Source organism: Phyllostomus hastatus, unplaced genomic scaffold, assembly GCF_019186645.2.
Source record: "Phyllostomus hastatus isolate PE091 unplaced genomic scaffold, TTU_PhHast_1.1 phas_scaffold_93, whole genome shotgun sequence".
Lineage (NCBI taxonomy): Eukaryota > Metazoa > Chordata > Mammalia > Chiroptera > Phyllostomidae > Phyllostomus > Phyllostomus hastatus.
Window position 1 is genome coordinate 14,324,651 of NW_025334042.1, and position 72,089 is coordinate 14,396,739.

General features: G+C 41.1%; 1 protein-coding gene across 1 annotated transcript; it reads left to right on the forward strand.

Moving 5' to 3' along the window:
- The first annotated feature begins 11,196 nt into the window (after window positions 1-11,196).
- On the forward strand, window positions 11,197-57,632 carry LRIG3 (leucine rich repeats and immunoglobulin like domains 3). The gene is made up of 19 exons (XM_045829759.1): window positions 11,197-11,681; window positions 17,455-17,526; window positions 17,737-17,811; window positions 36,546-36,677; window positions 37,260-37,403; window positions 38,421-38,564; window positions 38,867-39,010; window positions 39,427-39,570; window positions 40,472-40,552; window positions 41,454-41,525; window positions 43,720-43,791; window positions 44,285-44,448; window positions 46,660-46,980; window positions 48,076-48,357; window positions 49,510-49,962; window positions 50,770-50,928; window positions 53,049-53,192; window positions 53,283-53,555; window positions 54,792-57,632. The coding sequence occupies exons 1-19, from the start codon at window positions 11,464-11,466 to the stop codon at window positions 55,034-55,036; spliced, it is 3,339 nt and encodes a 1,112-aa protein (XP_045685715.1). The 5' UTR covers window positions 11,197-11,463; the 3' UTR covers window positions 55,037-57,632.
- The last annotated feature ends 14,457 nt before the right edge of the window (window positions 57,633-72,089 follow it).

Consider the following 72,089-nt stretch of genomic DNA (forward strand, 5'->3'; position numbering starts at 1 on the left):
GGACTAGAGGCTTCACAATTGAATTTTACCAAACATTCAAAAAAAAAATGAATGCCTATCCTTCTCAAACTATTTCAACAAATTCAAGAAGAGGGACAATTCCCAACCTCAATTTATGAGGCCAAAATCATCCTAATTCTAAAACTAGTTAAGGACACTACAAGTGTTTCCTTTAAGATCAAGAACAAGACAGGGATGTCTGCTTTCACCTCTTTTATTCAACATAGTACTGGAAATCCTAGCCACAGCAATCAGACAAGGAAAAGAAATAAAAGCCATCCAAACTAGGAAGGAAGAAGTAAAACTGTCATTATTTGCATATGACATGATACTGCAGATACAGAACCCTAAAGATCCCACCAGAAAACCACTAGAACTAATAAATGAATTCAGTATAAAGTAGCAAGTTGCAAATAAATATCCAGAAACCAGTTGCATATTTATACACCAATAACGAACTAGCAGAAAGTGAAATAAGGAAACAATCCTAGTTACAATTGCAACAACAATAAAAAAAAAACCTCGAAATAAATTTAGCAAGGATGTAAAAGAACTGTACTTGGAAAATCATAAGACACTGAAGAAAGAAATTGAAAAAGTTACAAATAAGTGGGAGCATAAACCATGTTCATAGATTGGAAAAATTAACATCATTAAAATGTCCATACTACCTGAAGAAATCTATAGATTCAACAAAATTCCTATCAAGATACCAATGGCATATTTCACAGAACTAGGAGAAATATTCCAAAAATTTATATGGAACCACAAAAGACCCAAAATAGCCACAGCAATCTTGAGAAAGAAGAACAAAGCTGTAGGAATCACACTACCTGATATTAAGCCATACTACAAAGTAATAGTAATCAAAATAGCATGGTACTCGCATGAAAACAGATATATAGATCAATGCAATAGAATAAAGTGCCTAGAAATAAAGCCACGCCACTATGGTCAATTAATATTTAATGAAGGAGGCAAGAACATACAATGGGATAAAAATACTCTACTTAATATATGGTGTTGGGCCCTGGCTGATGTGGCTCAGAGGATTGACTGCCATACTGCAAACAAAAGGGTCACTGGTTTGATTCCCAGTCAGGGGACATGCGTGGGTTACAGGTCATGTTCCCAGTAGAGGGCATACAGGAGGCAACCACACATTGATGTGTCTCTCCCTTTCTTTCTCCCTCCTTTACCCTCCATCTAAAAATACACACACACACACACACACACATATATATACAAACATACATAATAAATGGTGTTGGGAAAATCGGACAGATATGTGCATAAAAATGAAATTAGACACCCTTCTTACATATACAAGAATAAATTCAAAATGGATGAAAGACTCAAATGTAATACTTGATACCATAAAATTCCTAGAAGAAAACATAGGCAGTAAAATTTCAGACATTTCTCATAGCAATATTTTTGCTGACATATTTCTTTGAGCAAGGGAAACAAAACAAAATATAAATAAACTGGACTACATCAAACTAAAGTGTTTTTGCACAACAAAGGAAACCAACAACAAAATGAAAAGACACTTATTTGGCAGAACATATTCACTAATGACACATCTGATAAGGGGTTAATATCTAACATTTATAATAAACCAACACCAAATAAACAAACAATCCAATTAAAAAATGAGAAAGCACCTGAAAAGACACTTCTCCAAAGAGGACATACAGATGCCCAATAGACATATGGAAAGATGCTGAACATCACCAATCATCAGAGAAGTGCAAATTAAAACCACAGTGAGGTATCACCTCACACCTATCATAATGGCTGTCATCGATAAATCAACAAACTAGTGTTGGTGTGAATGGAGAGAAAAGGAGCCACATTGCACTGTTTTTCAGACTGCAGATTGGTGTAGCCGCTGTAGAAAACAATATGGAGTTTCCTTTAAAAACTAAAATGGAACTGCCTTATCACCCAGTAGTTCCACTTCTGAGGAAATATCTGAAGAAACCCAAAACACTGATTTGAAAGAATACATGCACCCCTATATTCATTGCAACATTATTTAAATAGCCAAGATTTAAAAGCAGCCCAAGAGCCCATCAGTAGATGAGTGCATAAAAAAACTATGATACGTTTACACTATGGAAAACTACTGGGACGTAAAACAGAAGGAAATCTTACCTTTTGCAACAGTATGAGTGGACCTGGACAATATTGTGCTAAGTGAAATAAGCCAGTCAGAGAAAGACAAGGACCATATGATTTCAGTTATATTATATTTATATATGTATATATATATATATATATAATAAATATATGCATATAATGAATATAATATATGTATTATATATATGGGTATATAGTAAAACATATAATAAACAAAACAAATAAACACATGAAATGGAAACAGACTTGTAGATACCAAAGAAAGACTGACAGCTGTTGGAGGGAAGGGGTTTTAGCGAGCTGGGTAAAAAAGGTGAAGGGATTAAGCACAAAAATAAAACCTCGTAGATACAGACTAAAGTACTGTAATTGCCACAGGTAACGGGAGCATGACAGGAAGTAAAAGAGGGCAAATGGGGAATAAATGGTGATGGGAGGAGATGACTTTGGGTAGTGAACACACAATATAATATATAGGTACCATATTATAGAATTGTACACCTGAAACATATACAGTTTTACTAACCATTGTCACCCCAATAAACTCCATACAATTTTTCAAATAAACAAAATAAAACAATTTTTTTTAAAAATCAGTGTTTTTAGAAGCAGATTGCTCTTAACTCCAGATCTAGTCACATATAAAACACATCTTAAAGTAACTATAGTTACCAAATATGGATTGCTTCAGGATATTTTAGTTATTTTTAATGGTGGGAAGCATGCTACATTTGAGTGATTTCATAAAACCTGATTTAAATTTTTAGTTTTATTTTCGCCCCAGGCAAAATTTTTAGAAAGAGCTTTTGTGACTGCAATCAGTATTTGCAAATTATGCATAATTCTGTTTCTAACATTCTCATCTTGTCTCAAAAATTCTACCCTCACCTTGAGACATTTAGCAGGTACTCTCATTAACACTATAACAAAAGATCCAAAGTTTAAAAGGGAAAAAATAGTACATTTTATTTTTCCCTTCACAAGCATGTCAATTTCAATGAAAAATCACAAAGTTCAGGAAAATGCTCATCATCTTCTAATGTTATAGAATCCTTTTGAGAAAGAACAATCAACATTTAATATATTAATTATTCATGTTTTCATTAACTTCCTATATTATTGTTTCATTAGGTAAAATAAAGATTGTCCAAATTCTTATTTTTAAGATATGTCTTGGCTTTAAAAGTTTCTACCACTGCATTAACTAATTTAATGTTCTAGGACAAGCTGATTAAATAAGCTCTATTTCAATAACATATTTAAGAAATATATGAAAAAGTCAGTATTTTATATGAATTACTTTGTATATAGACTCAAAATCACAAATGAGAGTTCAATATTAGGTGATAAAAATTCAAAAACAAATTCACAACTTTTAACACAGGGGATCTTGTGTCTTTAGTACTTTCTCTTATAATATTAGAAAGTATGGATTTTTATCAAAATCCCAGGAAGTTCATTTTCATGATGTCTATTATATTCTTCATAACAGAAATTATTTGTCATGACAAGGAATGGCTTAATAAGTATAAATGAAGATAATGGAAATTGCCGTTTTGTTTTGTAACCTGAGTTGGGTCTTTGAGTGAGAAAGGCACAACTTTTTGTAGCTGAGGAGACTTGGGCAGAGTCCCCACCTCAGGGTAGACCCTGAGATGTTCCTGGAGCAATGGACATGAAGGGTAGCCTTTTAAAAAAGCTAACTGAGAAACTAGAATTAAAAACTAGATTATTTAGGACACACAAAAAAAACTCTGCTTCACAGGTACAGGAGTTAGAAAAACATAAAAATTAGCATTAGCAAATAAACCAAAAGTTAAAAGAAAAGTCTGCCATCACATATAAAGTATCTCAGTGTCTGAAATATAATCCCTGGTATTAATATTTCATTTCTCTGGGCTTCTTGAATCATACATATCCTATCACTGCCCTCCTAATCAGGTACAGTCCTAGACAAAATTGTAAAAAATGCAAAGCTCAGTTCTCTTTCTGCATTTTTTAAATCTTCTGATTACCAGTCCCCTGGGTTCTGCAAGCCATGTGGAGTTTTATGGGACACTGACCCTCATGTGCCAGTGACACCTCACACAGCACTCCTAGAGTGGGCGTGCACTGACATTGCAGGACTTAGGGACACAGTAATGCCTGAATACACACTGCTATTCTCAGTAGTTAGATTTCAAGCACCAGTCTCATACCTAGGCATGGATGCCTGCCTTTACAAATCAGAACCTAAAGTGACTGATTCATACATCTACATGAGACTTTTTTTCCCTCAAACTTGGATAAATGAACAGAGGAGGGAAGAAAGAGGGAAGGAAAGGAGAAGGAGTAACTAAACTATAGTCAACCAGCAACAAAATTACCGGGCAAGTTCCATGCTTTCCTATTGATGGACTTTGGAACCCCGGCTTCTTCTGACTAGGGAAAAGCAGTGTAGCGTAGTGGTTGAAAGGGTACACCTTGAAGTCTGATTAACTGGGTTTGAATCTCAATTCCAACATAGGCAAATGCCTTAGCATCTCCCTACGTCAGTGACCTCATCTGACACATGGGGCTGATACTTTACAGTGTGGTTGTTAAAAACAGGTTAATACATATGACACACTTAGAGAATAGTAACAGCTTAATAGTAAAACCTGAATGTCATCGTTTGTGGAGTTCTAGGAGTCTCTTACTTTACTTTGCCATATCGTCTACACAAGCCAAGTAAACAGAAAAGAGTAATTCCTGAGCCTCATGAGGGTGTTAGAGGAAGTGGAGTGCTTGGGAGAAAGTGTTAACAAGAGTTGCAGTTATTTAATTTTCAAAGAGGAAAGCTAAGGAATGTTTCCGGTAATAGCTTCTACTTTGTCCTGGAAAAAAAAAAAAAAGCAGAAAAGCTCAGATGGCTGCAAGAGAGCCAGAGGAACTTATTTCTCTGGGCTGTGAAGACGAGCACTCTGACTGACCAAGTTGTTCAAGCTTGAAAGCACCGCTGTGGGAGCGGAGGAGGCTGCCTGCTGCAGACACAGTTGCGCCGAGGGTCAGCAGTGAGCAAGGCGCCCTTGAAACCTCTTCACACTCTACGTCAGTGTTTCCACGGAAAACTTTGTGTATGGATGTATAAACAGTATAGACACGTGTAAAGCTTTGGGCTAAAAACTGAACATTTTAGCAGGAAAATGTTTGTACTGTCTTTGCTATGACAGAAACATGATGTTGCGTTGAACTGATTCCACAGAACCAAAATTCTTCATTCTCAATTCAAAACACTTATGCAGAAGAATATGTAAGCACTGTAGCTTGATAGTGATACTTACATTTAGGAGCAGAAGCAGAGCTTTTAATGCAGGGAACTTGATTTTGAGACTATTCGTGACAAAGTCATTTTAAATAATTTGATAGGCCTGGGTAAATATCAAATAGAGGATAAATCTATAAATAAAAGCAGTACACTCAGTTATGAGCCCTTTCATGGTTTGGAAATGCAAATTAATTCTTAGAATAGTATATAGGCCAGCTGTTCACCCAAATAGTGGGAGAAATATATTCTGCAGAAAAGTTCCCAGGAGGGACATTTGAGTCTTTTTAGTAAATATGCCTAATGATTTTTTTTTACCTCATAGCATAAACCATAATGAATTGAGGTATGCAGTAACTTTTGGAGATGACATAATACAATTCATATTAAAAATCTCAGGATGTGTATAGTAAAAATATCAGTATGCTGTTATAACATAAATTAAGGATTCTATATTAAAGTTATAAAGCTTTTTTTCATTTAAAATTAATTATGTTCTTCACTTTACTCAGGACTAGCGGTTGAGGGTTCACTTATTTCCGATATTCTACTGGTCAATGATCCCAGCAGCAGAACGTGTCTACAGTTAACACATTTCAATTCCTTGATCAATAAAAAGAGAACAGCATTTTGAGAGTTAAGTCATGAGAACTAGAATCTCTGTGGGACTTTATACTTATACAATACTATAGTTATACAATACTATCTATATTGCAGCAATGTATCACTCTTCACCCCATTTTACAGATAAGAAACAGGAAGTATAGCGATGTTCAGTGAACCAAAGTTACCGTGCTTACGACTTCACTGTCAGACTTCTGACCACCTTGCCTCCTCTATTACAAAGTCTCAAACATTTGAATTTCTGCATTTCTGACAGGATGGAGCCTATTTTCATGTGTTGAAGATTCCCTGTGGTGTCTTAATATTGCTACTGGCTGGAGGTGGCGGAGGAAGGAGCAGGGATTGGCAGAAGAAAAGAAACTGTCCCAAGGTCCTTAAAGGAGTTAGGAAACTGGAGACCACGAAAAGCAGCTGTTGCTGGGGAAGGACACTCACCAGGAAGGAGAATCTGGCGGAAATCCCAGACCCTCACCCTGAGCCTTCAGCCTCCCCCACCCCACCTCAGGCCTCCTAGCTCCCAGGAGCCCCAGGCCACACCAAGTTTTACCCAGTTTTATCCACAATAGGAGTTTTCCTCAGCACACACATAATTCCTAAGGGTAACTTGAGAAATGAGTAAAATAAAAGATAGCATATGTTTAATTTGTAATTAAGTGAACGTTCAGACAACATTGTTTTCAATTCAAGTAATATCGTACAGTTGGCCAACTTGAGAAAAACAGATGGGTGGCTATCTTCATCTTTCTAAATATTTTCTAAAGAGTTAAGACATGTTCCTAGCGGGAGGTTTATAAAGTAAGATTCTATTTTCCTGCTCTTTGAGTGAAGCATTGCATTTTTTGTGTGTGAGAAAAGGGGGTTATCTATTTCTTCTAAAATGCCTTAATGAATGGAGAAAGATATGGTTAGGTTACAGAGTACAGCAACATTTGCTTTTGGCATCATTATCTGGGGAGTTTTGTGCTTTTCTTCCTGCTTTGCCTTATCTCTTTCCCTTTTCACAGTTCACACTTACACAAACTGTGTCATTCATTGTAATGATAAAGCAAGTACTGAGTGTTTAGCTTTCATTCTTGTCCTTGGATGTTAGAACTGACAGCTTAGCACCTCTATTACTTTTTATCGGTGAGTCATTGCCCTTGCCAGCACTCAAGATAAGAAAGTCTCACACTTGCCAGAGGGGGAGGAGGGAACAGGAAAACTAAAAAGAGCTCCTAGGCTGGGTTATACCAACCGTAATGGACGGATGGTAGGAGGCTCCTTTGAAAATGGATGGGACTTGCCATTCACCAGGACAAAATTATAAATGAGAAGCTGTCTAGGGCTGATTTAGGTGATTACCAATGGAGAGTGAATTTTCAACCACGTGGTTAACCAGTGTAAACCTCTGAAGGAATAGATTAATCCAAAACTCTCTCTCATTTTAATTCAAATATTAAAAGACCCCCAGTCAAAATGAATTTGACTATCTCACACTAAATCCTTGTTTACGAGACTAGCCACAAGAACTGAGAATCAACATTTGCTGCTCCTTATTGTGTGTGTATGCCCAGAAAGACTACATCAGGAAAGGGTCACAGGTCAGGGTGTTTGAGGGTCATTGTTATTAATGGATTGATTTTGGGATATGAAATAGAATTTCATGGTTTTTTCCCCTTCAACTACAGACCATCTTTCCTGGGACTCTGCCTTCACTCCTACTGTCGAGGCTGTATAGAAGCAGCTGCACAGGGCTGCGAAGGATCTCAAGGATGTTCAGTACTCACCTGCTCAGGTAAGTGAGCAGTGAGACATCTGTCCTGTGTTTCTTAAAGAGTTTGAGAAGTCCGTGACAGTGTTACACTGATTTAAAGTTCCCATGTGAAACTGGTTTCCATCTCTAATGACTGCACGGCTGAGGATGTACTGAGGCAGAGAGGAGCCGTTTGTAACATGTGCTACATCTTTTCTATGTCTAGCTTGCTCTCTCACCAACCACGTGAGGTTTTCAGTAAGTGTGAGCCACACCCATCAAAATCCTCAGCTGATTGATTCCCAGTTATGATTACTTTAAAGTGGAACAAGCATTTAAAGATGCCCACAAACCAATCTGTGCCAAGAAACATCCTAGATTTATAATTTCTCCCCAGTTTTTACAATTGTTTGCCCATGTCTAATTTCACAGCCTCACATTGAAGTGATTTCCTTTAAAGAATCTTTCCTTACCTTCAAATTCATTACTATAGACATGATGTTACTTTCAGATTGCACTTGTACTTATTTGGTTTACACAATAATTTAATTGTGTAATACTACATGTAAACAAGTCTGCAGCTACTATGGATCAACATCCGACCGGAGGAGCAAACATGCAGAGTGTAGCAGGGAGGGGCTGGTCGCCTCCAGACTTCAGGTGGTCCTAGGCATTAGTCAGCAGATCTTACAGAGAGAACAGACAGTGACTGCTAAGTCAGCAAACTGAGGAACCGAAATCAGATACAGTTTTTTTTGCACTCCCAACTTACAGAAGGAGAAACTGAGATATTGAAAGTTTAAATAATTTAATCAGCATCACACATCTGGTGAAACCCTTAAAGGATAGAGAGGCCACATGGTGATATGGAAATTCTAAGCATTATCTAGGAAGTAGTAGAGTAAAAATGGCCAGTTCATTCCAGTGAATACTGCGTGTGGTGGGTGGGAGTGCACTGGAGGAATAGCTAAAGCAGGGCTCAGGGAAGCTTCCTTCCTAAGAGGGATGCTCAATAGAAATGCAAGTGAACCAGGCAAAAGAAGGGCAGAAGAGTGCCCTGGGCAGAGAGACCAGCATGTGAAGGAAGGCCTAAGGCAAAAGTGCGTCATGGGAAGAGAATTGCAAGTAGTTCCTAGAGTAAAAGGGAGATGATTAAATAAAACGAGTTCAAGAGATAAGCACAGGCCAAACATGCACATAAAAAGGCTGCACATGTCACTCGTAAAAAAGTAAGCTTCATTCTGCAGACAATGGGAGCCTGTGAAAGGAATTAGGCAGTTGAGTCACAGGATCAGATTTGAGCTTTTGGGATATTATTTGACTGCACTGTGGAGAAAGGACTGGAATGCCAGCTAGGAACGAGGCTATGGCAGTATTCCAAGTGAGAGCTGATGGTGGCCTGAGTTTACATAATGTCTATGGAGATAGAGAAGAGATATATTCAGTTGCTAGCTTCATTGGGACTTGCTAACTAATTGCATGTACAGGTGGTGGTGAAAATGAGGAAATGGTAAGTGTGAATTAGGCACCTGGGCCAGTAGTCATCTGGACAGAGGGAGGTATCCTTTGAGATAGTACAGTCATGAGGAAAAGCAGTAGGTTCAGGGCTGGTGGTGAAATTTAATTCCAGCCATGTTACATTCAAACATCAATCTGAGATGACCTGCGGATGTTTGAACATATGGCTCTAAAGTTTAGGAGAAACATCTGGGCTAGAAATATGTAAGTATCATATATCAGTAAATATCAGTATGTGGATATAAATGGAACTCACAAAAGATGAAATAATATAAAATAGTGTAGAATGGGAAAAGAAAATGAGAAAAATCCACCTCCAAAGTTATAACCTATCTATTTCTGACTATCTCTGTCATGTGGGTGACGTGTCAATCAGCAAGCCACTGTATTCCTGCCACCATTCTTACGCATAATGACATGTATAATGGCATATTTCTTCTTAAAAACTCCAATTCGCTAAGCCAGATTTTCTTTATTTGAAACAAATGGGGAAGACTGAGCTGGGAAATCCATAGCATGACTGTGGTGTGTCTTGATCACTCCCAAGTAGGCAAACTGATCATTTGAAAACCAAGGTGTCATCATTATAAATATTTTCTAAATGTATGTCATCAAAAACAGTGGTGGAGTCAATGCTATGGTGACTGGAAAGAAGAGGATGGGATATCCTATGTGAAGTAGTACACTTCCATTCAACTTCAAAGTGAGTCTTTTCTCTCCATGAATGGAGGTGTTTATATAGGTGATATGCTACAGTGGAAATCAATGGTCATTGGAGTTAAAGTCTCAATTCCACAAGCTATCCCCATTTCTCAATAATGAAAAGTTTATGTGGCTCAAAAGAATGCTTTGGTAAAGAACATGCAAGAAACACTGAATGCAAAAGTAGAAGTTTAAAATGAGCTTCCAGCTTTTACCACAAACAGGTTCGCTACCTTCCTTGGGTCTACCCACCCCTCTTTGTGTGGGAGGGCCTCCCCAGATGTTCCCTGAGGTGGCCCTCTGCCCTGCAATCACCTGGAAGAGTAAGTCAAGACACAGATTTCATGAGAAAGTCCAGTGTGCTGAATCCACCCCAGGATGAGGAGGCAAGAAAGTACTTCCAGCCTGGTAGCATTCTCAACCAGGGCTAGTCATCACTCAAAGCTCAGGTGGACCACACATGGTACATATATTAATTTTTCCTCCTAGGTTTTATTTTGCTCTAAAATGTAACTGTGTATACCTTTATTATTTCTAGCTATTACATGCAACTTATGATTGCCATCGCAGTTTATTAGAAGGTCATTTCTCATCATTTCCTCCAGCTCTGTCCAGCTGGCTATTTGTAACTCAATATACTATTTCCAATACCATGGCTTTTACGTTATTGTTTTTATTTTTGGAGCCAATATTTAGAAAAACCCAATCAGTGTTAATGTTAAAGAAAACACTTTCTTTACTTTCTTACTTTCTTTTCTTTCACTGAAACCATTGTTCATCTGTGACTAGTAGGACAATTGAAACATTTTTTAAATTTGGAATTGAAAGTTTTTCTGGTAACAGCTAACTTAAGGTTACTCCCCGGTGTTCCATAAAAAACTTCCAACTCCGCGAGCTGCCCTAATATTTGTGCACTTGCTTTCTCACTCCCTCTTTCTCTTCAACTCCATTTGATATGTTTCCCAGGATGTAGTGAAGACTTCTGGACCAAGAGGCTGGAAAATGTAACCCTCAATTTCCTACAATCTCAGCTCCACTTTCTCGTGTGCTCCGCCCTGGGCTTGGAGCCCTGTTATTGTCACGTGGTCACGGACGCCTGGGGCCTGGCTGGCCAATGGAGGCGCGCGGGTCACTAAAGACCCCGCCCCCCGACTTCTCCGAGCAGGACTTGGCGCTCCACTGCAGCGGGGCGGTGAAAAAGTTTCTTTTGCGGGCAAAAGGGCCTTTGGCGCTCCGAGGGTTCTCCTACTGCAACTCTGCCGCAGTCAGCCTTTCTTTTTGGTTTCCCTCACACTGCTCCGGGGCATGAAAAGGCTTCGTCGTTGAGAGTAAAAGAAAGGAATTTACCTGGGAGTACGAGAAGAGGGTGCGCACCCACTGTCCCCTGGAAGTTTGCCCCGGGTTCCAAGTGCGTGCGGGCTGCAGAGCGCAGGGCCGCCCTAGAGGCCGCAGGACCGTGATGGGTGCCCCGAGACTCCGCGCGCCAGCTGCCGCAGCTCTGGGCTTGCTGCTGTGCGAGGTGCTGGGATGTGCGGGTCCGGCCGAGGGCAGCGGCCGCGGGGTCCCCCAGGACCGCCTGTGCCCGGTTCCCTGTCGCTGCCTTGGGGATCTGCTGGACTGCAGTCGCCAGCGGCTGGCGCGCCTTCCCGAGCCTCTCCCGCCCTGGGTCGCTCGGCTGTAAGTATTCTTCCTGAGGGCGAAGGGGGAGACAGCCAGGGGCCTGGGCACTTGGCGCGCAGCAGGATTTTCCCGGGCAGCTCATCTTGGCCCAGGCCTCCGGTGGTGCTTGGTGGGGTTGGAAAAGGAGCCATCGGGGCCTCAGTCTCCCTTCCCCAGTGCCTTGCGGGTCGCGCTGTGGGCCCTGGCACAGCCCACCAAGCCTCAGATCGGCGAAGGGAGGGAGCGAATGACAGCTCTGGGGGTACAGTCAACATCCCGTGAGTGGAGCTTTCCTAGGGGGTTCAAATACGCGCCCCTGCCTAGCTGGAAGAGGTGGCAACCTGCGAACTACCGGAGTTCTCTGTTCTCTCTCTGAGTGTATAGGGTCTGTCACTCAACTAGTTTCTAACCACTTCAGGCCCGTTTTCCTGTACCTGTCTAGTCATTGAACGTGCCACTGTCCAAGCTGTGGTAGACATCCTTTTCTTATTCTTTTCTCCTGTGCTCCGTAAATCCCCCCTCCTCGACCAAATTGTAACATCTTTTTTCTGGTAAGAAGTTGTCAAGACTGATCAGTGGACAAGGAAAGGAAGGTGCGAGAGTTTTCAGAACCAAGGGCTTGATTTCTGAGCTTCGTAGCACGCCCAGACAGTTTAGGAGAGAGTGCTGGGTGCTGTTATGCAAGTTTTTGGATGCTAGCTGTGAAGTCTGAAAACCTGAAATCACTGCCAACTGCCTGCAAGAACAAGGAAAAAAAATGTATTTTAGTTGGAAAGGCTGATTCTTTCCAAATGTCATCTCTTTATTTTCTCTCAGCCTTAGTTTTGTTAAAATTGGATAACTGTAAAATGTAAACAATCAAAACTCGTGCTTTAAAAAAAAGTTATCTGTTTAAAAGAAATAAAAGTAGTGTATCCTTAATCCTTAAATTTGGATCTAGCAGAATAGCAATGAAACTTGTAAATTCTTAAGCAATTCTAGTAGATTATCCTAATGTCCTAGTGATAGTGGTAGGAAGAAATTGCATTTTTATAGCAGTGTGCAAATCAAAATTTTTGTGAATTGTAGAGTTGTTGACCATCAAAATCATATTCTTTGTGTTAGTAAACCTTGGTTTAATTAAAAAGTAGAATTGGAGAGTTTTAGATTGATATTTAATCTCTTATCAGGGGATGTCTTGTTTAGTAGTTTTTATTACAATTGAAGAAGGAGATAAGGGCTTTAACCCAAAGCAGGAAGACTTTCAATTAGTTGTGGCTAATTCTATTCAATTGCCTCTTGTGGAGGTCATGCTGCCTTATTCATGAAATGTGAATGGCTCTATTGACAACATATGGAACTGAACATTTGAATGACTGGAGGTGAACACCTAAATAATAGAGGGATGAGAAAAAGAAAAGGAGTAGAGTAGTGCTTCCTGGGGTGTGTTTCAAGAGGCTTGAATTGTTTGCAAATCTAATTTATATTCAACAGCTTCACCCTATTAAGTGGACTCTTATCATGCAGTGCCTATTTTTGTGAATTTGGATGCCTTTTAAAAAATAACTGTATTGCTCTTGATTAGAAGTTGAATTAGACCAAAAGGGGCTTGATACCTATTTAAACATTGTCTTAAAAGTAGCTGACCTAATTAGGTTTTGTTTTGCAGATAATTTGGTGGCATACTGAAAACAAATTACAGTTTATTTGGTTAGCACAATCTTTAATTACATTTCCGCCAGCAGTAAATTGTCTCAATACAAGTCTACATTCCTTAAATGTATGTGAAAATAAGTTCCACTTGTGTAAATAAGCACTAGGTCTGTTGTCAGAAGCCCCACTGTGATCACTCATTGGACAGCTCTGTCATTCTTGTACTTGTGTGACTTTTAACCAACTTTGTAGTTGTCACCAAACCATGTGGTCTAAATTCTTTATTGTAAATGTTTCCTTTGTTTGTGTCTAAAACTGGAGAGGTCTTCTCTCTCCAACTCTGAAAGGACTTGAGAGAAAAAACACGAGGAATTGAGCTTTAACTTTTCTGTTTCTTGATGTTTGAAACAGGCAGCAGAAGGTAGCTGCTTCTTAAATTTTACAGAACGAGATAAGCTTTTAAGTAGATTGTTTCATTGTTTAGAAATAACTAGAAAAATGCATATTGTTCTTCCCATATCTTAACTTCCTCTCATTAGGTAATTAAAGTAGTAAAAGTTTGCCTTAGGACTAGCTTATGAGGGCACTATTCAGAAAAAGTTTGTCTGCCTTTTGTCGTGTTTGTTGAATAAGCAAGTTAAAAACTCAATCTTTCTATTATACCTGTGTATTTATTTTTTTTCACTTTACTCAATTGCAATTTATTGCTGCAGGAACCCCATGTGTGACAAGTTGAATAGTTTAAGCTGTAATGTAATAATACTGTAGTTGGTTCTCCTTTTAAAAAGTAGCTTCTAATACTTTATTGAAAGGGGCTCTTAAAATTATTTGAAGGTTGCTTACAACTAACTGCCTTAAAGCTAGACTTGAGTTTGCATCTAGAGTTTGTGCTTACACAGAGTCCTGAGCCTGAAGAAGGGTGTTTGTTAGAATGTGTTACTCAGCCGCCAATGAAAACTTCAAGTATTATTAAAATCTCGCTGGAATTTCAATATTATTTATTGTATCGCTTAAAAATGTTTGAGTTAGCAGGGCAGAAAAAGTCCGAAAGGTACTTTCTACTGGTGGGGTTGCTTTAGTATTCGCCTGTTATAAATCCTCTGGTTGGTACCAGAATTGGGCCTGGGGTGGTGGGGGTAATGGCCCTTATGGTTTTCACAGCTGTTTTTCTATATTTTCCAGACTAAAACTTGAACATAGCAGGCTGATTTATGAGTCACTTTGGATCAGTGTCTTAAAACAGCTACAGCCTGGCTTTTTGTTTTCCAGCTTTCCAGATTTCTGCTGAATTAGCAGCTCTGCAGGCCCCAGTGGGGTTGATTAAGAAGCTGTGCTGGATTTGCATTTTAAAATTGGACTTGGAAGTCAGATTTCCAAATGCGAAAAGGAAGAAAATGATAGCTAGAACCCAATGTTGGAAACTAATTATTTTCTTATATATTTATTTGCCTGCTCATATTCAAGAAAGAGGCTTCTTTCTACCAAGTAGAGTTTGATTTTCAAGTATTTGGTCAGCTGAGTTCTGGGTAAATAGTTAACACCTCTCTGCCTGACCACCTTTCCATTAACCTCACTACCAAAAGTAGTTTTTAAAAGGTTCTTGGTAACACTTTGTAAAGGATGATGATTGTCTAACCACTATGTATAGCTGTACACCTGAAACTAACACAAAATAATATTGAGTCTAAATGGCAAATAAAAAAAGAAAAAAAATTAAAGGCAAAAAAATTGTTGCACACTTAAAAAAGATATATCCCTATGTGTTTTATGTTTCTTACACTATTATAAATGATTTATTTTCAAAAGTTTCTTGGTGAAGATGTTCATTAATAGGACTCTAAAAATGAAGAATCTGCCTTTCTTATTGAATGTTCTTATGGGTTTTAACAAAGAATTAACATTATGCAACTTGAATTTGTTTTTGATATTCTAGCCACAAAAACAATGTAAGGAAAATTTAGGGTAATGTGACATCCTTGTACTGGAAAGTAATCACTTCTGAAACATAAACTGTATTAAGTCTAAATTTAGGTGCATTAAAAATTTCATGGCTTTAAGTATTTAGCAGTAAAAGTCACTTAAGGGGCGATTTTTTTCCTCCCACATATAATGTGGTTTTAATAGTAGTACACAAAATTCAACAATGGAAGTGTTGCAATAGCTGAAATATTTAAGGTTACCAAATCTTGCTTCAAAATCACAAGTGAGTGGTCCTCAGCGTGTGCTCTGTTCTCTGGAGGCAGTTTCTCAATTTAAAGGTCTTTTGTTGGAGTTCTCATCCCATTGCTGGTTGAGAAAAATGTTAGGCACTCAATCTCTTTTCTTACAGGATTGCCCTGTGAAATAATCCTTAAAACGAAGTGAAGAGTGAGGTTTTAGTTTGTGTAATTAAAAGGCAAATCACCTGTGTTAAGTGTCAATACCAGATTGGTTCCCCCTTTCCTCTTAAAATGTGAAACAATAAGGGGATGCAGTTTTATGCCGGTTCAGTGTTTAGTTAAGTGGGTCCGAGTGAGACTTTCTGTTGATTCAGGCTACCTCCCAGGTGAAGGACTCTTTTCCTTGGTTGTTTTTTGAGCCCTGTGGGAAATCTGTGACTGTCTGTGGTGCTAAAAGCACACAGGTTTTGTTTGAGTCCTAACGTGAGTTGTTGGGCTCACGGTTTCCTTGATGAACTCCAGATGGACCTGGGCTGGTTTGTGAGGGAAAGTGTCTGGCTCCAGCGTGGTGAGCATGCACAGCAGTGGTTGTAATTGCAGGATTTTTATAGTTTAAAGGCGGTGCCAGGTTTTTTTTCATGTTATAACTCTACCAGAACAAATCTACTCATGTCTGTTACTGTCTGGTAGGTCTTTAGGCAAACATGTTTCAAATAAAAAAACCTTTGCAGATTTTTTTTTTGGTGAAATAGAGAAATCCAGGTTTATTCTCAAAACAAAATTCAAAGGTTGAAAGGCTCTCTGATTTCCAATTGTTAACTAATGGGCGTACGCTAAGTAACACTGTGCTTCTCTGTGATTTCTCTGCCTTGTGCAGGGCGGGGGGCAGGGGGCATACTTATGCATATAACAAATGGTTCATGCTTTTCTCCAGTCAAGTTTGGTTATTTGAAACTTTGGTTATTTAAAAACCATTTTCCAACACTGAGAGAACTTAGTGAGGTTGGTTAGCCTCTTTCACGGGGAGAGCTTCAAACCACACTGTTGTTAGCCTGGTTTTCCATAGCTGTGCAGCCACGTTACCTTCGTCACCCACCCTGAAGGCACCTACTCAGTGAATGACAAGTATGAGGAGTAGAACCCAGTGTTTGGCAGGTTGAACTCTGTAGTTTGAATCTTCAGTGCTATGATGACTTCCTAGCCTAGAGTATTGTGTACGTAGGAGTTTTATTGTACTTTTTTTAAGAAATAATGTTTAATGGCAGTTGTTACTGTTTACTGTTTGATTGAGTCTTTGAGTAAGCAGCAGAGCTATTTTAATGATTGAAGAGGAATCTGATCATAGTGTTCTGTACATTCTGCTTAACTTTGTTAGGTAGTTATATTACCAGATACTGAGATTGGGGAATTCAGGAAAATATAGGGTTGAGGTTGTTTTCCACCCTCAACACACACACACACACACACACACACACACACACACACACACACAATGATACTTTCAATAATTTGGTGCCTTAGCCCAGAGAAATAAATGTGTGAACAGCACTTTCTATTTTGTTTGACTATCATAAGGACACTGATGTTTCATATTTTATAATAAAAAGGTTCCTTCAGAGGTTTTCGTTTTAGCAACCTGCCTAATTAGCCACTTTTCACAAGCCATGACTTCATCATATCAGGTTGGAAGTTGGGAGATGGCAGGGAATCGGGAAGGCGAAGCCAGACAGCCAGCTCACAAAAGGTCGGTTCACCCTGTGCCAAAAACATCTCCTAGGACGTTTGCGGGCCTGAAGCACTCGAATCTGCCAGCCTCCTACACTAATTTTGTCCTCAGCGTTCATATTTTTCAGTGTGGCGTTTTGGTTCCCATCTAGTTTATGAGCAGGAGGGGCAGTTTATTTGTGATGTTTCACAGATCTGCTGTGTCTTGTACATCATTGAGTGCTATACGTGATTTTTTTAAAACTACTTATAATTTTATTTTTGTTTTCTTATAGGGACTTAAGTCACAACAGATTGTCTGTCATCAAGGCAAGTTCCATGAGCTACCTTCAAAGCCTTCGCGAAGTGTGAGTCTTAGTTTTTTTCTATTTGATGTTTGATTAAAATATAACTACCTATTACACTATTTAACTGTAAAGACCATTTGGATTACAATAAATTATTTAAAATCTAATTTAGGAGGTATGTTTAAATACTTTTACAAAGTTTCACCTCTATGAATTACAGATTACCTAATCAGCTTCCACCCCCCACCCCCTTTTTTTTGGCACTTACAGGAAACTGAACAACAATGAACTGGAGACCATTCCAAATCTAGGACCAGTCTCAGCAAATATCACACTTCTCTCCGTGTAAGTGAATGCTAGCAAGGTTACCTGTGTGCATTTGTAATGGAGGTATTCTTTAAATTAGTTGACTTGTTTTCCAGCTCCAGTCTCTGCTGAATTCGAAGTACTATAACAACACACTTTTTACACTTTGCTGTCATTGCTAAACTGGCCTCTAAGATTCACAGAAGCCACCTGCACCCCATAGAGACATGTATTTGGTTATGTTCTGTGGCCTAGGACTTCACCTCTGGTATTACTTCATAGTTGGCATGGCGTCTACAGGTTAGGTATTATTACATAGTCACTGGTGGAGAACGTTGTTGTTTTGTGAGAGGAAATGTGAGTTTTTTAGGAAGACATTGGAGTATCTTCTTTTAGTGTGGCAGCTGGAGTGTAAATCAAGGTCAGAAACATCTAATCAAAATACGAACTTTGTACAGTTAAAACTAAATATGTGGTTGAAGTTAGAAATACCATTGCCTGTTATTTTGCAAATAGGAGTTTTCAAATAAAATTAAAATTCTGTTAGCTTTTGTGTATGTCTGGGCCAGATAACATTTTATTCATGTACTGAACATGTTTCGGAATAATTTTGACTTTCAGCTTTTAAAGGCAGCATTCAGAATGTGCATGGTTTAATTTCTAAAATTAAGTAGTTAACCATCTTAATCTTGAATGATTTAAAAATATATTTGACCCACAGAAGTTAAAAATGTTTTCTTCCTTTAAACAAGGGAAGGAAAAAAACTACCATTGTTAGGTGCTTCTGTGAAAGGTGTTGGGAGGGTGGAAATTATACAGTAAATTTCAGGAAAGCTGTTCAATTAATTAAAGTGATCACTACCCAATTGCTTACATCTGGTGATTTATAGAGGTTTGTTTTTACTTAAGGCCCAGGTCAGCTAAGTCACTGGTGCAGCCGCTGTGTCTGCTTTCCTCTGTTTGAATAAGAACTAAGTGACATTTGATACTGATGTGGTTTTTCCAAAGATCAGAAACAGAAAGGAATGAGAGAAAAAGCAGTTGGTATTTGACAACTAAACACTGAATTCAAAAAATATTTTTATGCTAACATTAATACCTGTTTTCTGTCTTTCACAATGGCTTAAAATTGTGGAGTGTACATGAAGCGCTGACTTCGGTGTCTTAAACATCTTCGGCTATTCTCCTTTGACCAGTGGGGCCTTTTTGAAATCTCAGGGAACGCCACTTCGCCCTCCTGTCCTTTCCCTGTGTGTTGGCAGATGCTGTCAGCATGTCCGAGAAAGCCTTGCAGGGGGTCATTGCACGCTTCAGGGCTGAGGGCGTTTGCAGGGGAGTTTCAGAATCTGGGTGGGGTAGGGAAAACAGTCTTCTCTTCAGCTTCATGTCGAGTTGGAAGCACATTAGCAGTAAACTTGTAAGTAAATTATAAAGTTCTGTTGAAAAACATAACCTAGTGATTTTATACTTTAAAGCTATAATTTGTCATTAGAAAACTGAAATAAAATATGGAAAGTTAGAAACGTGCAAAATGTGAAATCGTCTTCATATTTTGTTTGCGTTTCACTTTAGTAAGTGCTGAATAATCTTTTTGGAACTTGAATAATCTCACTTTCTTTCCTCTTGATCTGCTGCAGCACCTCTAACCAGGGATTGCTCTGTTCGTCCATGTAATGACGCATCCCGTTTATCACCCGAAACCACATGCAGTCTATGTGGGAAGTAATTTCTGTGATGGGCCTGCTAATTCATTATCGATAGTGAAAAACTCTTTTTATACCTATGAAATATCTTGACAAGTTTACTTCTCTGGCTGTTTCCTTCTACAGATGTCTCCTTCTGTAGGCTTCTTTGGGCGTTGCAGTGTGCAGTCCTTGCCTTTAAAGCGCTGCTACTGTCTGCCTTGTGCTGTGTCCGCTGGACATTTTCTTTTATACAAGAGCCCTTGAAAATAATCAGCCAAAAGTCAGTACTTACACATTTCTGAAATACCAAAAACAAAATCTGTTAAACCACATAACATGAGTCAGATGAGAACCATGCTGTAGCACCACCATTCAATGCCACATCTTTCAAAGCAGTTCTTAGGATTATATGACTTTTATTCTGTCAAGATTTTTTTTAATAGTTTGTGAAGGAAATCATTTTTTCTGGGTAATTTGCACAAGTTAAATTATTTTAAACATATTAAAGACAAGGAAAAATTTGTTGTAGTCTTGAACACAGGATTTGGTGCCAGAGTTACTGTTGCTGTTCTGGGCAGTGGGGACCCCTTCCAGCTGGGGGTGGGGGGCGGCGAGGGCTGGTGAGGGCTGCATGCAGAGAAGACTCTCGGGTAAGACCTTTTTCCTCTCTCAGCTGCAGGAGCCAGGAGCTACTATTGGGTCAGACGGCACCCCATGTCCAGAGATGGATTTATGTGAGGACCAGTTCTGATGTCAGGGAAACTTGGCAAAACACATCATAGGTTGACCATTGGGTGGACAATGAACCTCCCCAGTAAGAAAGCTCATCTCTTAACATTTCTAGGGATTTTTCAGAATATAAAAAACCAGAATAGACTTGCTTATCTTTGAATCCCACACAGCACCAGCTCAAGTCAACTGGCATTCTAAGGGCAAGACTTGGTTTGGGTTTTTTGTTTATTTTTCTCTCACAATTACTTCCTACCAGTGACAGGATGCTGTGTTTTAGGAAAAGAAATGGAGTAATCTTTGGAATGAAGATATTTTGTAGTAAAACCGTTGACCTGGCATAAGTGAGTGTGCTCACTGAAGTGACTGCTAGTTCTGGCCTCCTGTGACATGTGTGAGCTGCTCAAGCCATGGACACTCCTGAGCCCTGCGACCTGGTGAGGGTCTGGTCCGAATCCCTGAGTTATGTAACACTGGTGTTGAACAAGAGAGGAGTCGTTGGTCATTGAATAAAGCTAGTGAGTCTTAGCCTTGACATTGATGGTTTGTATGGTATTGCCCAACATGCTGATGCTTGCCTGTCACCTTAGAGATGGAAAGGTTTAGGTGAGTGAATGGCTAAGAGGTACCTAGATTACTTGTTAAAAATGTGGATTTCTCGACCCTGTCCCTAGAGATTCTAAATTAATGGGCCAAGAATATCTATTTTAATGCATCTACCTGGCTGATTCTAATCAGAAATTGTATAAATATTTCTGGAATTACTGACAGAGTCCAGTTATCATAGTCAAATAAGCCTTCACTCATTATTTCTTATCTCGGAGGTAGAACATCTCTCCCAAGTTCATCATTTTCTTCATAATACGTTATATTTCCAGAAACGGCATTGTCATCCTTCCAAAGAGGTGGTCATGAAAATCTATCACCTTTGTGGGTGGGACCCCAAAACATGTGCTCAAATGAGGGAAAGCCATTGAAGAGATTTCAAGCAGATTGCAGTGGCCAGACTTGCTTTTTGGAAGTGCCACTCTGGCTTCCCTGGGGAGCATGGCTGTGGGGGGCAGGTGGTTCTGATGGCCAGCCATGAGGAGAGCACTGCCACTGGCCAGGAGAGAGGGTAGTGCCCCGGCTCCTGCACCGTGCAGCTGGGGCGGTCAGCAGAGCAGCGATTCAGGAAGAAGCCCAAGTCAGAGGGCTCAGAACTCATTGCTGGCTTTTCCCTTCTCTGGGTTTGTGATGTTGGGCAGGTTACTACTGTCTTCCTGTTTCCTCATTGGGTGGTTGTGAGGGTTTGGAGAGAGCACACAGGCAACCGAGCTGGCAGCCGCTCAGTGAAGGTGGGTGAGCCGTGATCTCGGTCCTCATCCAACTAAAGTTCATTGAGGAAATAAGCGGTGCCAGGCTCTGTTTTAAGTGCTAGGGCCACAGTGCTTATCAGGAAGCTTTCCTCCTAGTGAGGGGTGAGAAAAATAAATAAGTGAACAAACTTTAAAATAAAACTTGAATTTCTTATAAATGCTGTGAAGGGAAAGAAAAGAGGACAGAGGGATCAAGAGCTCTGGCAGCTGCCCTGTAATTGGTCAGGGAAGACTTCTTTCTGAATACTTACCAAACCCTGCTGTGTTCTGGGTGCTTGTTTTAGGGTTGAGATTCAACAGTGAGCCAAAGAGCTGAAAGTCTCTGCCCTCGTGAACTGACCCTCTCACGGAAAGACAAAAAGTAAAACAAATGAGAAATGTGGTCAGAAAGTGATAAGTGCTCAGGGGAATGATAGAACAGAAAGGAGGTAGGGGAGTGTGTGGTGGAAGAAGGGGTTTACGGTTTTAAATGGGGTGCATGGAGCCACTTGGCAGGTGACATTTGAATAAGGGCCTGAAGGTGGGGAAGGGAGTCACGGGGCGGGGGGTGGGGGAGACACCCTCTCTTCCCATTTCCTCTGCCCTGCCCAGGCCCATCTTGCCTTGTCTGTTCAGCTGTCACGTGGAAATGAAACGGTTTTGTTTGTAATTCTCTCTCTTCCTATACTCTAAGGCCTCTGAGGCTCACTCTTGTTTTTCCCAGCACCTCATGCAGGTGTGTGGCATGTAGTTGGTGCTTAATTAGTATATGAATTAAGGAATATTTATGGAACAGCCACATGCAGTTGGCATAATTCAAACAGATCTTCTCCTGTAAACTTAGTCTATACCAGAAACTAAAAATTTACAGTGGACACAGCATGCCTACATTCCACTTAATTTGTATTCAACTATACATGCTTGGTAGAAAAAATTAATAATAAAAATGATAACAGCAATAATAATTAAAGAAAAAAGAACAAGAGAAGTAACTGAAGTAGCATGAGCGGATTTAGCTTGCCACTGTGGCCGGCGAGCACTGCCCTGCAGTGTGTGCCTCGTGCTCGTGTGTGGGGAGCAGCGCCCCTCTCCCGTGGCCCATTGTTCTAGTGCCCAGCTCGGCCCACTGTGGACAACTTTGGTCTCCCAGTGAGGACATAGAGATTTTTCATAGCCCCTGTCCCAACACACATGAGAACTACATTTTCAGGTCCTGAAGCAAAAATTTGAAATATGAAACTGGCCCTGTATAGGACTCATGGAGAGAGAATGAGAGAATAAGTCTGCATAAAAATTCTTTGCTAGTGTGTAAGGGATCTTCAAGGGTGTATTCATAATAGCTGGTTTCCCCCATCAACTGGTGTTACTGCTGGTGCCATGTGACACGGGGTCCATCCCGTCCTGTCCTCCTGTACTGGAGATGCTTTGGGGATGCAGGAAAGTGTGTGTCATGCCCTTTCAATCCAACATCTGGTGCAATTTATATGCTACAGAGAACAGTCCTGGGTGGTAGGCAGTAGAGAGTATTGGGAGATGGGGTAGCATGAACAATAGTCATGGCGGACTTCTGAGAAGGGTATGACTGGGGCTTTTCTTCCTGCACTTTTGAAACTCCCACATGGACAGCATGTGTAGTGCTCCAGTGGCATTTGTCACACATCTCACTGCAGGGTAGGACGCATGCCTTACCGAGCTTTCAGTCCCCTCAGCAGTGGGCCCGGCTCTGGCACAGAGAGATGCTCACTGAATATCTGAGTGGATGAGACAGATCACGGGCGCTTGTGCAGTAGAGTGGCCTGAACTGGGAATGGGGCACACAGGGTTTTGTTTTGTCTCACATTAATGATCCATCTGACCTCAGGCAGAGTTAACTAACTCTTTGTTTACCTGTAAAAATAGTGTAAAGATGTTTTTCCATCTGTCTCCTCTGATTCTGGTGGAGGATCCAGGGGCACGATGTAGAGGAAAGGGCTCTGAAGTATGTGAGCCCCAGCAGCTGCTGCTGGTACAGCCTCAGTGGGCCTGGCGGAGGAGCAGAGGCGGGAGGCAGTGGGCCAGGGCGGGTTCTGGGACAGGAGGGTGACAGGAAGGAGACAGGATTCAGAAACATGGTCCTAGCAGCAAAGATGAGGGAGCGAGAAAGAACTTTGCATTTGGGGTGAATTTTCAGGAAACTTTTATCTTCTTGAAATGGTTTTTAAAAAATGGGTGGGCATCAATCATAGTTAATAACCACACAACATTTCTAAGGTTTGCATACCTATGAGGTGGATTTCGAGCTGGTCCTAGTGCCCAACCACAAGGCCCACTGGGTGCTAAGTGCTAGGAAACAAAGAAAAGTAGGATGTGGCCTCTGCCCTGCGGGGGGCGGGGGGGGGGCGGGATTTGAATAAGGACAACAGCGGAAGAGAGACAGCAGAGAGACCCTCCGGCAGGGTGCTGCCCTGGCGGACAGAGACGTGCCCAGGGCTGCCCTGGTGCAGAGCAGGGCTGCAGTCTCCGAAAGCATAGAGTGTGAGCATGCAGGGGGCCTAGAGGAGCATGGAGCCTTGGGGTAAGGATCAGCTTAGGTGATTCACAAGTGTGGGGAGTCACCCCAGACTTCTTAAAGCAGGGGGATGAAATGACTGCATTTCCATTCATCACAGAATCTGCTTTTCTCCTTTTTTCTCCTCTGATTCAGTCTTAAACAATGTTCATTTTCTGAGTCAAGTGCCGTGAAGACAGATAAAGAATGTGACTTTGATATTTCACAGTTATTCAGCAAGTCACACCTGTCATCCCTCCGCCCGGAACCCTGTGTTCTCCGAGCCCTGCTGTGAGTTGGCTCCACGTCCTTGTCCCCACGGAGGGCCGTTGGCCGTGGGTGCGCATCATTTGCATACTGACTTATGGATGATGAAAAGGGTAGATTTGAACGAGTAGTTAGAAATCTGGTCAGCAGTGTTCTTTTACCTAGATACTGAACCCAGTATCCAGTATCTTAATGGGATATCTGGTACCCCCATAAGTGGGAATTTCATTTCTCATTATAGTTCAAAAATCAGACTAATACAAAAAGTCAGTTCAGGAGACAGTGATTTAAGAGACTAGTGCTTGATTGCATAGCTCAGACTTGACCCAAATAGTTCATGAAATTCAATTTATAACTTTTAAAACATTGGTATTTTAGTATTTCACAACTCAGATAAAGCTGTATATACGGAAGGCAAGTATTACATATGTTTTCAAGTGGTGATGTAACTGAATCATTTTTAAACCATGGAATACAGTGCAAACATTGTTAGTTACTGTTTTTTTAAAACCCAAACCTGCATGAGTCAGTATGTTAAAAGTAGTCACCATTCTGTCGTATTAATTAAGGAAGTCTGGGAGCAGCTTTAGTCACAATTAAAACTTAATTTTCTTGGGCATCAAGGAGCTTAGTTCTGATTAAGTGAACATAAACCATGTCCTCTTTACCTACATCTGGGTATAAAGGAGCCCATGGAACTTGATCACCTTAACTGAAAAATTCACCCCAAAATGTATGCTGTGCCCATGTGGGTGAGTGGACCAGTGTCTTCACATGTAAAGGGTATTGCCTTAGAGCGCTGCAGACTCCCTGGTGCAAGCCAGACGCCGTTGTGTCCAGATGGACATAAGCTCTTGGAGATCAGGTCTTACAAACACGTACATATGTTAATATGATAAGTTGTATTCTTTTATTGGACTTTAAAATGTTTATATGTGATTTGCACATGAAAGAGTTTTCTGTACACAGAGGTGTGTTTGTGAGAGATAATCTCTTAAATTTAATCTTCACATTTACTTGAAACTGCTCCCCAGGATACAAGTTTGCGAGGTTTTTGAATTCTTAATTTAGAATGATTGTATTTGAAACAAATTTGTGATCATGTCATGGTTCTTTCAACCCTTTAGGAATTTCCCATTGCTCTTAGATCCAGAGCAAAATTTTTCTTAAGCTCTGCAGGGCTCTGCATGATCCAAATCTTCTTTCCCATTGAGCTTCCTCTCAACTCATCCCCCACGTCCAGGCCTGTGCCAGCGCGCTCCTGCCCCAGGCCCTGCGGCCCATGCCTGCCCTCTGCCTGGGGCACTCCCCCTCCCCCAGCTTTTCAGTGAGGCCCGGGGGTCCCCTCATATGTTTTCATATCTCCTTTACTTGCATTGCCTACTTTATTATAAGATACACTGTTACATTTTTCAGTTGCATTTGTGGTACTTTAATGTCCATTCCCCCCACCGGAATGAAACTTCATAAAAGCTGAGGCCGTGTCTGTTTTCATGCCCTCTGCCACCCTGACATAGGTGCAGAACCGGGCAGATGGTGGCCCCTCGGTGTGTGTTTGTGAGATGAGTGACCACAGGGATAGCCCTGTCCAAATTAACACACGTAGTGTTCCTACCTCTTTACACACACTTAAACTTTTCATTAATGAAACTTGGTTTTTCCAGGGGAACAACATTATTAGATTGGCACAGTGACCCATTGAGCATCTTTCTTTGGTGATGGTTCTTAGAGTCAGTAAAATGGACCCCTAGTCCCTTAATTTGACCTTCCTGTGGAGCATGCCATAAAAACTCCTGCGTTACCCATGTGTATCCCGAATCTACACCATTTCCACATCCTTTCTCTCAACTTTACGCTGGCTATTTTGGTTGCTACTTTGAAATATCAAGTATAACTTCTGCCAGAGACTTTAAGCTGAATGAGACTTGTGCTGCGAAAACAGACAAAACAGTAAAGCTACAGCTAGTTGCTCTTCTTGATTGGGGTGGCAAGATTCAACATGTGTTTCTATCCTGGCCTCGTTACTTTTCCTCCTCCTCTTCCTTATTTTACAGCAGCATCTCTGCTGTCCTACCTAGACCAGAGGCGCAGGGCTCTAGCTGGGCAGAGAGACCAAAACAATGAAATAGGGCTCTAATCAGTAACTTTCTTTGGCTGAAAGTTGCTTAAGTACTAAATTCAAAACATGAAAGGAAAGGCAATTATAAATATAAGCACCTCCTTTCTGGTACTTCAAATCACCTGCTTGGCTGTCCCCCTCTCTCTCCCTGAAGCTTTACCAACAGACACAGTCCTCTCTAGAGGCAGGGTGAGAACAGGATGAAACAGTAAGGCAATATTTACGCTGCAAGTACCGTGCAGCACAGAGCAAACACGGGTGAATTCCTGGACTGCCCATTTGACTGTGCACGAGCAATTTTCAATGTTTTTATAACAAAACAAACATGGAATAGCATCAGAATGAGCATAATAATTTGAAAAAATAAGGTGCTTTTTGGACTTAGTCACCGATGGCCATGCTGTCCCACTCAAGGTGTTGGAGGGCAGCGTTTTTAAAGGTGGGTGTTCACAGAGTCAGGAAAGCAGTCGATGGATTGCATAAATCCTTCTTTCTCTTAGTCTCCTTCTCCTGTCTCTTTTTTGCTTTTACTTCCTCACCACCATCTTCATTTAAGCATCAAGAACAAGGTCAAGGATTAGAAACAGTTTTGTATGTTATATATATAACTGATCATAACGCATTTTTATTAGTTTTGAGTGTCTGTACTCAATCCTAACCTTAGAATTGGCAGAGACATTCCTTCCCATGGAGAAACCTCTGAAACAGAGGGCATCCAGGGATGAGACCCTGTGAGCACATCCAAGGACAAAAGCTCACTTCCCAGGGAGGAGCCATTCCACTGGGAATAGTTCAGATTGCTGGGGCTTTTTGTAAAGCTGAGCTCTGCTCTTCAGTGGCTTTTACCTGTTGTCCTAATTCTGCCCTGGAGAGAACAGCTTCCTTCTATTTTCAGCATTATAAAGCAAGACTGAAAATACAAGGTTTTCTTAAAGCCTTCTTTTCCCCAGCTGAGACTCCAGTTCCCGTCGCCCATGTGACAGGCGGTCCAGGCCAACGCTCCCCAGGAGCACTCTCTGCCTTGGCCAGGACGCTCTGTGTCTGTGCTGCCCACCACGCTAGCTGCTCACGCATGGGCGCTGAACACTGGAAATACGGCTAGTGTTGTTGAATTTTCCATTTAATTTGTCTTAAATGTACATGGCCAGTGGCTGTTTCACTGGATGGTGTACGTCCAGATTCCTAAAGTCCACCCCACACACATTGCTCGTCTGGCATAACGTTGTGAAATAATGTGCCCAGAACAAATATTGAGATGTGGTCTAATATAGAATATGGTTGGACCATCACTCTCGGCCCAAATAGGAAATTAATGAGGCTTAAGATTCTATTGGCTTCCTAGGGACCACATTGTGGCATTGTCTCATACTTAGTTGTCATCAGCTGAGGACCCAAGACTTGCCATTTTCATTAAGAATTTCTTTCAGATAGGCCTTTTAAAATGATTGATTAAAAATTCAAAACACTGCCTTATCGCAGCTTAGTTTCTATGGCTGCTTCTAGGCCATGATTTTAGTACATAGAGAGATTTGGGGTCACAAGTCATCTATTAGATGAATTGTCCTTACAGCTCTGTGGCTCTCGTACTTGACTGTTCACACCCCTGTTCACATTAACAGGGGTTAACACAGATGGTGGACTAAATGCATTAACTTAACTCCCCCTTCTTAAATCCCCTGAAAATGAGAATAAGGACTGCACACCAATGGGAACAGAGAGAAAATAGAAGAGACAGTTCAAATGAAAGATGCCATAAAAATTTTTGCAAGCAAACAGGCAAATTGTACCTGACTTCAGAGTAGATCCAAAAAGAAGCAAACTTTCTTTTTCTTTTTCTTTTCTGTTTTTTGTGTTTTTTTTTTTTTTGGTGCAGAACCTCAGAGTAGTTCAGGAACTCAAGACGTGTAAAGGTGGAGGTTCAAAGTAGCACTAAAAAATGGGAGTTTGCTTAAACCTCTTTTAGAAGAAGCAGTCAGACCTCTGGGTTCCTCCTCTAAAACTCAAAGCCCAGGGACTGCCCCTCCCCTGATGTAGGCAGAGAGGATTGGAAGCGTCCTCTCTGGAGGGTTGAAACAGAAAATCTCAGGAATTTGGGACACAGGCCTAGCTGGGCAGGGGGTGGGGATTAAGGGCAGCCTATTGTGCAGTCAGGGAAATTCAGCCAAATCCGAGTACTCTGAGTGACAGTACTTCTTTTCCTGTTAGCCCTCAGATTACTTTCCTGTTTGCCTTTGTAGACACTAGATTTGAGATTGGAGTGTTTGGGCAGTGAGACATGGAGATCCTCCATGAAATAGGTCTGTGGTGAGACTGACCAGTCAGCAGGTCCGTTGCACACACAGCCCGTAATAAGCTTTTTAGGACTGCCTTTTATTAAATACACATGATGATCTGCACCAAGGGACGTTATTGTGCAATTTCAGAGTACCAGGTGTAAAGAGAAGCTCCGAGAGAAGGGAGGGAAAGAACACAAAGCAGATCAGCTCTCAGGATTGACAATGGTCCCCTCAAGTGCACTCCTAGCAATGTCAGCATCACCTGAGAACCTGGTAGGAATGCAGATTCTCAGGCTCCACCTAGACCTACTGAAAGAGAACCACGAGGGTGGGGCTCCATGGTCTTGCCTCAAGAAGCCCTGCTGCCCTATCATTCTGGTGCCTGCTGAAGTTGGAGAAAGTCTGGGTAGAGAATCAAAACGGCCTCTGGCTTCTTGGACTGACAACTATAACAGCTATAATGGAGCAAAACAATGTCTTCAAATCCTAAGGCAAAAGAATTTCTAATCTTAACTCTATACACCCAAACTGTCAATCCTATAATGATATTTCCAAACATAGAAAACAAACAACAAACAAAAAAACACTGCTACATATGGTTTCTGGGAAAGCCAATGGAGGATTTTCCCCAGGAAAATGAGGGAATAAACCAAGTAAGACCAGGCAGGGATTCCAACAGAGAGGTGCGGTCCCCTCAAAGTGAGGCCAGATTTTCTAAAGGCTGCATTTTTGCCTGATGATTATGTGATGCCTCTGTAGCAAATCTAGTCATTTTCAGTGTTTGTCATCTAGAATCTCAGCTTCTTAGAGGTTGACAGATCATTCCATTCCATTTCTGCCTGTTGACAGGTGAGAAAATCAAGGTCCACAAAAGTGTAGTAAATCAAAACAGAACCAGGAACAGAATCAACATCCCCTTGCTGGGAAACTGGGGTTTGAATGGCTGCTTCAGAGAGATTGTAAGAGGGAGGGAGGGAGGGAGAGAGGGATAGAGAGAGAGAGAGAGAGGGAGGGAGAGAGAGCGCGAGCGAGTGCGAGCGCGCTCTGGAGGGAGGGCGGACACTCCAGCGGGCGCGCAAGAGAGCGAGCCCAGGTGAGCAGAGGACACACTCCTACATTTAATAGGTTCTTTAGCATATGGAACCACAGTTTTATGTTTACTTTTTCTGGGTGGTGCTATAATGGTCCTAACATTTTTTGACGTACATGAGCATCTTGAACCACAATTCAGATAAATCCTTGCAGGCTAATCCAAACTTAATATCCAGACTTTCTGGACTAATGCTCATCACTTCAGGGTCTTAAACCCATTCATTTGGCTCTGTCCTCAGAGGAACCAAACATGAATTAGAAGTTCTCTCCACTCCTAAGTAAACCACAACCTAAAGGGAACACTCAGACTCACAGCTTAACAGTGACAGTTGCCTGGTGTGTGAAAACGGCTGTGGAGGGCCTCTGCCTCAAAAGAGAGAGAGGGTAGATTTTTAAATTTCACTAAATTAGAGTTAAATTTTATTGCACATAATTAAATTGTTTCAGATTAAAATAATTGTTCAGTAAGTGTGTTCCTTAGCATCCTAAATTGAAAGACTTGCTCTTAAATTTCTGTTTACATAAAGAAGTAAATTGAATTTACACTTGAGGATCAAAAGGGTTGTTTTGTATGCCATGTGAATGGGTTTTTGACTCATTTCTTTTTTTTACTTTTAACATGTGTTATAATTGGAATATTAATAGGGCCCTGATTATTGTATTAAAACATTGTGGCCATCATTATAATGTTCACGATCCAAAAGATAATTATATTTTATATTGACCTGGCTTTTAGCTGATAGAACTGGCTCCTCGCTCCTCGCGGTGGCTCATTTGCTGCTTAGTATCATTAATTCTTAATCAAGAATCTTTCTCCTCGCTAAAATTGCCTCATTTGGCTTTGCTCTTTGATGCCACAGTACCACTGGACCAGTCTAAACATGTGTTCTTTTAATGAAACTTCTTAATTACTTTTTTAGAAAAAAAAAAAGATGAGCAGAGAGTTTATTTTTATCTGCATGGGAGAGGTCCTTTGCTTGCCAAGTCTCTCTGTTAAAAGAAGCCTAGCATTATGGGGTGTTAGTATTCCAGCCAAGATAGTTTTCAAGGAAGGTTTCTTTTTTGGGGGGGTGGGAAGTAGAGTAATTGTTCAAAGTATAAGTGACCTTTAATGTGTTTGCAAAATACAGTGTTTTCTTTAACAACTTGTAATTCCTTCATAAATGATGCTAAACCAGTTGCTTGCAAGTTATATATAGAAATCAGTATTTCCTTGGGGCCAGGCCGATGATCCCAGTCAGTGCAGTTAATATGCTTGCTCTGTGGTTGTATGGAATGACCACAGATTCAGCAATTTGTTAGCTTCAATAACTGAATTGGACTTAAGGGATGTGGTTAGAGAAATGCATTCTAAGAAAAGAAGGCATTGCAACATATAAGAAAAGGTTTCAAATTAGGTTTCACTGCACACACCCTCTCTAAAATGAAAATGCCACACACACACACACACACACACACACACACACTCACCACAGCTGCAAAGCCTTAAACTGCCTGCTAGCTTGTGCAATAGGTAGGAGACAGTTGAAATGATTGACAGATACTTCATATTCATCAAGAAGTTACAGTTTAATTGGTTCAGGAATTCCAGTGTGAAAAAACCTGATATTCTGGTTCCTCACTAACAAAGAGTATTTCACTCTGTGACTCTCCTTTCAGATTCTGGAAATCGACTACCAACATTTATATCCACTTAAGAGTTCATGAGGTCCTTTTGAGACTCATGCTTTCTGGCGATCATAGTGGGTCAAAAAGTAGAACCAATCATCGTCATACCAAGTGGTATGTTGTTAACCTCATAAGTTGTATTGTGCTGTTACTAATTTAGTCTGGGTTTACATTTAGTTGAGGTGATCAGAGTATCAGCACAAACAAGCACATTTCTTATTTATGAGAATGATACTTTTGTCCATTTTCCTAGTGATTATAGGAAATCATACAAAAATGTACTGGGCCCTTCTAGTCAGCACCTCTCACCTGAGCAGAAGAGAACCATAGTCTGTGCTCCTCCGAGCTTTAGAAGGCCTCCCACATCGGCACTACAAAACACTGTACTAACAGGTAGAGGGAGTGGCGATTCTAGTAACACTGAACTGGATCCCTGTGGCTGGAGACCAGGTAGCTGGAAAGCGGAGCTTGTATGTCAGGGGAGGAAAAGAGCACAGTCTGTGCCCTGGGAAGCCAGAGGATGACTGGTGCTTCACCCCCCCAAGTGGACAGGTATGAGCAGTCATGAGCATCCCAACATGCTACCATCTGTCCTCTGCACCTCCCGCAGTGCTCCTGCACCTGGTGTTGCCTGCCCCCAGCCAGGCTTTCTACCCACAGCTGCCAGAGCTGCCTTTTTAAGATGCGCCTCTGATATTGTCGCCCCACCATCTGAGATCCTCCGTCCTCCTCCCCCTACTTGATCTTGACATGGAGGCCAGATGCCTAACTCGGCTTCCAGGATGCCACTTGACCTGTCATCTCTTTCCATCACCTCACTCTTGAACTTCCTCTCTCTCCAGTCTCTCCCCATGAACTCTGCACTTCAGCCCTCAAGGCTTTCTTTCATTTCTGCAAAGGGAAGAAGGCCTGCCTTGCCCTCCCTTGCTTCTGCTTGGGTCACTAGCCACCGCCTTGCCATGGGAAGTGGTGCTGATTGCCTGCGCCCCGCCCACCTCTTTGTGGGAGGCTGTCCGCTCCTCCTCCACTGCCCTCTTTCCTTACCACCGGATTACTTCAGTGACCACTCCTCCCATATCTGTCTCCTTCATTGATAGATCCTGAGCGCTCTCAGGGCAAATACCATCGTGCAAAATGGTAAGTCATGGTTGCCTCTACATTTTAAAGGTATTTGGCAAAGTGGGCTGAAAGGTGAAATTAGCAACAAAGTGGAGCCACTGTTGTTGGGCCAGAGAAGCCCAGGCCGCAGTGCCTAGGACTTCTGCTTCTCCTGTGGCCTCTGAGAAGCCTGAGGGAACCCTCTGTGTTCCACCTGACCCGGACCCCAGGTCTGTGTTTGTCCATGGGGACTGATTATACTTGACCTCGGCAATGATTTAACCACGGGACACCTTGTACTGTCAACAAACATAGATGACCAAAACGTTCGTAGTCCTTAAGATGTATTTGCCTGAGACAGAAATGCCTTTCAGCACTTACAGCACCATACCGTGATTTTTGAACAATGCAGAGATGGCATTTTCACATTAAGTTAAGTAATAGAGAAAGGTATTTGCGCAGTTTGTTTTGTTTTTGGTTAGAGCATTGCATATTTCCTGCCAAAAATATTAACTGCAATACTTTCAGTGTATTCATCCATTTCGGTATTTATCCATATCTGGAGAGGAATAAAAGCTGGATTTGAATGGAATCTTTGTCTTCTAGAAGTGGCTATTTGTGACCCACTCTGTTATCATATGTGTTTATAGTGAGGGTTCTAGGTGATTAAAAATAGTTTTTAAAGCAGTTTTTTAATGTAGTTGGTACATATCAGGTAGTTATGTGCCAGTTAAGTCTGAGAGCTAATATGAAACTGGTATTTGGATCTGATTCAGCACTATTAGGATAGCGTTAAGATTTTGTGATACAGGGACTATTATCCCGGCAGTGTAAGGGATTTTTGTGCTGGGGAGCGGTCCTGACAAAGACAGCACTGTGTGTGCGCCATCCCTCACGGAGCACTTTCACACTGCAGTTTAGGAGGTGTGCAGCTCAGGAAATTGCTGGCTTTGGCTGCAGCGTACTTTAACTGCAAGGAAAATTTTATTCGTCACTCAAGTAATTGGCAGTTTTAATACCTTGTTCATAATTACCTTATAAACAAACGAATACATAAACCAAAGATTGTATGGCCTGGTATCTAACTCAGAGCCATATTTGACTAATGTGAAAGACACCTGTGGGTCCCCGGCTCCCTCCCACAAAAACACCAATTTGCCCCATTTATTGCAGAAATCTGAGGCTGAGCGTTTTCTTGTTGTTGTTGTTAAATATAAGTGTAACTATACTAGCCCAGACAGCCTGGGGGCCAAAACCAGATGCCCAACTTAATGGGAGGTGGTGGCTCGGGAGGAGAGGGGGGTGGGGAGAGGGGCACCTGGGCACGTCAGGGCCACTCCACTGTGGGTGGACATCTGGTGATGCAGACAGTTGGGCTGTGTGTTTAAGACAACATTCTTGTCCCCTAAAGTGCGGTTTTGTTTAACCTACACACCCTGGCCCTGAGGCCCTGTGGCTTGTCTCTTGGACCAGGTCCATCTCCAGGACCTTAAAATTGACTAATTGTCTCACTTGCATTACCCTGTACCTCACAACTACATCAAGGAGTCTATATACTGGCCAATCCAGATGTGGGAACTGGCCAAAATCAGAGGTCATGGCTGACTTGACTCTAAACAAAGTCCGTACGGCTTTATGGGAATTTCAGGGCTTCATATTTGTGACTGGTACATGGAGATGCTAATTCTGGTTGGTTTGTTGTTGTGGTGGTTGTCTTTTTTTACCTTACTGTTATCAGGAAGCTCAGCTCCTCCATCTGCATCCCCTTGTTATCTTGTATAGATAGCATTACTTTAACGTAAGGCTAGATTCTCAGATGACTTGGATTACAAAAGATCCCCCCACAGTCCTTAAAGGTAACATAGGGAGGATTTTAACACTATTTTGAGAAGCTTCCTTAGTTGTTTGCTTAGAGACTTAACACCCTTATTCTTCCTTGTGGGGAAGGCAGCCCCTGGCGTGTGCAGGTAATGGGGAAGTCTGCCACTCTGATGGGTGCCAAACACAGGCAGGCCCCTGAGGCCCCTCTTAGCAACCTAGGCTGCATGCACAGCTGGAGGCACTTCCAGGGCTTCCTAAGTGTGGGCATGGTGGAGGCTCAGTGAGCCAGGGTGGAGCCCCACATTAGTTTGAAACCAGAAGTGCAGCACTTCCACAAGAGTGGGAAGTTGCAGGCATTTCTTGAGGTGAGTGTCCTCATAAGGACTTACTGGCAAAATATCTTTGCAACTGTGTGCTATGAAACAAGATTTCAGGGATTGTTTTGGGACCAGTAACCAGTAAGGACTCACTCTGTGAGGCACTTTGGGAGTATTTGGACTATTAGATTAAAACCTCTAATTTCCTAATTTTAAAATTAACTGTGATACCTGTACCAGAGAAAGGTTGTCACGATTAAATGGTAAAGGCATGTATGGAAAAAATGCTTAGCATAGGGCTTGGAATCTCATAATATGTCCTCAATGTGATTCAGTCCTGTACATGTCTGAGACAGAGGAGTAGAGACATGTCCCTGCGTGGAGGGAGCTCCCAGTGTGACAGACAGGACCGTCAGGGTGAGGGCTATGACAGAACGCCACACAGGCTTTGCAGAAATACGTTACAGTTGGACCTAACTCAGGAACCTTCAGAGCTGGTGAGAGGCTTCTGAGTTACAATAATGCAGAAGAGCTTAATAAACTCAGAGCACAGAGAAAGGCATCTATTGGGAAGAAAGGTACAAACAGGAAATGGATTTCCTAGGTTTTCACATCAAGGGGAGGTTAACTACAGATATGTGTAGAAACACCAGCACGTGACTTCTGCAGACTTAGTACACAGAGCCTTCAGGTTGTCTCATCATTTTGGGGTTGGTTGTAAAGAGGCGGCTTTTTTCGTAAACAAACTGTTATCTTCCCAGCTTTTCAACCTGAACACGTTGTCTTCCCCTGCCAAGTGATTGCCTGGAAAGGTAAAGGTCTAAAATGACAATTAAGGTGGCCCACCCATCAGTTTAACTTTTCTCTTCTAGCAAGATGGCCATTTAATGCTGACATCCCCCTTGGAACCTGTTGTATTGATGACCACTTATGAGCTTTGCCTTGGCGCCTCTCTCTCTCTCTCTCTCTCTCTCTCTCTCTCTCTCTTTTTAATTTGTGGTCTAAAGTGCTCACCAGTAGAACTTCTCACAATGGTGGAAGTGTTCTGCCTGTGCACTGTCCCGTTTGACAGCCACCAGGCATATGCGGCGACTGTGACTAAGAAATTGAATTTAAACATTTAGCTTTGATTAAATTTAAAGAGCTTTGTGTGGCTACCATATTGGACATTCTGGTTTGGTGTCAAGACTCTTAGTTAATGTCAGATATTTTAAATCTACTCCCAGGAACTATTTAGACTGGGGTGCTCGTATGTAACACTTTTATACTATTCAGAGCCCTGAAGCGTACATAGTCCCTGGTTTTGAAGTATGTGGCAGTGCTTTGAAACTTGCTATTTCTTAAAGAGATCTCTCTATCATGGCTTTAAAAAGTCCCAATCTGATGAGTATTTTAAGTTCATTGGCACCTGAAGCATGGATACTTTCCGAGTGAAGAATTAGAAATAGATTAGGAATCAACAAGAAGAAAGAGAGAACTAACAAATCAGTGCCTGGAATGCCAGCTTGGTGCTAGGCATTCACACGCCATTTAATAAAAAATGAAAAGGAAGAAGGACTGTTAACAAAATAACAAAGAAAAGTCAGTGTAGGTGCATAGCATTTAGGTAACACACCCAGATTTTTATAGGAATGTTTTTCATGTATTTCTCTGTTATGATGTACTATTTAATTCAAAATCAAAGTGACTAAAGAGGTGCTCTTTAACTTTCAAAAATGCTGTTTAGAGCAATCAGTTTTCCATTTTTCCAGAGAACGAGTCTGGAACAGAGAGTATTTTTCACCTTTCAGATTGTCGTACCATTACCTCTGTTACCTTCGCTGTCCTTTTATTGCAGAGCTGGAAACAAGATTGCTGAAATTTTACCTGAACAGCTGAAACATTTTCAATCCCTGGAAACATTGGACCTCAGCAGCAATAATATTTCAGATCTTAAAACTGTATTTCCCCCTCTGCAACTCAAATATCTGTAAGTCAACTTTTCTTTACCAAAAGTTTTTACCTGTGGTGAAAATGTCATGTTATAAGAAAATCAATTTTAAGATATAACAAACTCTGCCTACTTTTACTGGTGATAAATCAAAAGTATGACTTTCTTACTGATTGATAATTTGCTCTAAGTCTGAATAACCATGATCTTCATTTTACTCTGATACTTTGAATAACAAAAGAATGAGACATCCCTTCTCATGGATGGGATAAGAAAACTTATGGGATGCAACATACTTCTTTTAAAAAATGAGATTAAGCCATTGTCATTTCATTGTTGTTTTATTACTAAGTTAATAAAAATGAAATTAATTTTTAAGAAGTAGATAAGCATCTCTAATACATTTTTATAATCCAGATTTTCCAGTTACTCTTGTCCTGCCAGTGTGTGTGAATCACTGTCAGTACTGGTCTCCAAGGACCAAAGGAGCGGTGATTTACAGTGTCCATTGTTCCACATGGTGGTTAGGTTCTCTGGAGATTCATTATAGTACAGATCATGCGTGCACTCTGTCTTCCCAAAGCAACCAGAAAGAGAATCTCATCTTCAAACTTTCAACAGGTACATGAACAGCAACCGGGTCACATCGATGGAACCTGGGTATTTTGACAATTTGGCCAACACACTGCTGGTATTGAAGCTGAACAGGAACCGAATCGCCACTATCCCACCCAAGATGTTTAAACTGCCCCAACTGCAACACCTGTAAGTAATGCATCTTCTTCAGTAATGTTTCCTCATCTCCTCTAAACCCATGGTGTCTGTTCCCCCAAATCCACAATGTGGCAGAAAGAGTTTAGAAGCAAGGATGTGGCCGTCTTCCCTTTGAGAGCTGGAGTTGTAGAATCGCCGAATCAGAACAAGCCTTAGGGTCACCTAGCACAAGCGCCTGCCCCACAAGGCCTGTCGGGTTGTTACCAGAAGAGTGAACAGTGTAATCATCGAACAACTGTGTACAAAGGTGGCATCGTGGCACAGAAGAAATCCTGGGGACTCTCGATAGCTAGGGTTTATGAGAATAATGCCAACAACTCCAGGAAGCTCTGATGGCTTAAGTGGCTGTAAAGAACTGTCTCGTTAGTATTGGTTGAATGATCTGTGAACAGGCTCCTACAAAATAGTGGTTTTCAGCCTCGGCTGCACATTACAGACACTTGGGGAGCTTTTAAAAATCCCAGTGCCCAGGCCACACCCTGGGCCAATTATATGGGAACCTCTGGGGATAAGATCCAGGCCTCAGTAATTTTTAAAACTCGCAGGTGACTCTGGTGTGCAAGCGAGGTTGAGAATGACTACCTTAAAGAGAAAGCTCTAAACATAAAGAATCGCAAGAGGAACGAACTTTTGTAAGCAGACTGAGTGGGATCAACTTGACCTCCCTGTTCCTGAATAAACCTCATGGTTGAATGTCACATTCATCGTTCTCATTCTGGATAACTTAAAGACAAATATTAATTTGTTTACTTTTATACTGAGTGGACGCAGTTTTGAAATTAAAGTGTAGTCTAGTTTCAGTATTCTATCATTCCAGGAATACATCACACATTTCAGAAGGAAATTCACTTACTGCTATTAAATCAAAAGTTGTATCAATAAAATGTTTAGAAATTTAAGACAATATGTAATTTAACACTGGCTGGTTTCACTATATTGTAATAATTTTATTACTACCTCCAGAATTTGTCATATAAGCTAACTATTTAACTGTAATATCCAACGCAGTGAACTGAACCGAAACAAGATTAAAAACATAGATGGGCTCACGTTCCAAGGCCTTGGAGCTTTGAAGTCTCTGAAAATGCAAAGAAACGGAGTAACAAAACTTATGGATGGAGCTTTTTGGGGGCTGAGCAACATGGAAATCTTGTAAGTGTGGGACATCACAATTCTTATTCAGGTAGCATGACCACTGAAACTTCAGTAGCTTTTATTTGAAATTCTGTGTTAAAAATCTTATAATTGATAGTCATTCATAATTCAGCTTTGTTTTAGGTAAAACGACTTAGAAATTTATAAGTATGTGGTCTTTTTTGCTGATGTCTTCATATAACAAAAGCTAAATGTCTAGCAACAATAGTAATATGTAATAGGTTGTCATCACATGTCCCCTTTGAAGAGACTAGATAATGAACTTTGGATCCTGCTTTTGATTCTCATTGTAAATGTAGGCAGCTGGACCATAACAACCTCACAGAGATTACCAAAGGCTGGCTTTATGGCTTGCTGATGCTGCAGGAACTTCACCTCAGCCAAAATGCCATCAGCAGGATCAGTCCTGATGCCTGGGAGTTCTGCCAAAAACTCAGTGAGCTGTGAGTTGCCTTTTATTCTCCTCAAGTTTGAGAGCAGGGATCATGCCAGAGCATGAGCTTCTTACCACTGATCTGTGAAATTTTCATAACAGTTTCCAAGGTGACAGCTTTTTTTCACATGCAACCTAGTCATATTTTTGTTGTGATAAGTTGAAGCCGACTCTGCTGTTTCGGGTCTGTGGCGCATGGGCTAAAGCAATGATGTTTATTTTCAAATAAAGAGATTTTTTTTAATTACTGGGATTAGAAATGTTTACCTGGGCATTATTAAGGAGGCAGAGTTTTAGAATAAGGATTATTGTGGTTGCACATATTACCTGTCCTTTTTTTTTTTTTAACAAATCATTGTGTTGAATTAGAAAGTAAAAGCTATTATATGTGTTTTTTTACTTTTTTTTTCCTTTTTTCCTTTACAGGGACCTAACTTTCAATCACTTATCGAGGTTGGATGATTCAAGCTTCCTGGGCCTCAGCTTGCTAAATACCCTGCACATTGGGAACAACAAAGTCAGCTACATTGCTGATTGTGCCTTCCGGGGGCTTTCCAGTTTAAAGACTTTGTAAGTTACACATTTTGCTCTCCATACATGAACCTAATTGGTTCCTAAATGTGCCCACTTTTCTCCAAGCAGATTTCCTTTGTTGTGAAGGAAGTGTGTACAGCCTTAGAAGTAGTGTCTTAATCTTTCCCAGATCAGTTTGATTAAAATCGGTCCATTTCATCCAGATGGGTTTCTTAAAGGGATTAAAAAAGACAGTGATCAGATTGTTTGGGTGATTATAGTTGGCCTTCTCAGGATCTCCAGGAAATGGCTAACTGCTCAAGAGGGAAACAATTTTAAGTCCACTAATTTTTATAAAATGCAGATTAAAAATTACCAAGAGCAAAAAGATATACAAAGGCATCAAAGGAAGATGCCTGTTTATCATACCAGTTACATCCAGATTTGATCTCTGTCCAAGAGAAAAAAGAGGGAATTAGATTAATTGACCTTTGAAAAATCTCTCAAACACTAATTTTAATGTTGCACAATGGGCTTGTATTTTTGCACTGTCAGAAACTTTTGCTGTGTTCTCTATTTGAAGCATCACATAATTGAAAGACATACTGTATGCTTTGGCGAACTCCTGCTTGTGTGGTTGGAACAGTGGTTTAAAAGTTTAATGTATTTTTCAGACTCTTCAAGTCTTTCAGGATTTAGTCATCTTGATAGAGGCATTAATAGAGCCAGAGTCAGCTGTCCTGATTTTGGACAAAAACTGAAAATGTTGTGGAAAGAGGGAGAATTTTCTGTCATTTGGAAAGGCGTAGAGAAGATGTGGAATTAGGAGGACTAGACTACAAATCACATGCCACCTGGGTGGTGGTCTTAGACTTCTGAGTGTGTCCCTAAAGAGAATGCTCGTATCTTGTGTTAGCTACTTGGTACCAGTTTTAGTAACATTCCTTTTTAATATTAGGGATCTGAAGAACAATGAAATTTCCTGGACTATTGAGGACATGAATGGTGCTTTCTCTGGGCTTGACAAACTGAGGCGGCTGTGAGTATGAGATTTGCCTCATAATATGACTCATTCTTCGACCTAAAATAAACATTGCATCTTAATTAAGTCAGTTCCACAAGCTTAAAGAGTTTAGAAATAGGCACTTAATCGGGTCGCTATCCTTTGTCATTTCCCGTAATGAGTGCTGTTATGTAAGAAGTGTGTTAATTTGCTTTTCTTCTTTGGTATAAGGGTTTTATTCAGCACTGGTTTCTTTAACTTATTTTAATATCTAGGTAAGAATTTTTCATTGTTTTGTGTGCTTAGACCCTTGAGATATCATTGTGTAAAATTTCAACATTTGAAATTTTTACTATTGCACTCTACTCACAGAAATTTTTAAGTGAAGTAACCTAGTATCTACTGGTAACACTGACATAGGTTCCAAGCAATAAAAACATGCTTAGATTTAGCCATAAAATGGCCCTGCAGATGGCCAAATTTTGTATTTTAAGCCAGTGGTTTTTAAATTGAGTTTCACGTAGCCCTAAACTTCAGTGGATAATAAAGATACTCATGAGTAGGGAGGCTGAAGAGAAATTCTCCACTGTTATCTGCTTCATTTATTAGAGTGCTGAGGAAATTTACTTGGAGTAAAGTTTCTACCTATAGTAATGACTAGCCATTCCTAAAGAGACTTTGAAAGTCACTGCTTTAATTTAGCCATCAGTGTAATTTACTGGTGACCTGTTTTTGCTGGGTTCTCTTTTGAATGCTGTGGAAACCATGCCGAACTGTACTACTGAAGTAGATGGCATGGATACACTTTTACAGACTATTTTGTTTAACTCAAGAAAATAAAGTATTCACAAATGATTTCAAAAGCAGTGCTTTTCATGAGAATTCTATGCCCAAAATGGCTTTTATTAACTGTTCCATTGTAAATTTCTTTTTTCAGAATCCTTCAGGGAAACCGGATTCGATCTATTACCAAAAAAGCCTTCGCTGGTTTGGATGCATTAGAACACCTGTGAGTAGCTGGCATTTAGTTACCCTAAAGGTAGACTAAGACAGGTGTTTACTTATGTGACCTGAAAGGTAAAGCAAACTAAAACATAATTTTGTTGGTGTCCTCCTTGTGCCGTAAAGTGCATTTGCACGTCTGCTTATTCTCTGTCCACCATCCTACCTGTCTGCTCACCTGTCTGTGTCTGTCTGCACATATTTTCCTTTGCCTTGAAGGACATTGCTGCAAATTATTATTGGGTTTTGTTTAGTTATTTTTCTCAAGTAGTGATACATGTTTTTTAAACTATCATTTATGCCCTGGCGGGTGGTTCAGTTGGTTAGAGCATCATCCTTATACGCCAAGGTTGCTTGTTCAATCCCTGCTCAGGGTACACACAATAACCAACCAATGAGTGCATCAGTAAGTGGAACAACAAAGTGATGTCTCTCTCTCTCCAAATCAATAAAAGTAAAAATAAATAAAAAATTTTAAAAACTGCCATTTGGTGTGCACACATAACACATCAGGCATTATGCCAAGGTTTTTATATATAGGCTCAAATAATCCCCACAGTTTCTGAGAATGGCACTTGGAGGAATTAACACTACTTCCAGAGTTTTTGTTAGTTTGTCATTGCTGATGTTTGGTTATAAAATGTACAACCTGCTGTTCCCCCTTTGTTGTCATTTTTCGTGTTCTCTTGCTGCTAACCCATCAGTCAGCAGCAGGCAGAGCCAGGACTCAAACCAGGGGTGCCTGTGTTTTCACGGGTCCCTGCCTCTCACAAGCTTTTGCCTTCACCACCTCCGCCACCGGCCATTCTCAGTGTAACTCCTGGCACACAGTTTTGAAATGACATTTAGGGGCTAAAGTATTTTCAGCTTTAGGAGAGCAAGCGAGGCAACTGTGATAGGAATTGGAACCTGCTTGAGCCCTGAGCCAACCAGCTGCCTATGACTTTGAATATATGTTTTATACTTGTACAGTAGAAGTACAAAACAACATAAATACTTCACTCTAACCAGCAAGGAATGCTTACAGCCAGACATTTCAATATCTAATCTCTTATATAAAAGAAGTTATAATATAAAGTATGCATTGCGTCTATACCCCCTTTGTGCCGTGTGTTGAGAGTGAAGACTTAGCTGTTCTGTGAACCACCTTGCTGCTGTCTCTGGCGTACCTGGTAGGTGGCGGGGGTTGGGATGGCGAGCCACAGTGACCATGTGGCGGTTCAGGTTGTGCAGAATGACTGTGCAGAGCAGAGTTGGGAAGGGCAGAGCAGCACTGCTGGACTTACTGAAACAAGAGAAACACGCCAAAGGCTTTGTCATGGGACCCACTCCATTTCTGGGGAAGTGGCATTGGTGGGTCCGTGGAATGTTAGCCTCTGCTTCAAGTCTCTGAACCTTCTTGCCTCCCCAGCCTCTTTCACTGCCCGTGTTTAGTGCCTTCATTCTGTCTTCATGGTCATCTGTCTCATTCATAGTCCTTTTTGTATACTCGGACCCTTGTAAAGAAAAACAGTAGTAATCATTGTGGCGAGTGCTTTAATTCAAACTGCTTGGAAGTACTAGTTAAAAACAAAACCAGCCCAAAATATTTGCTCGTTGTGTAAATGTTCTGCCTGAAGTGTGTGTTTGTTTTAGCAAGTACATCTTGTCTAAACACTCAACCATCTTTACAGTAGCAAGTTGTGTGTGGCAGAATTAGGCTAGTGATTAAGCCTCGGTTTTGAAATAATTGGGTTCAAATCTTAGCATCCTTTTCCTGCTGAGCAAGATCATAATGCCATCTTTTGGGTTTGCTGTGAGGAATAAATGTAATACTCAATACACATAAATCACTCAACAGTGCATATCATAGCAAGTATTCTATATATGATGTTCTTTTAAAAGCATAATTATGAGCAATTTATTTGTGTACTTAAAAGGTACTAATGGTTAACTTGAATAATGAGAAATTCAATAAAAACAATATAGCAGAATAGCTTGGGCCCTTATGAGTCCAGTAACCTGTAAGTGGTAATGGAAGGAGAATCTCCCACTGTAACAGAACTCGCCTCTGGTGCAGGCACCCGTGTTCTTCAGCGCAGGCTCCCTCGTGGGCTCTGTGGGGGTCGGCCCTCGTGCGTGTCAGCCGTAGAGTGTGTGCTTGGTAAAAGGCATGCTGAGACACAGTTTGCACCTAATGTGTCTGATTTGATTATTTTCAGAGACCTGAGCGACAATGCCATCATGTCATTACAAGGCAATGCATTTTCACAAATGAAGAAACTTCAGCAATTGTAAGCTTTCCTTTTCCTTCTATATTTTCAGTAAAGCAGAGGGGGAAAACCACCACGGGGTGTGGCATCCTAGGTTATGTCTCTGTAAAATGCGTCCAGCCAGTTCTTAGTATTCCTTGACCCTCATACCAGAAAGCAGAAAGTAATGAAAGGAAAAGTGGTTCCTTTGGTTAAAAAGTGTAGTTTCTCTTTCTTTCTGGGATGAATTTGTAATTTAAATTTGTGAGGCCTACCGTGCCTAGTCACAGTAACAAGTTTTCAGTAGTAAGGTATCTTTGATAGATCAGCACTTCTGTCTCAGTAGGTCAGCAGGAACAACAACAAAAAAATTGTGCCAGGCACATTTCTTGCATTTTAAGACGGACCATAGGCTATTACTACCTGGGATGTGTGTTTCCATATTCACTGCTTTGTTAGTATTTACTTGAGTTTAGCTTACTTGTACAAATCTGCATTTCATACAAAACAAATTGAATGTAATTACTCTCCTCAGGCATTTAAATACATCAAGCCTTTTGTGTGATTGCCAACTGAAATGGCTCCCACAGTGGGTGGCGGAAAACAACTTCCAGAGCTTTGTGAACGCCAGTTGTGCCCATCCTCAGCTGCTGAAGGGAAGGAGCATTTTCACTGTCAGCCCCGACGGCTTTGTGTGTGGTGAGTGTAGCTGTCTCCCTGGCCTTTTATTCTTTCTTCCTTTTCTTTCTCCCATCTGTCCCAATAATGGATGTGAATAAATTTATGCTCTTTTAATAAAGCTTTTGTTTCTGCTAAGGTAGATGAAAATGAATCTATAGTTGGCTTATTTTAACTTTACAGATGAGAGGGAGAGTTTTCGTTGTCTTCGTTTTGGCATTAGGGTGGTTTGGTGGAAAGAGAATGACGTTGGATCTCTGGGGAATTAAAGGATCTAGCACCAGCCCTCCCACTTAACTTTAAATTCCCTAAATCTCCGTCTCTGCCTGTATGAAATGGGAACTCTGCTCTCAGCTCTTCCCAACTCCAGGGCTCACTGAGAGACTCTCGTGAGCTCTGTGACGAGACTGAACTGAAAGCCTTGTGCAAACGCTGTTTATGTGGAGTAGAAAGAGAAGATTATTAGTTAGTGATTTATAGGCTGCTAAAATTTTTACTATTGGTGGGTAAAGCATTTCAAGTAATGAAAGTTTGAATTTATTATAAATAAATTTATGGTCTCTTATTTTAGCATCTAAGCATTTCATCATTAGACATCCACTTATCCAAATGTCACCTGGCTAGTTAGCAAATCTGGATCAGAAAGCCAAGTTTTTATCTTTTTGATACCGTCTGCTGTCTGCTACACTGTACTGTTTACTATTCATTGCCATGGAGACCTTTGCAAAACTAAATGGGTGTATAGAACATGAAGTCAGCTTTTGCTTAAATTTTAGCATGTGCACTAAGATATTACAGAAGCTAATTTCACATTGGCCTTTAAAATTTTATTTAAAAATGTTTTCCCTAAGATTGGTTAGATAAGTATAAGAAATATATATATATATATTTTTTTTAGGTTACAGCATGAAACGGTGCCCAGAGTTTATGCAAATAAAACCTTTGATACAGCTCTTGGATCTAAATAAGCTTTTGGCATTTACCTGTAAGGACCTGAGTTATTTTCACAGTTCTCTGTTTCCAAGATATGAACTCTTCATTATTTTCAGACAAACAGGGTGGGGCAAAAGTAGGTGTACATTTGTTCATGTGGGAAATAGTACAGTAATAAATAATATAAGAACAAACTCCGTGTTTCACAATATCACAGCTGTACACCTACTTTTGCCTACCCCTGTATATGCAGCATCCATAATATCGCATCCCTCCGTCGTAGAGCACAGACACTGATTTAGCAGGGGAGAATTCTGCGATCATCATACAAAAGAATAAACTGTAACATGCAGGCACGACATGGGAAATCAGTGGCATTGGAGTTATCAGAGCATCCCTCACATCCCGTTCTCTCTCTCTCTCTCTCTCTCTCTCTCTCTCTCTCTCTCACACACACACACACACACACACACACATACACACACACACTATTTTTGCAGTACTCTTTTCAGAACCCAAATAAGACATTTGGTAGATCTAAGATGTTTCCTTTTGGGTTTAGACCATCTCTGAGAAACTGAAGTTCAAAAAGGTAACTTTTCCGAAAAGTAACAGAGAACTAAAAATAACTGCTTGCAATGAAAGAGTTGCTTAGCTCTAATTACAATGTAGCTCTCACGGGGCAGCACGCAGCAGCAGGATGGATGGTCCACTCTCAGCTGCAGGCCACACCAGGCTCTCACAGTGCGCTGCGGAGGCTTTTTCTTTCACGACAGGGCTGTTTTTTTCTGCTCTACCTACAAATTATTGCATGTTAATATGGGTTCTGTTTTTGCTAAATGGGGTGTTAATTGCTGTCTTTAGTGATATTGATTATCATTATTGATGTTTGATTTTTTAATTTTGCTGCTCCTTTGTATTTGAAGAACAGAGAGAATTGCAGTTCCAGATAGTGTTTGTAGGTGGTCTGTGAGTTTCTTAACTGATTTTTTCCCCTTGTATTTATATTTTAAAAAGCACAGGGGGTCTGGGATATACCATATTCCAAAATAACAGTCTTCTCTCAGTTAATGATGGATAAATAGCTCTCCATCTCTACTTGAAGTGAATGAATTCCTTTATAAACACTCTCCCAGGCTATCGTTTCAACACTGGGGCTGCTAGTCCATCTGGGAAACATACACAAAGGGTAAAACCTAAGCCCCTGTTTGTTTTGAGTTTCCTGGTGTTCACATCTGAGTAGCGTTTGGGCTCTCAAGCCTTAAAATCATTCTGTTTCCTCCTCTCCATTTTGAACAGATGATTTCCCTAAACCCCAGATCACGGTTCAGCCAGAAACACAATCAGCAATAAAAGGTTCCAATTTGAGCTTCATCTGCTCGGCTGCCAGCAGCAGCGATTCCCCCATGACTTTCGCTTGGAAGAAAGACAACGAGCTGCTGCACGACGCCGAGATGGAGAATTACGCACACCTGCGGGCCCAGGGCGGCGAGGTGATGGAGTACACCACCATCCTGCGGCTGCGCAACGTGGAATTCGCCAGCGAAGGGAAATACCAGTGTGTCATCTCCAACCACTTTGGTTCCTCCTACTCCGTCAAAGCCAAGCTGACAGTGAACAGTACGTGATCTGACTTTGCCTTTGGCACTTCAAAGCTCCCTTTAGAAACAGAAAGCACCTGGTTTCTTCTTCCTCTTATTCCTGCTCCTGTCCTCTGCTTTCATAGTTCTCCACCAACCCTTTTTTCCCCCACCTCATGCCACCACATTCAGATTCTTGGTTATTTGTATCTGATCAAGCATTTTTTGCATCAACCCCATACACAGGATGGTGGGTACTCAGAGATGACCCAGACATTTTAAGCTCTTTGGGAGTTCACACTGTGCTAATTTGACGTGGGAGGCCATGAGTACAGTGTTAAAGCACACCGCCTGTGTTGCAGAGATCTTGGTGTGAATCCTGCCACTTCTGCTTATAGCTGTGTGACTCTGAGCCAGTTATTTCATCTCTCTGTGCCTCCATTTGTATATCTGTCAATGAGAATAGCACCTACCTTATAGAGGTATGATCATCATTAAATAAAATTTGTGTAAAGCACTTAGCAGAATGCCCAGAATACAGTCAGCACTAAGCAATGCAGTAAGTTTTAGCTGCTGTTAATAAAAGACATGTATCATCATTGGCTCTGCAGGGCAGTTACACAGTTCTACAGGAGGATCGTTGCCACTTGTCGTATGATCATTGTTATCTTCCATGGGAAAAGGTTGTGTATATGATTCATTAATGCATCAGATAACTGATTGCTGAGGCCTGCCTGACACGGAACAGCTTTGAGTTTAAAGTATAGGACAAAACATATTTAAAGTCATAGAGTACTAGAGCCAGGAGGGATTTAAAACAAAAGGTGGACTGGTCAGGTCACAAAGATACAAATCGATTTGCCCAAGATCTCGCAAGTAATCGCTGGGGACCCTGGAAAGTAGCAAGAAGACCCTCAGCCCAAGATCAGGTGACCTGTGTTTCATCCCGACTCTGTCATTTCTGTAACCTTGAGGGAGCCACTTAATCTTTCCTCGCAGCCTTAGATTCCTTGTCTTGTAATTAGAAATAACCCCCGTCTCACCTATGTCAGTGTCACCTGTGTCAGAAAAAAGAATGAAAATTAATGTCTAAAACCCCACAGCACTAATGCCCACATGGTTTTTCTGGTCTCAGTGCTCCCTTCTTTCACCAAGACCCCCATGGACCTCACCATCCGCGCGGGGGCCATGGCGCGCTTGGAGTGTGCTGCCCTGGGCCACCCGGCCCCACAGATAGCCTGGCAGAAGGACGGGGGCACCGACTTCCCTGCCGCGAGGGAGAGACGTATGCACGTGATGCCTGAGGATGACGTGTTCTTTATCGTGGATGTGAAGATAGAGGACATTGGAGTGTACAGCTGCACCGCTCAAAACAGCGCAGGAAGCATTTCTGCAAATGCAACCCTGACTGTCCTGGGTAAGTGGGCATTTACCCTGAGATGTAAAGTAGCCATAAAGATGCTAGCTCACCCAAGTCCCTCGGCTGGGAGGGTGAGAGATGGCCCAGAGGACTTGGCCCTTTCCTGGGAAGAACTGATGGCTCCACAGAGGCTTTGAAGTCAGGAGTGTGTCCGCCTTCCTGTCTGTGGCTGGTGAGATGGATCCACTCCCTCTTCCAAGGAGAGGGGAAGTGCTTTCACTTTTTTGCAGGGTCCACTCTCCCCATCATGCGGTCTCCACTGAGATCTTATTTTTCTTAAAGATTTTATTTATCTATTTTTAGAGAGAGGGGAAGGGAAGGAGAAAGAGAGGGAGAGAAACATCAATGCGTGGTTGCCTCTCATGTTCCCCCTACTGGAGACCTGGCCTGCAACCCAGGCATGTGCCCTGACTGGAAATTGAACCAGCAACCCTTAGGTTCACAGCCCCATGCTCAATCCACTGAGCCACACCAACCAGGGCTCCACCAATATCTTAACACTATAAAGAAAAAAGATAATAAAGATATGAACACATTGGGAGGGACCTCTTGTCTTTTCTTGGCTTACCCTAGCGTTCTGAAAATCGGAGTTCCTTTCTTATCTTTGACCGAAACAAATGCTTTTTAAAAACATGAACATGTTAATCACATGTGTACCTTTAAAGGAATTAAAGTAACCTGCTAACACCAAATAACAAAAATAAATCATTTTCAGAATTTTAATATAGGACTGGACACTTGGCACTAGAAAGTTCCTCTTTAAAAATTGTGATGTTCTGATTCTTTAATGCATCCACACACTCTTGTGCTTGGCATTATTTTCGTACATATTTTTGTTTCTGAAAAATGTCTAAAATGTTCAACTTTGCCCCCCTCTCCCACATTCCCCATCCCTGTCAGCAGTGAGGGAGGTAGAGATTATAAAATCATAAATGTTACTTTAACTGCTGTTAAGACTCAGTGACAGCTGAACAGTGAAATGAAATCCCCAGTGTTGTGTAGTTGTGTGTATTTAGACTCTTAAAGCAGCATGCATGGTAACTTGAGGGAGAATAAAATTTTACCTTGCAATTTGAATAAATTTAAGCCCTGGGTCTACTGCAAAATGTAATTTCATTTAAGAGATAAAAGCGTAACTTCTCATTCCAGAAACGCCATCATTCTTGCGGCCCCTGTTGGACCGAACTGTAACCAAGGGAGAAACAGCCGTTCTGCAGTGCATTGCTGGAGGTAGCCCTCCTCCCAAGTTGAACTGGACCAAGGACGACAGCCCTTTGGTGGTCACTGAAAGGCACTTTTTCGCAGCAGGCAACCAGCTGCTGATCATTGTGGACTCAGATGTCAGCGATGCTGGGAAGTACACGTGTGAAATGTCCAACACCCTCGGCACTGAGCGAGGCCACGTGCGCCTCAGTGTGATCCCTACTCCGACCTGTGACTCCCCTCAGATGACCGCCTCGTCGTTCGATGATGACGGGTGGGCCACCGTGGGCATCGTGATCATAGCAGTGGTCTGCTGTGTGGTGGGCACGTCGCTGGTGTGGGTGGTCATCATATACCACACAAGGCGGAGGAACGAAGATTGCAGCATTACCAACACAGGTGCGCAGACAGAGGCCTGGCGTGGGTGCAGCCAGTGCGCGCGCGCGCGCGCGCGTGTGTGTGTGTGTGTGTGTGTGTGTGTGTGTGTGAGAGAGAGAGAGAGAGAGAGATCCCGTGGGAATTCTCTCCTGCAGCATGTGTCCTGCAGTCTGAGGCCACGTCAGAAGGGTGACTCATTTGTTTCGAGCTGCAGAAATATGGTTAGCTAAAAATAACGCCCTGGCTCAAAATACAGCCGATGTTTAAAGATTAGTACTTTTTGTTAAAACCTCATCAGAATATCCTGTTGGCTGTGAGATCCAGTGGAAACCAGACTAAGTCCTTCGCAAGACAGCAGTGGAGAACCAGGAGCGGCCCTTCGGTTACAAGGTTTACACTCTGCTGTAGGTTTCCGTCTTGCCGCGTGTGCGGAGGAATCTAGGGAGGACAGTAATTGTTCGTGGGAGACACCTGCGCGCACACTCCCACATTGGTGAATAACACTAAGTCAGGACTACAGCAGAGATCAAGATTGATTCAAGAGCTTAGATACTATCCCGTGAAAATTCTTAAGCCTTTCTTTTTAACGTGTTGTCTTTGAACTGTGGGAGGGGCATCCCATAGGTGATAAAGTAGAAAATCGGCTCAGGCTGCTCAGAACCACAGAGCCCTAACTCGCCTGCCTGAGTACCACACAGTCCAGATGGTTTTGCAGGGGCAGATCAATTTGATTGAAAGAAACCCAAACAGTGTGTACTGTGCATCAGGGAAGCCCAGGGGGCACTTGTGAGGCTTCTCGGTTAATGGAGTGCTGCTGTTGTGCTGTAGATGAGACCAACCTGCCAGCAGATATCCCCAGTTACCTGTCGTCTCAGGGAACCCTGGCCGACAGACAGGATGGGTACGTGTCCTCAGAAAGCGGAAGCCACCACCAGTTCGTCACTTCTTCAGGGGGCGGATTTTTCTTACCACAACATGACGGTAATGGTGAGTGTGTAAAACGAGCATGGGCTGTAGTTGTTTTGAAATCTGATGGAAGGCTCAAATATAATAGAATTATAATTGAGCCTTAGGACCTGGCCTAAGATCCTTGGCAAAGCTAATATTAAATAAATTTTTCTTAAATGCTAGGAAAATCTTCATTTCTGACAATAAAAGAAGTAGGTTAAGTAAAATTTAATTCCTCCATGCAATGTAAATATTTTCTTTACATTGTAAATATTCTTTGCCCCTGAATGTTCTACCTTGTAGAAGACCATCCTGCATGGTGTGGGCCCAGCTCCCACTCAGAGATGCACAGGACCCACGTCCGTGGATAGGTTCTCCTGTGGGGAATCAGGCCTGCATTGTACCTAAGCCACATTGAGACTTGATTTTTGCTAAAATTCCCTCACCCTGAATTGAGACAGCAAACATTTACTGCATATCTTTAAAGTAACTTCCTAAAATCCATGCTAAGCCTTCCAAGGAGAAGTATAACCAGTTCAACCACTTTTCCCTTTGCATTTGCAAATATCCTTCTTCTGTGATGTGATTAGCAGCATCCTCTCCTTTGTTTTCTGTAAAAGGTAACCACCTAAAGTGAACCTGTGCATAGTAAATGAGAACCACCCTCAATGTAATGTGCCCAGAAAAGCAATCAAAGCCTGTCAAGGCAAGGGTCAGGGCACTCTCCGCTTGAGAGAGCAGCCCTGCTGTCCCTTTTCCTCCACAGGACTCGGTAGTCCGTGTGAATCTGCCTCATTTCATCCATAATGCCACCGACCCCACGAGCTGGGGTCCACATCGCTACCTTATTAAATCAGAGTGACTAGTTTCATGCATGTTCTGAAAAATCAAATGATTTAAGAAGCATTTTATTAGGAATATCTAACTCTGACTCTTGCTTTAAGAACTGTATAGTTTTAAGAATCATAATGGAGACAGCATGAATAAGAGCACAGGCTTGGTTTAAGAACCACTTCTGACACTCGTGGTGTATCTTTGGGCAATTGTAGTACTTTCCTGTTAGGCTGTGAAAATTAAACAAAATGGTAATGAAAAACTACATGTTGCTTGGCACACATTAAGGGCTCATCAGGTGGGGGCTTTTGACATTATTTTCAAACATTTTGTCATCTTTTCCCACAAGCATCCCTTGAGTGTCTGCTTTGTGATGGACTCCATACTTGGGAGAGAAGAAAAGATGTTTTCGGTTTTTACAGTTTAGTCAGTGGTAAGAGAAGATTCAACTAATGATTACCAAGTGCTTGATAAGGCAGTGGTAGAGGATGTATAGGTAGAAGACTTGAGCTCTTACGTGGATGTTCTCCTTCACTCATTTGATTGCAAAGAGCAGAGGCCCAAGCGTGCTGAAATGCTTCAGGGTTTACTGAAAAGACCCTCATGAAAGTGTGAAGGGACAGAACTGGAGCGTACTGGTGCCGCCTCACCTGGACCTGGGGGCTGGAGGCTGGTCTGCGCTGAGAGCAGCTCCAGAGGTCACCAGCTTTGCTGGGTCCTCATTCTGCATGTTTGCTCTGACACCAGCCACCCTCTATCCATCCCGTCCTGCTTCCCAGCCGTGTGGCTCACTCAGCGCAGCATCTCGAACACTCGCGATCTCACTGCTGTGCCCACTACTAACTGGCATATCGTGTCTGGGCTGTTTAGCTCAAATACTCAGGATAGGAGTTGCTGTGGGCTGAGCCCCTCTTTGCTCTCAGCATTAAGAGGTCGTTGGGTGGGTGCCAGCCTGTGGTCCTGGTCATCTGTGACTTTGCAGAGGAAGGGATGGTGGCTGATGGTGTCCTGTGGTTCAGCTGACAGCGCTTTGCCACTGTATCGACACAACTCAGTTTCTCTTGCCGGTGGGTGAGGCCAGCAAACAGGCCGACACGTGTAGTACAGTGCTTAGTTAAGTCCTCTGTTGGTTAGATGTCACAGGTTTACTCAGTCCATAGACTTCAATAAATTTTGTAAAAACCTCGAATTTCTGCAATTTTTTTCTTTATGTGTTACTCTATACAAAGTTTTCATCTATAAAAATGGAAAATGCCAAAAGTAAAGAGAATGCAGAATGGTGCTTGAGTAAGATTGGTTCGGTGACTAAGATATCTGTTTTAAAGGGACATGCCACGTCGACAACAGCAGCGAAGCTGATATGGAAGCTGCCACAGATCCATTCCTCTGTCCCTTTCTGGGGTCCCCAGGCCCTGTGTGTTTGAAGGGGAATGTGTATGGCCCAGATCCTTTTGAAGCCTATCATACAGGTATGTGGCTTTCTTATCTGCGTTCTGTTTCCTGAAAGATTCCTGGAAGTGCTAACTCTGTCTCCTTCTGATGTTGTCCCCAAACGGAAGGTTGTGGTCCGGACCCTAGAACTGCTCTGATGGACCCCTGTGAGGCCGGCTACATAAAGAAGAAGGAGTGCTACCCATGTCTTCACCCTGCGGAAGAATCCTGTGAACAGAGTGTCAGTGATGTAGGATGGCCATCGCACGCAAGGAAGTTAATCAGTTCCACTTATTCTCAAAATGAAGGACCTGGAATGAAAAATGTGTGTCTGAAGTCCTCTTTAGATTTTGGGCCAAGTTCAGAGCCAGCATTGGTTACTTTGAGTAACTCGTTCATGGGTAAGTTCATTTAATGATGCGATACCTCGACTCGGGACCCATATTCCACGTTGCGTGTGGGAGAGAGTGAGAGCTTCAAATGCTGAACTGGTGGAAAGAGTTCGGTTTTTCTAGTGATTCTGTCATGCCATTCTATTAGTTAGTATATACGTTTCTGAAAGCAAAGTCAGATTTGAGGGGTTTTACTTGACTATGTATTTGATCCATAACTAAACCTGAGGAGCTTTCGGGTTGCACTGTGTGTGGCATCATCTCGAACACGAGAGTGTTGGGAGTGACTGAGGAGCTCAGTTCGTCAGCCATGTGGAAAAAGTGGTTTTGGGCTCCGGCAGCCTTTGGGGTGGGGTTGTGTGCACTGCATGCTTGTGGTTTGGAATGTCTGGTGGTTTATAATGAAACCCACAGTCGAAGGGTAGACAGCGTCCTACCTGGCAGCAGCTCCCTGCTCGCCAGCCAGCCTGGACTACCTTTGGCAAGGACACCGGCAGAGCCCTGAAGCCCACGGCAGCAGCGGCGGACACTGCCTGGCACCAAGACCCATTTGTGGACTTTTTCAATCTAGTGCCTGGGGCCAGGGAGGTGGGAGAACTGAGATCATCTGCACACCGAGTGCAGATAGGGGAAAAATAAACCGCCATTTGTCTTGTCTAAGAAATAGAATTTTAAAATATTTCACCCAGCTATTAAGAAATTTTGTGTTCTGTCATAGTATAATTACTTACATTCCTGTTTTGAAAAAAATGAAAATAATCCCTTTTATACAACTGAGGCAAGAATTTGAGTCAGCCCAATAATATTTTGCCACTAAAAAAAGAACATGACATAAGAATTATTTCAAAAGTGCCTTCTTCATTCAGGCATAGTTTACTTGTACGTTACTGTCTAAATGCCCTTCATGGAGACTGTGGGCTCTTACGTCCTAAGGTGAGGTTTTGAGGAAACACAGGTGGGGGACCTTCGCTGCTCAGTGACGAAGAGGACTGCGGGTCCTGGGAAGTGGAAGGCAGCAGATGCGTGTATGTAGTGGGTGTGTGCAAGAGGGACATGAGAGTCCTCAGCTCCGTTCTGCACGTTCTGTCGCCCCAGCACAGGCACACGTACCGCGAGTACCATCACGTGGACTTGCAGAAGATGTTTGTTTGTGTTCACGGGATACGGTGCTGCAATTGAAATGCTTTTTAGTGGATCCCATGTTAGCAAAAGGAGTCATGTGCTCAAGAGGTTTCTTTCTTTCAGGAACGTTTGGAAAGCCTCTGAGGAGACCTCACCTGGATGCCTTTTCGGGCTTTGGACAGCCATCGGATGGCCAGCCAAGAGCCTTTCACTTGAAAGCACATTCTTCCCCAGACTTGGACTCTGAGTCAGAAGAAGATGGGAAAGAAAGGACAGATTTTCAGCAAGAGAATCACACATGTACCTATAAACAGACCTTAGAAAACCATAGGACTCCAAATTTTCAGCCTTATGACTTGCACACATAGACTGAAGGTGGCCCAAGAGTTCCGACATACTACCTCACGTGGACTTTTATTTAAAAGAGAGAGAATCCTATGTTTTTAAATGGAGTTATGAATTTTAAAAGGATAAAATGTCTTATTTATACAGATGGACCAAAATTTCCAAAATTTATACAAATTTTATACTGGGAGTAACTTTCACATAAGAATTTCTTTTTAAACTATTTTATAACTTTGTTTTATGCAAAAAAATCTTGTGTAAATTAAGGGTATAAGTCCATTACTATTTTATGTATTTTTATAATGCCAGATTTCTTTTTATTGAAAATGAGTACTAAAGCATTTTAAATAATACCTGTCTTGTACTTTTTTTGCATAGAGTTCACTTCATTTTATTTTGCACATTTAATAAAATGTATCATTTTGAACCCATGCCCCATCTATACAATACCATTTTTATTGTTTTCAACCCTGTGAAGGCTTAATGATTACACATTATCATGTCTCAAGCCGGTGAAAATTATATGCAGCACATAAAAGTGTGAGCAAAAAATGACCATTCTGCCTACCTCCCAGGACTGTAATACAGATGCACATCAGATTCGTGTATGTGAAAGCATAGCAAAGGAGAAGGAGCTACAGAGATTTGAGATACATTAGTTTCTAACCCCTCAAACAAAAGATTTGTTGTAGTCTGGTGTAATATAGTTCAGCCACCATTGCTTAAGTCACTGCTTCACGCCATGATTCCTTAATTATAATAATGCTTCATGTGGTCTAATGCTTTGTGCTTTTCCAAATAGTTTCACATTCACCATCCCTTTAATTATACCGAGGGTGGTTTTTGCACATTTCTGTAGTTAAAACAGCTATAGTAGGTGCAGATTTTCATCCAGTGTTCCAGGTTATAATAGGATGCTAGGAGAATTCTTTGCTGTTATTGATTTTCTGCTGGATGAATAGTTTTTGTAAAAAAAGGTATGCTAAGCTGACTTGCAACATTCATTAATAATTAAAATACTTTTCTAATTTGGTTATCATAGCTCTACTTGGTAAAAACTGAGTATCAAATCTGTTACTTGAACACAAACTATTTAAAATATTTGTTTTAAACAGAAATTAAGTGACACAGTTTGAAGTAATTGAATAAAAAAACTTAAGATTAGTAATTCAGATGAAGAAACTGGATTTCTTTTTTTTTTCCCAGGAAATCCTTGTTTACCTCTGTAGTTTAAAAAGAACCCTCTTGTCCAAGATCAATTAAGTTGGTGTGGAAGGAGCTGATGTAGCACATTGGGCTTTAAAAACCTAACCAGCTGGAAGTGTGACTGTGTGTCACAGTCAGCTCTTCAAACTAGATTGCAAACCACTACGAGAAGAGCAGGTTCTCCTCTGAGGAGATGTTGAGGTGTAGTTTTCCTGCATAGTGAGTTTAGAGCTTTGCTATTTGTGAGCCAGAGCCTGGAACCCAGAATGCAGTAAGATTTTCCTCTAATTGAGACACCGAGTGGAAGGCAGGAAGTTACTTGCCCTTGGACCACCAGTGACTAAGTGCGGAGAAGTGATTTCGGATGCTTCACCTTTATCACGTTGCCAGATTTTCCAGTCTTGTTGATTTGTCTTCATTATTGCCAGATGTGATGCAGCCATTGCTAGGGGCTTCTTCAATAATTATGAACTGACTTAAAGGATTTCATTTTTCCAGACTTAAGAACAAAGGTTTAAATCACTAATGCCTGAAATTCAAAATGTAGATTCATTGTACATCAATATGATTATTCCCTTTTACTTTGCTTGTGTGCTGAAATTCATGCATTGTGTATAATCTTAGCTGTCTGGAGGAATGGGAAGAGCTCAGTTTCATTTGGACATTCGCAGGAAAAGGATGTGCATAATTTGAGACTCCATATTGAATTAACAAAACGAGTCTAGTAGGTATCAAGAGATCCTAAAATAACATAGACTTTAAAAAAACTAATGTAAATAAATATCAAATCGCGTGGCTTATTTATGAGGAGGAATGTTTAATATTTTCAGTTTAATTTTTCTATACATGTATAACATATCCTAATAGATGTTCACACAACTTTTGTATTTTTTCTTTCACTATTGACATTAATGATAAGATAATTACTATGTATAATCTTAACTGTTTTTTTAAGATATTGGGGGAAAATATTCCTTACTTGTGGCAGGCAATACTTTATAAAAATTAAAGATCTGTAGAACACTTACAATTTATTTTCAGTGTCCTTGCAGAAAGAAACTGACAGTTATTTCTCAGAATAAAGCTAATGGTACTATTTTTTAAAATTTGATAGGAAAAGAAACATGATTTGATATTTGTAAACACTTGAGAGGCTTCAGTCCTTCTGATTTAATGTGATAGGAAGTAATTCATAACCAATATTACAATAGATATGCTATAATGGTATTTTTCGAAGACAATGAGAACCAAATGTTTTTGCAAAATGCCTGCTCTGTCCCTCCCACCCTTGGAATGAATCTGCAGTGATTGGACTTGTGTAATAGGATAATTTATTTTTTTAACTTTTATTTTAGTTTTAATTAAATTTATTGGGGTGACATTGGTTAATAAAATTATATTGGTTCAAGTGTACATTTCTATGATACATGATCTGTATGCCCAATGTGTGCCCACCACCCAAAGTCAAATCATCTTCCATCACCATAAATTTGGCCCCCTTTACCGTTACTACTCCCTCACCCACCGTCCCTTTGGTAACCACCATACTTAGTTGTATATTTTGCATCGGTGACATGAATTGAGTAAAATGATCTTTGTCCTAATTATCAGTAGGCTAGGAAACAGATTCCTAGATAAATACTTAATAATACAATGTGTTAAATGCTAGAGCGTAGTAGGACCCCTGTAACTGGCACTAATTTTGACTCTAATTCTACCAGAACTATCTGGAATTGTGAAATGTACCTCACTCAGGATGTCCTAGAACATGCTGATTATCTGCTCCTGTTCTAGCGCTCTCTTCCTTGCTCAGTTACCATTAATCACCATTCTGTTGAGTGTGCATCTGAATTAAGTCAAGGTTGTTTATGGCTTTCCTCACCACAACCAAGTTCAGGCCCTTATCTGTCCCTTGTATTTCTCTCACCCTCATCCTCTCCTTATTTCACTGTTACTAGAATTGTTTTTCTAAAAGAGATCTACATTGGTCACTTCCTGTTTAAAAACCTTCAACAGCTAAGTCTTACAGTAAAGGAGACTTTTCACACATTGATTCCAGTCCAGCCTTCAAACCATACCCCTTCCTCAGCCCCAGTCCCAACTTTTTAACAGGATAATACAACAGCCCTTGACCAGCCTATGGACACCTCCATGGCTTGGCTTTGACATATGTGCAGCTCAGAGTTGGAATTTGGTAGCAACATACTGTTGGCTCTCATTGCGCATGGTTTCTCACTTCTGGTTCAGCAAACATTTATTGAGTGACTACTATGATAGGTGCTGTCTTATAGACTATTCAAACAAATATTCTTCCCCCCAAGAAGCTCCTAGACGAATGACAAAGTTACTTTCCTGAGCTGCTCTCCCATTTTCCCTCATCTAATAGAATCTACTCTTTCAAAACCAAACCTTTCCTTTATTACCCATAGAACTGTATATGAATCAAACGTGAGAAAAATCACAAGGAAGCCATTAGTTACAAAACTAGCTGCAATGTTATTGTATGTTACTGTCTAAAAACAGTTACCTGTGTGTCAATAATACAGTTTCTAGGAAGAATAAGGAAGTAAAAAAAATCAGTTTTTTATCAAAACAATCACCAGATGATTTGGTCTAACTCTCAGCAAGAAAATCAACTCATGTTCAGTTTACTAAAGCAAAATAGGCGGCTAAGGGTGTCAACAGGTTTTTTTTCTTTCTGTAGCAACTGGACATATGATTGCCCAGCTACTATATACATCTCAACCACCTTGCAGTTAGGCAGTAACCATGTGACCCTCTTTCCTAGTGGAATGTGAATAGTTGTTAGGGACCATTTTCAGTGCCGCAAAACCACACACCGTTTTCCTGCAGCTGTCTCATTAGAAAGCATGACCCAGAGCTAAATTCAAGGAAGGGTATCTGAGTGACTTTATGGAATATGGTACCTCCAGACCAACCTGGAATAGTTCCTTTGAAGCCTTGCATAATCGAGAAATAGTTTATTGCAAGACTTCCGGTCAAATTGGTGGCATAAGCAGGCATGGCTTGCCTCTTCGCACAACCACATCAAAATTACAATTAAAATGTAGAACAACCATCTCTCAGAATCATCAGAAATCGCATTGAATGGAAGTTGGGCAACAACAGAATTAAAGAAACCACATCTAGACTGGTAGGAGGGGCGCAGATACAGAGTGGACTGGTGCCACACCCACATCTGGTGGATAAAAATTCAGGAGGGATATCTCACGAGTGAGGAGTCCCAGCCCCTTACCAGGGCCCCCAGCCCAGGGTTCCAATGCCAAGAAGATAAGTCCCCATAACTTCTAGCTGCAAAAACCAGCAGGGATTGAGTCAGTGAAGGAAACGTCTGGAGTCCCAAACAGTTCCTCTAAAAGAACCCACACATAGACTCACCTACTAGGATTCCCTTCCTCAGAGCTTCAGCACAGGGTGGCAGCTTGAAAGGCACCAGTGGCATACTGGTAGAGGCTTAGGTGCCAGGCATCAAGGAGAACAGAGGTCATCATCCCTTTTCTGGGCCTGCCCCACACATGGCCACAGAGCCAGCAAGCTGGTGTCATATCTGAGACTCCATCAACCTGGCTACCACTGTTGGACCTGCCTTGGGGATTCCCAGAGACTGCAGCACAACCAATTTATAGCCCACCCAAGCTGCTTTCCATGTGAATGGTTGGTCTTGGCTCATATTGCACAACTTCCTAAATCCTCTCAAACAAGCAACAACTGGCCTGAGTGAGCCCCAGGCCCAGCACCAGCAGCAGCCAGCCTAGATTCACAGCTTGGCTTTTCCTGGGAATCTCCAAACCCAACACAAGTAGCAACCATCTCAGATTGCTTTATAGCTCAGGCAGGGTGGCCCAGGGCAAAACACAGGTGGGGGCTGACCATGGCCTGCACCACCCAGTGGACAGCTACAGACCACATCAGAGCACCACCACCCTGCCCTGCACAGCTGATCCTCCATGGAGGGCAGAGGGTGGTGGTCAGTGGTTACAGCAAATCTTTGCAGCTGACTGGCCTGGGTAAATCCCTCCCATTTCTATGCCAACAGCAATTTTTCATTTATTTTCCTCTTGTGTTCTTTCTAGGCAAATAGTCAGTACTATTTGAATTCTCAATTCTTTAATTGTATTCTAGAACATCCTTCTTTAAAAGGCAAAGACTCTCACATCATACATGGTTGCTAATTGTTTCTGATTTTAACCATTTCTTGAGTTATGTCTACTAGCTGGCATTTCACAATTTACTTTTCTGAGTCTTTTTTTGTGCCTCTGAGAATCTTAAACAAAATTATTTCAAAATCACTTACAAATTGTTTTGTTATTTTTATATTTTCAAAACTGACACTATCTCTACTTGTTGATCGTGTTGATTGCCTATTTTAATCATAGTTTTGGTTATGTGCTTTGGAATTTTTGTTTTTAGGTTTATAATTTTTCTTTGCTTTTTTTGTGATCACATACCCTGGCATGGTGATTTTACGATTGCCTGGAGGCACTGCTAGACCCTTGGTCCCAGAGCAGGTTTTGTGTTAGAAGCTAGGGATGACTGGGGCACTTGAAAGATAAATTACAGGAGCTGGCAGGCAGCGTGGTTCAAGTCCAGGCTGCCTCCTTCAAGCACTACAAGTGCACAGATGACCAACACCTGAGCCCTGGTCAGTGGCCACTGCTGTTTCCATCGCATTCCACAGGTGCAAAGCCCTTCCCTGGTGTCGTGTCATGCAATGAGCCTGGCTTTGCACCCTTTGGCACCTGGTGAACTTTTGACTCCTGATCAAACTTCTGGTTCTGCCTGCTATTTTTCTGACTCAGAGCTTGATAGAACCATGGCTTTAGCTTGTTACTGCTCTGCATTGTTGTTCATTTGTTTGTTTGTTTTTGTTACATGCAGCTGTTCCATAGGTACGTTCATGTCATTTTTTCAGTGTGACTGTGCCATGTATGCATAACACACATACAGCCATACATGCACACATAGATGTTTATATTTGCTGGGTGAAGATGGAAGCAAGAAATCATAATGTCACCCTGACAGAAAAAGATCTTCTGAATGAAGCTGGAAGTGACTGTTAGGGAGGAAGCAAAGATACCAACGTTCCAGCTTTTGTGATTAGATGGATGGTTGCACAATTAACTGAGACACAGAACATAATAAGTTTGGTGAGAGAAGATAATAAATGTTATTTTCTATAATTTGAGGAACTTATTTAAAAACCAACTGGGAATTTCAATAGACTTACCACTCAGGAAAGTAAAAACTGCTCCTGATCAAGAGATGTGAATCATTAGCATGTACATTCAGCTAAGTCCTGAGAGGTTATGAGATGAAGAGAGTCTGTAGAGAGAGTAGATAAGAGAGCGGAAAGTATAGGGGACAAAAGATAAAGTGGAATTAGCAATGAAGCTTAAAAAGAGGACTATCACTTCTTGGCTGCATTAACATGATAGTCACGTAATTCGTCTCTTTGTTTCCAACCTTGCCCTCTCCGGTCTATTATTAATATAGTCCTTAGATGAACCTGTTAACGTGTGAGTCTTTCCTTTGATTAAAAACCCTCAATATCTGTGCCTGCCCAACTGAGAAAAAGCCCAAGTTCTTGCAATGGCCCTTAAGACCCCACGATCGTCAGACCCCTGTGCTGCCTCCTGTATCCTCTCCTAGTCTTCCCCCCCACCCCCCGGACCAGTCCCTCCCACTGCATGCTCCTGTTTCAAAGTCTTTCCCACTTGCAGTTTTCCTACCCTGTGTGGATGGCTCTGCCCCAGATATCAACACTGCCGGATCCCTCACTTTTTTCAGAACATTGCTCAAATGATTGAATTTCTGTGGCCATCCCATATAAAATTTTAGTCCCCACTCCTGTTGCTGCTAAGCACATTTCTTTGCTTTATTTTTCTTTATAGCATTGGCCACAGTGTAATATACCATATATGTAACTCATTTATTTTGCTAATTGTCCTCCATAATAAGTTCAATGAGGGCAGCAACTTGCTTTTATCGTGTTTGTCCTTGTATTCCCTGCAAGTGGAGCAATGCTTGACATATAAAAAGTGCTCAGTACCTGATTGTTCAATGAATGAATAAATAGCAGGCAATTAATACATTTTAAATCTCTTCTTTTGCTTTTTATTTTTCTTTCGCCTTTCTGGAAACTTTTTTTTTCAGGCTTCATTGCTAATTTCAGCCGCGAAGGCAATGAGGATTACAGCTGTTTATATATTTTGAATTTGGAATCAACAGGATTTGCTGGCAGATTGGATGTGGGGTCTGGAGATCAAGGAACACTGCCTTCCAGCTCTGCTGTGGCCAGGCTCACGGGGCCCCAGGCTCACTGTGCCCCAGGCTCTCCACTATCGCCAGGACCTCTGTTAACTAGCCAGTTCGTTGGGGGCAGTAGAAAGAAGCTGCCTCTTTCCTAGAGTTCCTCTCAGCTGTGGTTGCTCCATAGCCAGAGGCCCAAATAAACCTGTCACTCCTTTCTTTCATCATATGTTTTTGTAGTCACACCATACCTGTACTCTATCATACCCATCCCCTGCCCTACACCTCTTACAGAAGCTTCTAGACAACAGTGTATAAATCATTGCAAACTCACATACCAAGGCACATAACCCAAGTGTGCAAATTGGGCCAAATACACTACATTAGGGAGTGGCCAGAACTGGGTGTCCATCAAAGATGCCAACAGCTAAAATCAGGTTGGCCAAGACACTCTGGGATCTTCATGGTTCAGGGTCTCTTGTATAAACCACATATGCACCAAAGAAGCAATGCTGTAGTGAACGGGCGTCCTGGGCATTCTCACCATGATCCCTTTTTGCTGATTTATTCAGGTTTCTCCAGCTTGGACCTAACCTCAGACCAGGTGTGTCTAAATGAGTAATTTAGATTTATGTTTCTCATCCAGCAGGAGTGGAATCTAAGTGTAAAAAAGAGCCATTAAAGCTAACTACTATATTTTGTAAATGAAGGCTGTCAGAGGGAAACGTTTTGAAGGTGTTTCTTGGTTTCTTTATCAACCCTCTTCCCCGGGGAAAAATGAATCCCACCTTTTAGGGCCAGGTGTTCTTTACAGTTAAGTAATAGCATGGCAGAGAGAGGGTAAGCTCACTCAACATTTCAAAAAGTAATCAAATTTTGTACTGGCTTGATTAATATATGTAATTTTAAACATGCTGCATAAAAATAAACAAACAAACAACAAAAAAACAACCCTATGGTGTCTGTGTTCAGTTCTGTTTGGAAATCTCTGAGGACCACAGGCAACTCAGCAACTGAGTCCTCTCACGTGGTCAGAGGCTACTCCTGCCCACGCTCCACTTCACTCCTACAGATGCTAATATGAATCAATTAGGGGCTGACACAGCGATTGGCTGCCTGACAAACGTTCCATAATAATGCAGCAGAAGAGAATGTGGAATTTCTGAGGTGCTGGTTATAATGCTTTCAATATAGCTGTAAATTCCATGCCATGTCAGCACAGGTGGAAAGTTGAGTCGTAAATAAAATGTTTCCCCGATTCTTAAAAAGCTCCCTAGGTGATTGACCAAAGCAAGTTGTGATTTAATTCAACCACTTAAACTTTCAGGGAGTAAAAACCAGACCTTCATCAAACTCAGGCCGAAAGAGGGGGGAGGAAAGGGAGACTGTGTGTGTAAAGAATAGAGAGAAGGAAGAAAGGGAAAAGACGCTGGCAGCCAGGTATTAAAATGAGTACGGGCTGCTCCAGCTGAAGCAATTAGAGTGCTCATTATTTGGGAAACAGTAAAAGAAAAGACCATGGCTAGACGTGTGCTCAGTTCCAGGGGAGTAATTAAACGAGGCACACCACTTCTCCCCCTCCGTGGACCACAGCGTAGCATGCGAACGGTGACTTAACTTTTCCACTGTGTTTTAATGGCTAGTGATGGAAGCACTAATGATTCATGTGGTTCCAGCAGACCCCTCTTCCACTTGGAGGAGCCTCATGGCCTTAAGCCAATTACCTTATTGAGTGAGAGAATGAAGGGAGAACTATCGTTCTCATGGGCTTTCTCAGGGAATCTCTCCAAAGGTAGGCATGTCTTTTAGTATTCTCCATAGGTTTTAGCATTAACTCTGAGAACATGGTAGACATACCATTACTATAGTGAAGAATGAATAAAATCAAAGGAGCGACCTCAGGGATTTATTATTTCAGGACACACAGATAAGCAGGGCAGTATTAGCAAGTTTCGTTGAAGACCTAAAATTCGAAGGTACTCCAACTGTGACTTTTTAAAAAATAGAGTCTCATTACTTTGTCAAATTTGCTCTCATTCTCTATAGTTTTAGATGTCATTATGTCCAAGTATATTCCAATTACTTAATGCAAGGCTAAAAATCTCCTAGAGATACAAATATTGAAACATATTATTATCTCATTTGATGCTAATGCATATTCTTATTTTCAGAGAGATGGCTAAGTAGAGTGAAGAAAGAACTCTTATTGCCAGGACAGTAATTGGTTTTATTGTTATGTCTTCCATTCCACATTTCATCTAGCTTTTGTGCCAAAGTTGTGAATGCCTATGCATGTGCACAGATGTGTGTTTGTGTAATTCTGAGTAGGCTCTTAGGGTATTTCTACCAAAGATACTAGTATCATAAGTACATCATTAAATTCCTCTCTGATGTAATAACTAGGAAGATATGACAGAGGAGATGAAGATAATATTGTCCATTATTTGTGAAATGAGCACTTTCTGTATTTGTGAAGGGCAGTTATGCTTACTTTTCTATGCACAGAACTACCTGTGACTGTCATTGGACACATCGGTAATTCCCATCATATCTGAATTTCACAAGTATTTATAAGTTTTTTAATTCTGGCCTTGTACTTCAATCATCTTAATTCATCAAGTGTTTTTATTATGAATGTTGTCAGAAAAGACCAAGCCCCTACTTAATCAAAATGAATTAAGTAGTTAAGAATAGCTATCTATTTGTTAATCTATTTTGTTAATATAATATTTTTAATCTTTATTATTACAAGTATTATTTATACAGTCCCATGAAATATTAAGACCTGAAGAACAAATTTTTCAACTATCTGTTTCTACAAACTCATGTCCTACTCTTTGCTCACCATGCACTACACTCTGCAATACTTATAGTCAACTGCAGTATGCTTTTCCTAGACCCCAGGTGTTAACTCATACTGTATTTCCTTTTCCATAAGATTAGTCTCCCATCCATTCCAGTAACTCCAGCTCATTCTTAAGGTCTGAACTTCAAGATCCCTTTCCCCAGGAAGCTTTTGCAGACTCCCTAGATAAGGCAGGTGCTCCCAGGCTCCCTGGTCCTTTCATGCCCCCCAATCTCCCAGATAATCATTTTAACCTCTTCTGTCCCCAAGTCTACCAAACCTCCTCATCATCTGTTCTCAATAAGATAACTTTACTGAGAAAATAGGAGCAAACAAAAGAGAACTTTCACGAAGTCAGCCACTATCCACCTGTCAGCATCTATGCCCAAAGAACTTGCCATCTGTCCTGCTATTTCAGTCCTTTGCTGCGTGTACACACCTCGTGCCTCCCACCCTGGGTGTTCTTCCCTCAGGGAGACAGCTTTGACAATGAGAGATGTGAACCATTGAACAAACTCTGGATGGTTTGGGGACTTACTAATTTCTCTGACATGGCATCTCTGAAGATGTCCTATAAGAATGAGCAATCTGTTTGTCACAAAACTGTGGTCAGCTCATTAATGCTCCCTTATATTTACGTCCCTTCTCTTCCCACCACACTCCCTGTATCCTCATTTCTGCTTCCTTATAGTTTCACCCTCCTAATAAAATATACAGCTTTAACATACTAACTATGTTCACATATAAAACTTGATTTTTCTAGGGAGCCACAGTATGACATTTTTTGTTATGTACTAGATCTTCCCATGCTCACCTACTCAAGGTCACAATCCAGTAGTTTCCTCTCTCTTACATTACTCATTTTTCTCTCTATTCTGGATTTTTAAAATAAGGATACAGACCAGCGTTATTTCTTTGATATTAAAAATTAAAATCTGGATGCCATCTGGACGCCATTTCATTCTCCATCTGCTCCATTTTTCTCCTTTTTCTTTTTTCTATTTTTCAAACCATAAAACTCTCAAAACAGTTGTCTCTAATTCCTCACCTTCTATCCTTTCATGAAACTACCCCCTTCATGCTGATGTACCCACCTCTTCTCTAAATTGCTCTTGTTACGGTCAGCTAAGGCTTCCGTGTTCCCATATCTGGTGGTCACTTCTCAGTCACACCTCAGCCCAACCTGCCAACAGCATTTGACAGTTGATCGGTCCTGTCTTAACCATGTTCTCCTCTTGGCTTCCAGTATATTTTCCTGGTTTTCCTTCTACCCCAAGGACTGTGTCTTATTCTCCTTTGGTGGTTCCACCTCATAGCCCAGTCTCTTCACTTTGGAGTCCTGATCCTCTTCTCATCTCTGTATTTACCCAGTCTGGATCCACGCTGTCTTATCCCATGAACTACCATCTAACTCCTGAAGATGCTGAAGTCTCCATGCCCAGCCCTGCTCTCTTCTCCGAACTTCTATTCGTTGGCCTCGTTGACATCTCCATTTATTTTTTCTCTTTTCCTTTCTTATTATTTTTTTAATTGTTGTTCAAGTACAATTATGGAGACAATAGTTTCTGTTAGGTGTCTCGAACTTTGCATGTCAAGCCCTGACCTCCTGATCTTCCCCTCTCAAAAGCTGGTCCTCCCATGGTGTTTCCCATTTTATTTATTGAAAAATTTCACTCTTCCCTTGCTCATGCTTAAAAAAATTATAATAGTCACTTTTAACTTCTCTCTTTCTGTGAAACTTTATTTCCAATCTATAAGCAAGTTCTGTTGACTCTGCTTTCAAAATATATCCAGAATCCAGCAACTTCTCACCTTATCCCCTGCCACCAATCTGTTTCAAGCAATCTTCACCTTCACCTGAATTAATGCAGTCCACTCATAATTGGTATCCTAAATTTTGTACCCTTCAATCTGTTCTCAAGAACATTACCAGGGGATCCTATTATAACATACAGGCCCTCCCCCTCCTATGCTCGAAACACTGCTGTGAATTCAGAGTAAAAGACGAAGACGTTTACATTTGTCTGCAAGGCCAGATACGATCCAGATTACCCTTATGTCTCTGATACCGTCACCTACTTCACTCTCTCCCCCCTCACTACCTCCAACCACACAACTGCCTGTAGCTCCTCAAAAGCACCAGCCTTGCTCTCACTTCAGAGCCTTTCCCTCTTGCTGAGCCCTCGGCTTCTACTTAACCCTCCTTGCTCTTTCTTTCCCTCTTCCGAAATGATCCCACCATTAGTATTCACATGGATCTCACTCCTTTCATTACACTGGGTCTTTAGTCGAATGTTATTTTCTCTGGCAGGCTCCCTTTGCCCTCTAATTTCAATTGCTCAACGTTCCCCACCCTCCTACCCACATTATGTTTGCCTTACACCTTTCCACCCTCTAACCTACCTTATACTTACTTTATTTCATTTTTATGTCTCCCTGCACTAGAACATAACCCCTATAAAGACAGGGATTAGTAGGTTCATGGCTATACACTCAGTGCATTTGATAGCACCTTGCACACAGTAGACACTTAGTGAATACCTGTGGCATGCTGCCTTTCCCTCATCACAACTCTGCAGTGAAAGCTTGTTAAATGTCTCCCTCCCTGACCTGGGTGAGCAGTTTGCCAGCAGGATCAGAGTCTCAATTCTTTTCTGCAGTATTTCCAAGGCCTACCAGAGCACTGGCACAGAATTAGAAGTTCAATAAACATGTCAGAAAACTGAATGCAAAATTTTTCATCAATCATGTGACTTACTACTAACATGCATTTAGACAATGAATCTGCTAAATTTAAAGGGTGTCAATGAAAATGTCAAGAAGTTGGCTTTTGACTTAACTCAGGATATTCACAGCTTCTGCCTTGATTTGAAGAACCATTCAGTCTTGTTAGTTACAAGGCATGAGTGGCAGTCATCACTTGGAAGGAGTTCAGTCCTGGAGATAATGTCCCCATGTACCATGTTACAATCTGAATCATGGGGATATCCAAAGCCGCTTTCCCCTAAATACCTATTGCAATGTTTCTCCATTGCCCACTTCTTTGTCATTTTAAGGAAAACAACAGCATAACTTTTATTATCACTGTTCTTATAGTAAAAGTAATCACACTGCCTTAGAGACAATGGTTCAGAAAGTATAGAAAGTCCAGATCACCTGTTATCCCTCTGTTCAGTGATAACCCTGGGTGAGCACTATCATCTGCTCACATTTTTATACCTTATTTTCCACGTACAACACCATACATACAAGTATGTATGTAATTAAATATAATATGTATGTATATTTATCACACATATGTATGTTCCACAGGCATACTTTTAAAGAATATAACTAGATTTATTAATGTGCTCATTTTGTAGTATATACAAATATTGGAGCATTATGTTGTATACATAAAACAATATAATGTTATGCCAATTATACCTCAGTAAAAATATACATATATCATAATTTAAGTATTTTCATTTTGTTGGACATTTAAATTACTTAGTTTTCCCATAATGAAAATAACATGTTTATAAATGCTACTGATTTGCTCAGAACAAACACCTAAGAGAGGAATTATTAGGTCAAAGGACAGGTACATTTTAAAAGCTGACGTATGTGTTCATTTGAAAGGCTCCATCAGCTCACACTCAATTATCAGTGTATTTGAAGCACTAACTCCCCACTTATCAGAAGTATTTTGCCTGTAAATTTTTGACAACCTGAGACGTGAAGATGGAGTCTCATTGTTTCAATTTACCTAAAAATTTTAATGCTTGCTACATGCCAAACAATTTTGGGGCACTTAAAGTCAATTAAATCATTTGATCCTCACAATATTATGAGGTATTCTATTAATTCCATCCATCATATGGCAGGTAAAGAAAATGAGGCTCAAAGAAGTTACTTCTTTTTCATAAGGTAAAATGTTAAACTAAATAACTTTCCTTAGGTTAAAAAATTTTTTAACTTGTTCCCAAGCCTGGATTTGAACACACGCCATCTAACTCTGAGCCTGGTTACTAAATCCGTAGGAAAGCAAGATTAAATTATTTCATGTTTATTAGTTATTTCTCTTGCTTTTGTAAATTTACTATTCAAGACATTTTCTTATGTTTTTAGGGTATTTACCCTTTATTGATATGTAAGAAATATTTATCTATTAGCTATAAAAATAATTCATGACAGTGTGCAAATGTTTCTCGGGTGAGTTGTCTTAATTCTGTATATAGTAGTTTGGCTTAAAGAGGTTTTATATTTTATGTAATCAAATATATTACTTGCTTCCTTCATGGCTTTTGCTTTGCTGTAGCCTTTAATGTCATCTTCACCCTGGAGGTTTAGAAATAGCCACCCATATTTCCTTCTGGTCCTTTCACAGGTTCACCTATTGCATTTAAATTACTGGCATTTATTTTGATGTGAGGAAGAGACTTAACTGTTTTTCAGATGATTTAGTAATGTTCCAAGACCATTTATTAAACCATCCATTCCTTTTCTACTGATACAAAATGCTTTCTTTATCGAATACTAAATTTTCTTTTGTCTACTCAGATCTTATGTCTGGATTTTTAACCTCCCTTAGTTCTGAAAAGGCATATTTCAAAATGCCATTTTGGGGGCTCCACAGTGTTGTGGTAGGGAAAGGATGTGTGTGGGGGACCCACTAGATATACAATTCTAGCCAAGAATTTCCTTGGTCCTCTTTTTTTGTAGAACAAAGAAAAAGCATAATATTTGCTAAACCTATAGCTAAGGTTATTATGCCACAAAACAAATTTTAATGAAAAAATGTTTAATTAACCCCCAAATCACTATGCAGATGTTTTTCAGTTGCCACGATATGTGATAAGCACTGAACCATTATTTTAACACAATAAGGGTAGAAAACAATTTCCTTACTTAAATTAACTTTAATAAAGGATAAATTATTTTGTTAATTCACATTTCCTTTGCAGTGCTACCTCTGAACCAGACTTGTATTTGCATTCTTTGTAAAGGAGAAGGATTCTTTGCCACATAGTGGCCCGTCTTCCTACATGTCTGTTCGATGGCAACTTTTCCCTGTTCCTTCTCCTCAATAATACATGTTTTCTTTGAAAAATCAGTGGAGTATCTCTCTTCTACAAATGAGAGCAGATATAGACATTTTCCCCAAACATAGACATTGATCCCAGAGTACCACCACCAGCCCTGGCAGATGCCTATGCAGATTCTCTCCCAGTGAGCTGAAACCCCATGGTCTTACCCATGGTCATGGCTCAGAGGCCCACAGATTTGCTCAAACATCTGCAACCCACTGTTTTTAAAAAATATTTTAGTGTTTATGCTGTTACAGTTGTCCCAACTTTCCCCCTTAGCCCCTCCACCCAGCCCACCCCTACTCCCATAGTCACTCCCCACATCACTGTCCATGTCCGTGGGTCTTTCATACATGTTCTTTGACCAATTCCCTCACCCTTTCAATCAGTCCCACCTCCATCCACCCCTCTTATAGCTGTCCTTGAGTCTATGCCTCTGGTTCTACCTTGCTTATTAGTTCATTTTGTTCATTAGATTCCACTTATGAATGAGATCATATGATATTTCTCTTTCACCAACTGACTTGTTTCACCTAGCATAATAGTCTCCAGTTCCAAAAAATAGGAATTTCTTCTTTTTTATTTTTATTTTTTAGAAATTTTATTTATTTATTTTTAGAGAGAGGGGAAGGGAGGAAGAAAAAGAGAGAGAGAAATATCAATGCGTGGTTGCCTCTCTCATGCCCCACACCAGGGACCTGGCCCACAACCCAGGCAGGTGCCCTGACTGGGAATTGAACTGGCCACCCTTTGTTCACAGGCCACACTCAGTCCACTGAGCCACACCAGCCAGGGTGGAATTTCTTCTTTTTTAATGCTGCATAGTATTCCATTGTGTCAATCATATCAAATTATACTATAAGGACATAGTAATCAAAAGAGCCTGGTACTGTCATAAGAACAGACACATAGATCAAGGGAACAGAGTAGAGAGCCCAGAAATAAACCCATGTCTTTATGGCCAATTAATATTGGCAAAGGAGGCAAGAGCATACAATGGAGTAAAGGCAGTCTCTTCAATAAATAGCACTGGGAGAACTAGACTGGTATGTGCAAAAAATGAAACTAGGCCACCATCTTACACCACACACCAGAATAAACTCAAAATGGTTAAAAGATGCAAATATAAGTTGTGATACCATAAAAATTCTAGAGGAAAACTTAGGCAGTAAAATTTCAGATATCTCACATAGCTATATTATTGTCTATATATCTCTTAGGGCAAGAGAAGTAAAGGAAAAAATAAACAAATGGGAATACATCAAATTAAAAAGCTTCTGCACAGTTAATGAAAACAGCAAAATAAAAAGGGAATCAATCATATGAAAAAACATATTTGCCAATGATACCTCAGAAAAAGAGTTTGATCTCTAAAACATATAAAATACTCATACAACTCACCACCAGGAAGACAAACAAACAATTCAATTAAAAATAAGCAAAGACCTGGATAGACACGTCTCCATGGAGGACATACTTGTGATCAATGGACATATGAAAAGATGTTCCACATCACTAGCCATCAGAGAGATACAAATTAAAACCACAGTGAGATATCACCTCACACCAGTCAGAATGGTCATCATTAATACATCAACAAACAACAAGTGTTGGTGAGGATGTGGAGAAAAGGGAACCCTAGTGCACTGTTAGTAGGAATGCAGACAGGTGCTGCCACTGTGGAAA

Coding starts and splice junctions, on each gene's coding strand:
- LRIG3 (XM_045829759.1), top strand. CDS start 11,464: ATGGGTGCCCCGAGACTCCGCGCGCCAGCTGCCGCAGCTCTGGGCTTG. Junction 37,404..38,420: donor CTGCCCCAACTGCAACACCT/GTAAGTAATGCA, acceptor TATCCAACGCAG/TGAACTGAACCGAAACAAGA. Junction 49,963..50,769: donor TTGCAGCATTACCAACACAG/GTGCGCAGACAG, acceptor GTTGTGCTGTAG/ATGAGACCAACCTGCCAGCA.